This window comes from Dipodomys spectabilis, unplaced genomic scaffold (genome assembly GCF_019054845.1).
Source record: "Dipodomys spectabilis isolate Male_0828 unplaced genomic scaffold, ASM1905484v1 ptg000032l, whole genome shotgun sequence".
Taxonomy (NCBI): domain Eukaryota; kingdom Metazoa; phylum Chordata; class Mammalia; order Rodentia; family Heteromyidae; genus Dipodomys; species Dipodomys spectabilis.
Window position 1 is genome coordinate 22,761,012 of NW_024870709.1, and position 72,089 is coordinate 22,833,100.

The following is a 72,089-nucleotide window of genomic DNA, read 5'->3' on the forward strand; positions in this document are numbered from 1 at the left end:
TCTGTCCTGTCTTCTGGCTCATCTCCAGTCATCATGGTTTCCCAATTCAGCTTTCCATCAGAGCTGAACTGGCTTGTTGATATTGTTTTTATTCTTTCTTTCTTCTCTGGTCTGTTTCCTAACCATATATGGGGGCTATAGGCCTTTTAACAACTGGCTGCCTGCAGCCTGCTAACGGTATAATAAAGACTCCAATATTCCATCTTCCAAAAAATAATACTAACAAATATATTAACAGAAATTTGGTAAATTCAGGGAGAACACAGTTTAGTTCTTTTATTATGTTCTTTTTTTTTTTTTTTAACAATTTACTCCTTTTTTAATTTAAATTAAACTTTTATTGTAACATGATGCACAAAGGGGTTACAGTTACATAAGTCAGGTAATGAGTACATTTCTTTTTGAACCTGATACCCCATCCTTCATTTTCTCCCACTTATTCCTATCCAAATCATCTTTCCTCTAAATTTGTAATTCTTTAGAAAGGCAAAATCAACATTACGTCAAACAAAACCATGAACCAAGCATTTGAAAAGGTTGTGGTCATGAGGAGAGGAATGGGCTAATGAAGAAAAAATGGGCATGGATAATGCAATAAAATATTCAATGTATAACCTACAAAATTAGGAAAAGTGAGGGAAGGGTAGGTTGTGAGGGGTCGGTGAAAATGTTGAAAGAAATGACATTGATCAACATTGATCATAAAACTACTTCATTAAATGATCACTCATTTGTACAACTACTTAAAGACAATAAGAAAAATAAAATTTCCTAATGTCCACTGAGAGTTGTACAACATGATGATAGTGTCAATTCACACAATGGAAAAGTTGATCAACTTGGCTAAACTTACTACACCTCCTAGTTTTCTTTGTAAATGCTAATAGTTTTTTTTTTACAAGCTATACTAATATCATTTCCTTCAAACTAACCAAAGACAAGTTTCTGTCTTACATTATGTATACAACTGATAGTGAATTGAAATATAAAAATTAGAAAGTTAATACAAAAAAATCAGCAAAATAATCACATAATCTTGAGTAAAGTTTATTTGCTTTAACCTCATTGCCTCGGATGTGAGGGTGATCTGGCTGCGACATCTGTCACCCCGTTGATCGCCAGTGTTGATTCGGCTGATCCAGCTGGCTAGGCTGGTGTCCCCTTCCTCCCTTACCTCCATGGGAGTCCCTCCCTGAAGCTGCGTGTTTGGTTGAAGAGGACAAGGCAACCATCCCCCATAGAGGAGCACTGGTTTTTGGTCAAGGGTATACAGTAGCTGCACTCCCCTGCTAGAACCTTCAAATACTCTAAATACTTTAAATACTCCCAAATACTTTAAAGAGGAAGATGCATATATACTTTTAAATTGTGAGAACTTCTTTATAAAGCCAACAATATACTTTCAAAAAGATCTTCTTAGTAAAAATCTAGATGAAGAGCATACTCTAACGTAGTTTTATTTTTAACTTTATATGATATTTTAAATGTCCCTGAATTATTCACAGTTTTCCTTCATGCTAACATTTTTGTGAGGTGGGTTGATATATCATGTAATCCACCTCATTAAAAGATTCTTTTCATGATAAAAGATTAAATGACCATTTTTCAAGTCAATTGATGAAGGAATTTTTTTTTGATAAAACCAACACAAATGTGGGATAAAAATGTTTTGCTAAACTGTAAATAAAAGGGAACATTTCCAACTGGGTAAAATCAAATTGAAAACCTACAGCAAAGGTCTACTTGTGGAATAGCAGAATGAGAATTTTAAGGACCAGTTGCAATTGTGGAAATCTGGTAGTCAAAGCTTCTTTTAATGTCTTTGGAAGTTGAGCTAAAGGCACATTAATAAATAAATATCTAAACATTCCCTCCACTTTGGTGAGAACAGGGAGATTCTATAACATTTGAATTAGAACCTTTTTTCTATCCCTTTGCCTTCCTAGGTCAGCACAACTCTTATTCCTCACTAGGAAGCTGTAGCCATAGATAAACAGCTTCTTCCTCTTCCCACCTGTGCCCTCCCACCTGGAAGTAAATTACTTTCTCAGAAGGGCCAGCTTCACCTCTACCATCTGTGTGTTACAGAAGCTAAATTCCAGATGGGTTTTCCCAGGAATTCCAAGATTCCTTCTTCTACCCAGTCTTCAAATGTGAGTTGGATTATATAACTTTGACATGAATGGAATAAAAATAATGCCAGTGCATTGGTCACTTTCACAGCCAGCTTATTTGCAAGGCAAAGGTTAATACTCACCATAGGTGTTGAGAAGAGTCTACCACTTCTACCCAGTGTCCTCCTAAGTCAGCTGTGTCATTCAGGTAGAATTAAGCCACTATCCCCAACTCCAGATCTGGAGCACCATTCTCACAAATTTTTATCAAGATTTCCAAAGAGAATTAACCATATTTAAAATAGAATGTAGAGAACTCACACCTACTAGTATTCTCTCTTTTTTCTTTGAAGTGAGTATATATTTACTGTCCAAAGTAGTTTCATTGTGATATATCCATATATGCATCAAATATACTTTGCTCAAATTCACTATCTCCATTCATTTTTTCCTATTCCTCTTAGACCTCTCTCCATGAATGAATTTCATTATGCTGTTTACATATGTGCATATAATGTGCTTTGAGTGTTGGCAACAAATTGTAGAATAGATTAACTGGTTTTCCTAAGACAACAAAAGGGAGAAAGTTAGAAGAAACCTCAGACATGTTCTGAGGAACTATCCCTGCAATGGAGCTTGATTTCATAGGTTTGATTGAGGACTAATCATAACATGATTGCCCAACACAAAAAGAAATGAAGTAGACCTGTGCTAACTGGACAGTCATCTGAACCCTTGGGTTAAAATTGCACCCTTTGAAGAGCAATATCAGTCTCTACACGGTGTGAAAGAAAATAGTCCTCAAATATTCCAGCAAGTTGTCAATCATAAACAAGTAACAACAAGCTCCTAGAGTGAGTGAATGGGTAAAGTGACTATTAGATTTTTATTGTCAAATGACTAGTTTACCAATAAAAGAATCATAAGTTAGGCAAAAAACTGACACATATGACACAAGAAGAAACATGTAATAAAAGTGTTTGTGAGACTAAGGAGATATTGAACTTAGCATTAAATACTTCAAAAGAGCCATAATTAACATCTTCAGAAGATAGAAAGAACCAGGAGTAAATAAAGCTCTGAAGGCAATATTACATCAAATATAGACTACCAAGAAAAAGAAGTAAAAATAAATGGAAATTTTGTAGATGAAAAGTCCAATAAGTGAAATAAATATCAATAATACATTTGAACTAACAGAAGGAGGAATCAGTGAACAAGGACAAATATTAGATCTTGTAAACTCTGTAGAACACCAGAATAAAGAATGAAGATAAGTGAGAAATGAAGATGCCAGGCAGGATGTCAACATATGCATATTGAGGGTATCAGGAGTTGATGAAAAATTGTCCACTAAAATTGAGATTTACATTAACAAATAATTTAAATCTACTAATACTTTGGTACCTTTCATTTGTTCTTTCTTGTATGACATTTAAGAACCTAAATTGCTTTGTGCGTAGTGGTGATATTTATGAGTATTTACCAAATTTGTAATATTAAAACAGGTATATTAAAACATGAATATTTAAAAGTAAAACAATTCCATTGCAGACAACTAACATAATCACATTAAAATATGTACATTATTATAGAAATGATCTTTATTACATATTAATAATGTTACAAACTTTCATAAGAGTAAATTGTTTATAGATATGTACTATTATCTCATTCTATGCCTTTTTAAATCAGCCAGTTGCCAAATCAGTTTTCTGAAATCACTCTGTTGCCAAGAGGTCTGTGGTCTGTGGTGTCTCAATATAAATTATCATTCCTTGGGAGTGGAATTGAAGGTTCTCAGTGACCTGATCTATTCAGTTCCCTCAGTCACCAAGACCTTTAAAATAGTTTATCTTTGAGGATTTGTTATTGGAATGGTTAATAATCGCTCTAAAGAATCGAAAAGAGACTTCTCTGGAGAGGAAATAAGAATGGCCAATAGACATATGAAGAAATGTCCCTGAATAGATGCATGGATCAAGAAAATGTGGTATATATTCACAATGGAATTCTATGCTTCTATCAGAAAGAATGACATTGCCCCTTTCATAAGGAAATGAAAAGACATGGAAAAAATTTTATTAAGTGAAGTAAGCTAGACCCAAAGAAACACAGGCTCCATGGTTTCCCTCATTTGTAAAAATTAGTGTATGTCTAGGATAATCCTAGCAAAGGTTCATAATACCTCAATAGCTATGTACAGATGACCATATAAAATGATGCTAATTGAAATGAACTCCAAGACATGGAAACAACAGGTCTTTTTTGGTTGTTGACCTTGTTGTTGTCAATGTTCTGTATCTAGTTCGTTCTTTTTATTTTATTTCATTTTGCTTTCTCCATTGGTTTATCCTTGGCAATCACTGTCTTTGATTCTGGTACCCTGCGTCTTGCATATATTTATCTGATTTGGGGAAGGGAAGGATAATAACAAAATGCTTAAACAAGGACACAGGTTGACCCAGTGAAACAATGATACAAGACACTATGTTGGCAATGAACTTCACAATTTTGGGGTGGGGAGAAGTGGGGAGAGGAAGGGAAAGTGGGAAAACAACAAAGGAGTGAGTAACAATATTTGACAAGAAATGTCCTCATTACCTGACTCATATAACTATTACCCCTCTATACAGCATCTTTACAATAAAATAAGAAATTTTTAAAGAAGCAATTTGTTTAAGCAGCCATTTTTTCTAATTTAATTTTATTGTTAATTTGATGTACAGAGGGATTACAGTTGCATATGTAAAGTAATGATTACATTTCTTTGTTTTGTTTTTTAATGTATTGTGTAAAGTTATTTCTTTTTTTCTTCATCTTTTGTGTTTGTTTTCCTCTGGCTTATCCCGTTGTCACTGTTTTATTTTATTTTTACTGTGAAAATACCATACAGAGGGGTTATAATTACATGAGCAAGGTAATGAGTACCTTTCTTATCAAGCATTGTTGCCTCCTCCTTTGTTTCCCCTTCCCATCTCTTCCCATCTCCCCTTCCCCTGCACCTCCTGCACCAAAGTTGTAAAATTCATTTTTTGACATAACGTCTCATACATTTCATTTTTTTTAAATTTTGGTACCTTGTGTCTTATATATACAATTATCTGATTTCAGGAAAGAAAGAGGAATAAAAAAAATGGTGAGCAAAGGACAAAGCATGAAATAATGCAATAGTGATACTCACAGGACACTCTGTTGGAAATGAAGTTTACATTTATGCGGGGAGGGAGTTTGAGGGAGGGAAAGTAGAAGAAAACAAACAAAATTTGATTTAAAAAATGTACTCCTTACCTTACATATGTAACTGTAATCCCTCTGTACATCATCCTTTCAATAAAATTTAATAAAAGTTTGTCACATCATTGCATCTGTGCTGGTGTCAACCCCTACTTCCCAACCCTAGTGACTGTTTTTTTTTATTTAATTTTATTGTCAAGGTGTACAGAGGAGTTACAGTTACACACATAAGGTAGTGAGTACACTTTTTGTTGAACATTGTTATCCCCTCCCTCGCTTTGTCCCACTTTCTTCCCCCCTAACAACTCCCTGAATTTATAAAGTTTATTTCCAACAAAATATTATCTAGTCACATTCTTTGTTTTGGAGCAACTATCAAATTTTTCTCCTACGATACAGGTTATTTGCCATATTATTTAGTAACCAAACATCAGAAGAAATAATTTCCATTATCTGAATCCTGAAGGCATATACAGAGAAAGAAGTACTGAATCAAATTGTAGATGCTTTGAACTTATGTGGATGTTTGGCCAAGGTCCTCATTATTTCAATGCATAAAGTTTTTATTCAAAAAAGCATGACAAGAAGGCTCAATAAATGTTCATTAGTATACATGAAAATTCTTGGCTTATTCCTTACAGATTGTGGATTTCTGGTAAACAATTTTTCTTTGGTGCTCGTACATTTGCCCAGTTAAGTACTTTTACTTAGATATTTATGATTTGCACCATTTTCTTCCTTACTTGTAATAAAAAAGTCTGTCTTTTATAAGTTCTGTGATTATACAGTTATTTTTTATTGCAATTAGTGCAGATGTTAGTATTTTTAATGACCAACAAAACAGTTATGCTACCAAGAAGGAAGCATTTGATTTGTTGGCAATTATAGTGCTATGGAAGACAGACAAATAAGAAAAGTATATGAAATTAAATAAAGTGGGATGTCATATTGAAGCTCATCATATTAAATAAGAATTTTTTCTTCTTTTTTGGTCAGTTGTGGGGCTTGGTGGGTGCTGTCCCTACGCTCTTCAGCTCAAGGCGAGCACTCTGCCGCTTGAGCTACAGAGCTACTTCCAGTTTTCTGGTGATTTATTGGAGATAAGAGTCTCACCAACTTTCCTGCCTGGGCTGGCTTTGAATCATGATCCTCAGATCTCAGCTTCCTGAGCAGGCATGTATAAATTAGGAATTGTTATTCAAGTTCAGAAAATATTAGATACCAATATCAAACATTAAAAAAATCCCTGATTAGAAATTTTGAAATAACTAAAGTCAATTTAATAATAAAATTTAGCATAAAATTTGTTCCCACAATATCATACTGTTTATGATATGATAAATATTAGAAAACTTGTGGTTTGCCTCCTACTTTAAGATTATGCTTTGAGACTGAGAAGTTTTCTAACAGCATTTATTTATACTTTTATTCCTGTATTTGATGGTTATTTTTAAAAATCCAAAAAGTTAGACTCTGATACCAAGTTTAAAGAACACCCTTGTCATTCAGGCATATATTACTAGAATCTTTAATTTTGGAAATAATTAATTTCAAATACCAGCATGCTTTAATATGTTAACATTTTGAGTACTAAGTGGAATTTCTACTTTCTCAGTAAATATGGATTTAGAAAAAGTACTATCAAATAGAAAGCCATGATACTTATTTCTGCATGCTTAAAAATGTCTACTCTTCATTATTCTTTTGATAACATTTATTACTTCTTTATTCTGAAGACTATAAATGAAAGGATTTAATAAAGGGATTACTAGAGTATAAAAAATAGCAACTGATATATCTTTATCTCCCTCATTAACTGAACTGGGTCGAAGATACATGAAGAGAAGAGAACCATAGAATATTGACACAGACAAGAAGTGAGATGCACAGGTAGATAAGGCTTTGCCTCTTCCCTCTTTGGATTTCATTGTGAATATAGTGAAAAGAATACAGAAAAAGGATATTAGGACTACAGTAATTGTAAAAATTTGAATGGATCCTGACAAGATAAGTATCATTAATGAATTGATATATGGGTCTACACAGGAGAGTCTGTATAAGGGAAGGACATCACAGAAGAAGTGATTGATTTGATTTGATCCACAGAAAGTTAACCTAAACAATAATCCTACTTGAATGATCGAAAGAAGATTTCCAGCAATGTAGGCACCTGTGGTCATCTGAACGCAGAGTTTCTTAGACATCTTGATGTGATACTGCAGTGGGCTGCAAATGGCCACATAGCGGTCATAGGCTATTGATGCCAGAAGAAAGCAATCTGCAGTTTCAGCAAAACAAAGAAAATAAAACTGTGCCATGCATTCATAGAGGGAAATTCTTCTGTCTGCAGATAATAAGTTCTCTAACATCTTTGGAGTAATGGCACAGGAGCAGCAGGAATCCATGAGAGCCAGGTTTCCCAGAAAGATGTACATTGGTGTGTGAAGTCCTAGATGAACTCAGTTGTTAAAGTGTGGTTTTCCTGTCATCCTTAGTTCACCTGTTAATATTGAAATTAGGTTGATATAAATTCTAATTGAGAGCACATAATTTTCCATTCTTTTTTCTTTTGTTTTTCTTCTTCTTTTTTTTTTGTCAGACAAGGGCCTGAACTCAGGCTGGGCGCTGTCCCTCAGCTCTTCAGCTCAAGGAAAGCACTCTACCACTTGAGCCACAGTGCCACTTCCAGCTTTTTCTGCTTATGTGGTGCTGTCCAGGAATCATGCATGCAAGGCAAGCACTCTACCACTGAGCCACCTTCCCAGCCCTCCATTTATTGTAGATATAAATAAATATATATGTATATATACATAATATATGTGAAAGATACTGTACATATGGGTTACAGTTACATGAGTAAGGTAATGAGTCCATTTCCTATGGAGCAATTTTATCCCCTCCTTTGTTTTTCTCCTACCATCCCTTTCCTCCTCACCTCTCCAACTCCTCCCTCCCCCCCCCCCCCCCACTGAAGTTGTAAAGTTCGTTTTTAATATAGTGTCTGGTAAAATTCATTGTTACAATGGGTCATCCTGTATCCTTATTTCAGCATTTTGTTATTTCCCTTTCCCACCCCAAATTAGAAAAATGTATATGCAAGATGCAAGACATGGGAATCAAATACAGTGACAACAGGGGTTATACTTTGGGGGAAGAACACACAAAAGAAACAAAAAAAATCACATAGTACATTGTAAATACATAAAAAGAACAGCAAAAAAGATAAAATCTCTTGTGTCCCTATTTTGGGGTTGATTTCACTTAGCATCAGCTTATATGGTCATATGTACATAGCTTTTGACCTTTTATGCCTGTCCTAAACATATACTAATTATTGCAGATAAGGGAAACCATGGACCTATGTTTCTTTAGGCCTGGCTTACTTCATTTAGGAAGAAATGAATTTCTAGCAAATATTGACATGTCTATTCATTTTTAAAGCAAAAGATAGATTATTTTCTTCGTTAAGTATGTCTAACAGTGGAATACAGCTTTCTGTAATCTTGGGCATTACTTAGTATCAGTACCAATGACCGCTATCATTAACTGTCAACATTCACTAACATATCCAAGGAGGATAATTTACCAACATTTGCCTTAATAATTGCAAGGAAGATGTCCAATCTGTAAAATATGTATCTTTATGTTTCATAGAGGTCCTATATTTGATTCAGTTTTTCTAAATAATTTTAGTCTCAGGATTTGAAGCTCCCTATTAAACTTTACAATCAGCTTTCCTAGATGTGGTTATTTTTAATTGGGAAGGTAATTTTTATACATTCTTCTAGATGATATCATATTTTTAGGAAGCAAGTTAGAAACTATTTAAATAAATACCTCAGAGGTTGCAAAATTACTCTTCATCTTAAATGATAATTATTTTGGAAAGTTAAAGATATATATGATATGGATCAAGGTGCATTATACCTATAAGTTAATATGTTCAATCAAAGCAACCTGTACACTGCTTAAAGATAATAACAAGTAAATTATAAAATAGTAATAAATGAAAATAGATTATCACCTGTGAGTCATTTTTTTCTATCATAACATCATTTTCATGTACTCATCATTATTTTTTAGATTCTACAAAAATCTCAGTTCTTCCTCTTTTATGAGCCATATTTCATGTGCAATGCTACATAATAACGTTTTATCTGAATGTCTCAGGCTATACCAATCTCCCATTCTGAATTATGCAATGTGTCCTTTAAACTGAGAAATTTATAATTTCTTCTCTAAAATCTGTACTGATTTTGTTTTTTAAGTGTATTATTGCCATTCCTTTACTATTAATGAATGTCTTACAGGTTGTATTTAGATAATTCTGGTACAAGAATTGTGACATTATGGTAGTGCAGTGGGTATTGCTTAGTTATAGAATACTAGGATAACATACACACAAGCTGCCCTATTTATGATCCATAATTCCATAATCCATTTCTCTTGTATATCAGTAACAATAAATATTCTATGGAGAGAAAAAAAGAATTCACTCCAAAACTAGTATCTTGCTATTGATCTGGGATTGATATCCTTCCTTTTATTATTCTACAATTGATCCTTGGTGAAGTGTTTGAACGCTTAACCCTGGAGAGGAGTTGGTAAACAATTTCATCTTGAGAAATTATATGTATATACATATATACATATACAAACATGTATATGTTTGCCACAAAAATAGTATTAGAAATCACTTTTAAATATTTGGCTAAATTTTCCACAGAATTTAAAACAATTTAGTTGTAGGATTTGAATTTCGTTTATTATTTAGAAAATAAAATGAGCAACAGTGCTATATCTCATCCTAAAAGCACATACCAGTCATTTTTAAGGAAAAGCTAGGAGTTTAAAATAGGAGCTAAAATTTAGGAATATTGAAAACTATAAATAATTTTGAAAAGTAAATACTTAAAATGGCTAAAATTACTGTAAATTCCTTACCTTTATTTTTTTACAGAGAAAAGATTTTGGTTAGTGCATTATTTGCTTAATGATGAAGGTGTCAGAATTTTAATGTGTAGTTATACCTTGCTATCCAAAGTATTAGGGATGAGAAGAATGAAAATCTTAGAGACAACCTTTAGGTCATTGTTTATAACTTAACCCTTACTTTGTGACGTTAAACTGTTCCATCAAATCCCAAAGGGAATTCATTGCAGTGACAGCAATGTATTCTGGAAGTCCTAAAAATACAAACCACATAAAATTAATTGAAGATGTCCTGTGAGACAAGAAAGTAAAACAAATAACTTTCACTAAACTTGGAAGGTCATCTTGCTGATTTGTGTCTGTCATTTATTATTAGTTATTATTTTTAAATTCTCTTCATCCTTCTGTGCATAAAATATAAAGTCAATAGCAAACAATCCCTATGTGTCGTGACCCCTTACTAGAAAAAGTACAATTACTATAGTTTATGAAAAGAATAATATTTGGAGAGGTAACTCAACGGTTTGTTTTTCATCTTCATACCATGTTTCACTCAACTATGTGCTTAATTTTTTTTATTACCTCAACAATTGATCCTACCTTCCTCATCTCCAGCATTATCACTGCGCCTGGAAGAAACAATTTTTGGATATGTCCATTCTAGTATTTTTCTCCAGCGCTGAGAAATGAGCCCTGGGCCTTGTGCACGCCGGGCGGGCGCCCTTACGCTGGGCTAAACCCATAGCCCCCCATTCTAGAATTCTAATACTCTGCAAACTCTGAAAGTTTCTAACCCCAATATTTATTGAATTAATAAAAAAAAAAAAAAGAGAATGTAGCTTAGTGGTAGAGTGCTTGCCTAGCATACATGAAGCCCTGGGTTCAATTCTTCAGTACCATATAAACAATAAGCTGGAAGTGGTGCTTGACTCAAGTGGAAGATTGCTAGCTCTGAGCAAAAGAAGTTCAGAGACAGTGCTCAGACCCTGAGTTCAAGCCCTAGGACTGGAAAATAAAAGAACAAAGAATTCACAATGGAATGGTGACCAAATTAACATGCAGTTAAAAAAAGTAACCCAGAATCATATTCCTCTTTTTTTATTCTCCTATGTCTGAGCCTGGAACTCAAACTCAGTATCTGCCCATTTCACTCATTGGCTAGTGTTCCAGCAATTGAACCACACGCTCAACCTATGTAAAAACAATATTGAATCCAGACAAGAAAAATGATCACTTTTCCAGAAAATAATCATTTTCTCTCAATGGTGTCAACTAAATTACAGTATCTAAATAAGTCTCATCAGCAGTTGTGTGGGATTCTACATAAAGATTTGAGGTGGATGATGAAGAAATACATTTTAAAAATTAGTACGATTCAAGTAGGGAAAGGAAACCAATGGACTTGATTATGACTGATAATGTCCATTAAAAGAGGAGGTGTACAACAAAGTTCCAACTGTAAAAATGATGTGAAACGGAGATAAAGTATCTAATACGTAACCCTTCATTGGACCCTTCATAATTAAATCACAAAACAGATGCCTCTTGATTCATGATACCATCTTGATACCTTATCTATTTTAAATGTTTGCTCTGATTTTTGTCCCAGAAGAACTATGAAATTAGAAATATGAGAAGTGGCACTGTGGCTAGAAGTGGCACTGTGGCTCAAGTAGTAGAATGCTCACTTCAAGCTGAATTGCTGAGGGACAGCGCCCTGGCCCAAAGTTCAAGCCCCATGACTGACCAAAAAGAAAATAAAAAGAAATAGGTAATTGATATGAAGCCATATGGAGTTTATATAAATTTTATGGAATACTCTCATAATCCAAATTTATGCACCTGTTGTTTGGAAGTAATGCTTTACTCTTTGCACTAGAGAATTGTAATCTATTAACAAAATATTCCTGCTATATTCTGAACCATGTTAGAGACAGATCACCTGGCTTTATCATAACCTGAATATAAAGCATGAATTTCTCCTTTGCATGACCTAGAAACTGTAAGACTAACAAAGTAATAAGATCAGACCATTCAATTAACTGCACTAGAAGTGACAGTACGAACTCTATGATCATGCATGAGCAGGTCTAGAGAACACCAGATACAAATTACCAGACTTTCTGTCTGATTCTGTGGGTCTGAATGACCAATAAGATGATGCTAAAAGAAATGAATCCCACAATTTAAACACAAGAGTTTTTCTTTATTGTTGTTTGTTATGCACTATATTTTCACTTTTATCTTATGTTCTGTCAGTCATGGGGCTTTATCTTAGGCCAAGGTGCTATTCTTGATCTCATTTGCTCAAGGCTAGAGCTCTGTCATTTTGAGCCACATCACCACTTCTGATTTTCTGGTTAATTGGAGTCATGATTTTGCTGCCTAGGGTGTCTTTGAACTGTAATCCTCAGATCTCAGGCTCTTGAGAAGCTAGGATTGCAGGTGTAAGCCACTAACATCAGGATATCATGTTCTTTTTAAAATTTAATTTAATTATATTTTAAGGGTGATGTACAGAGCAGTTATAGTTATATAAGAAAAGTAATGAGTACATTTCTTGCTGAACATTGTTACACCCTCCCTCACTTTCTCCCACCTTTACGATCTCTTTTTCCCTTCCCCCCCAGTTGTGAAGTTCATTTCCAACATAGTGTCTGGAGAGTATCGCTGTTGCATTGGTTCACCCTTTGTCCTTCGTCTCACAATTCTGCTATTTTCTTTTCCTTCCCCAAATAAATGTATATACAAAACACAGTGACAACAGGGGATAAACCAAAGGGTGGGGAATGAAAGAAAAAAGAAATAACTTCACACAGTATATTTACAAAAACAAAATTCTTGTCTCCCTATCTTGGAGTTCATTTGGATTAACATCACTTTATATGATCATATGTACATAGCTATTGAGCTATTGTGACCCTCTGCTAGGGCTATCCTAGATCTATACTAATTATTACAGCTGAGGATAACCATGGAGCCTATGTTTCTTTGGGTCTGGCTTACTTCACTTAATATGAGTTTTTCAAAGTCTATTTCCTTACAAATGGGGCAATGTCATGCTTTCTGATAGAAGCATACAATGGAATTGTGTGTATACGTGTGTATATATATATATATATATATACACACACACACACACACACACACACACATATATATGTCACATTTTCTTGATCCATTCATGTACTGAGGGGCATCTGTGTTGGTTCCATATCTTAGCTATGGTAAATAATGCTGCAATGAACATTGTAAAACAACTATGTAGTTGTGCTGGTAGCTTTAGTGTGGCCTTCTTTGTGATCATTTGGATAAATGTCCAGAAGAGGGATTGCTGGATCATATGGGAACTCTATGTTTAGTCTTTTTTAAAAATTATTTGTACATTTTTTATTGTAAAAATGCTGTACAGAGGGGCTACAGTTACATTAGCAAGGTAATGAATACATTTCCTATTGAGCATTGTTGCCTCCTCCTTTGTTTTCCACTACCATCCCCTCCCTCCCATCTCCACAACTACACCCTTCCCCCCACCCTCTTCCCCAAACCCCCCTGCCAAAGTTGTAAACTTCGTTTTCTTTTTTTTAAAACTTTCCAATATCCTGTTTTCTTTATTATTTTTTATTGTAAAAATACCGTACAAAGGGGTTACAATTACATGGGTAGGTAATGAGTGCATTTCTTTTTTTTTTTTTTAATTTAATTTAATTTTATTTGTGAACATACTGTACAGAGGAGTTACAGTTACATGGGCAGGATAATGTGTACATTTCTTACCAAGCATTGCAGCCTCCTCCTTTGTTTACCCTTCACATCCCTTCCCAGCCTCCCCCCTCCCCCCTAATCCCAATCCTTCTCCTTCCTCCCCCCCCCCCAGTCCCCCCCCCCCCAACGTTGTAAAGTTCGTTTTGGACATGACAACTTGTACTTCTCATTGTTGCAACAGGTCCACCTGTATCCTTAAACAACTGGTTTTTCCCCATCTCCTCCACAAGTTATACTGACATCAAATATAGTGAAAGCAAGGGTTATACTGTGGGGGAGGGACATACAAAGCAACAAAGAGATAATCTTATAAATGTGTTAGAAACACATGCATGAAAGAAAAAAACATTAAAATACACATCTAAGGGTTCATTTTCCTGACATCACATTATCTGACCTTTTCCGCTTGACTCATACATATACTAGATATTACAAATAAGGGAAACCATGGGACCTACGTTTCTTTGGGCCTGGCTTACTTCACTTAATATAATTTTTTCCAAGTTTTTCCATTTCCTAACAAATGGGGCAATGTCATTCTTTCTGATGGAGGCATAGAATTCCATTGTGTATATATACCACATTTTCTTGATCCATTCATCTACTGAGGGGCATCTGGGTTGGTTCCATATCTTAGCTATGGTAAATAATGCTGCAATAAACATAGTTGTGCTGGTAGCTTTAGTGTGGTCTTGTTTGTAAACATTTGGGTAAATGCCCAAAAGTGAGATTGCTGGGTCATAGGGGAGCTCTATGTGGTGTCTTTTGAGGAACCTCCATACTGCTAATGAGTGCATTTCTTAACAAGCATTGTTACCCCCTCCTTTGTTTCCAATCGGACCCTCCATCCTGCTTTCTAGAGTTGTTCAAGCAACGTAGATTCACACCAACATTGTCAGAGAGTTTATTTTGGCCACATCCCCACCAATATCTGTTATTATTTGCTTTCTTGATAATGGCCATTCTAACTGTGGTGAAGTTGGCTCTCAATGACTTGCATTTCTTTTATGGCCAGAGATGTTGAACATTTCTCATGTGTCTATTTCTATTCTAATTTCTTCTCCAGAAAAGTCTCTTTTTAATACTTTAGCACACTTATTAATGGAGTGGTTTTTTTCTTTGAGGATTTTTTTTTTTGCGTGGGGGGGGGGGGTTGTTATTTAACAACTAAATACCAAGGATGACATAGGGAAAAAGGAAATATTGATGGAAACTGCAATCCCATAAACAAACTACTCAATATTTAATGAATAAGGGATTATTCAAGAAAATTATAAGAAATGTCTAATTAGTTTAGCTGCTATACATAAGTTTATATGTCATTTTATACATATATCTGTATCTGTATTGTTTTACACACACACATATATATATGTACACATGTGGCAGCTTCAGCTTAATGGCCAAAGGATAGTACATTTCCAATTATTTATTTTTCCTAATACTTGTACATTTCTTTTTGTTTAGCTATTCTGATTTCACTATTTTCTGACTATTTAGAAACATCTTTATATTTTGTAAATGCATTGAACATGTCAAGAGTTTTTTACTGTAGTCAATCCTATTAACCACCAATAAATGATGATTTCAAAGAGACAAAAAACTTCGATTCAATGAATAATCAGTCAATACAATGTCACATATGTTGACAAAGAATTTAACTATATGAAAAGTTGACACAAAAGCATTTTATTATGAATATAATTTTAGCTACAGATTGGTATATTACAGCATATCACAAAAATAATCTAGTGAGAATACTGGAAAGTAACATTGACTACTACTTTTAAAAGAATTATTCGTGAGTACAATTCTTTAGCTTACTTCTTATTTATCCTACTATTACTTAGATAGTCAAACATATTTTAATAGAATATTATCTTTCTGAAATTATGTGAGATGGATACCATCATATGAGTCAAAATTCTGAGTATAAATTGGCCATTTTAAAAATTTGTTATCTCTGAATTATTACTTGGAAACACTTTGAGAGAAGATGCTTGCTTCACAGTGATATAAAATTATCTCTTCATAATCTTTCTCAAAACATTTGTGATTTCCTTATTTCTACAACTATGAATAAAGAGAAATAAAGAAATAGTACAGAAAATTACTACAGTGTAAAAGAAATAAAGAAATTACTACAGTGTAAAAAACAGCAACAGATATGTCTTTATCCCCTTCATTAACTGAATTTGGTCGAACATACATAAAGAGAAGAGAGCCATAGAATATTAACACAGAAAGGAAGTGGGATGCACAGGTAGATAAGGCTTTTCCTCTTCCCTCTTTGGATTTCATTGTGAATATAGTGAAAAGAATATAGAAATATGATACCAGAACTATTGCAATACTAAAGGCTTGAATTGACCCTGACATGGTAAGCATCATCAAATCATTAACATAAGGGTCAACAGAGGAGATTCTGTATAGTGGAAGGACATCACAAAAGAAGTGATTGATTTGGTGAGACCCACAGAAAATTAACCTAAACAATAATGCCACATGGATAGTAGAATCGATGTGTCCAGCTATGAAGGCCCCAGTGGCCATCAGAGTGCAGAGTTTTTTTGACATCCTGGTGTGGTACTGCAGTGGGCTACAAATGGCCATGTAGCGGTCATAGGCCATTGCTGCCAGAAGAAAGCAGTCAGCAGTTTCAGCAAGACAGAGAAAATAAAACTGGACCATACATTCACAGAGGGAAATTCTTTTATCTGCAGAAAAGAAGTTCTCTAACATTTTGGGGGTAATGGCACAGGAACAACAAGCATCCATGAGAGCCAGGTTTCCCAGAAAGATATACATTGGTGTGTGAAGACGACGTTCCGCGTATATCAATGCCACCAATCCAAGATTCCCCACCATGGTGACCAGATACACAGCAGAAATAAGCCAGGTGCTGGTGGCTCACATCTGTAATCCTAGCTACTCAGAAGTTTGAGGGCTGAGGATCCTGGTTCAAAGCCAGCCTGGACAGGAAAGTCTGTGAGACTCTTATCTCCAATAAACCACCAGAAAAGTAGAAGTAGCCCTGTCACTCAAGTGGTAGAGCATGAGCCTTGAGCTGAAGAGCTGAGGGACAGTGTCCAGGCCCAGAGTTCAAGCCTCAAGACAAACCAAAAAAAAAAAAAAGAAAAAGAAAAAAAAAAGAAAAGAAGAGAAAAAGACAAAAAAAGTAAGAAAGAACTATCACAAACAAAATCATCTTTAGGCTTAATTTATCTGTAAATCTTGAGGGTAAATTTACTTGTGTAGGAGTTGTTTTCATTCGTTATTAACTTTTCTACCCAGATAGGAATTATGATAACAATAATCAGTTAAAGACCTTCATCTTTATTCAATGTTGGAAAAATACAAAGTAAGTTTAAAGTAAGTTTATAGACATAATAAGGTGTGTAAAGACTTAATAGTTTCAAAAGTAGTAAAATGTGTACCACTGAAAAGTTATGTGAAAGTTAAATTAGTGTATGAGGATTGGGGCATAAAGGATCACAAGTATAAGAAGCAGGCAAGAGAGAAGAAAGTAGTAGTTACTAATTACTAGTTGCAAATATAACACTTTTCCAAAGTGAGCATAAATATTAAAAGATCTATTGATTATGTGATGAAGAGGGAGGGTTCACTGTAGCCATTTGGGGTCATTTGTGTGTTTGTGTGTGTGTATGTATGTGTGTATGTGTGTGTAGTGCTTCTCATTTGTACACCTGTTTGCATGATGTTGATTTTCATTTTGATAGCTATATGAAAATGGGCTGTGAGAGATTTCACATCCAAACACCATGTCCTTTAATCATTATTTTTATACACATCTGTTTCAAAATTATAAATATCCTTATTTCCTAAAGTTAAGATGTAAGTTCAGTTGAAGCATACAATTTACCTACCATGGATTGTGTTGTTTGACATCAGATTAATGTCTGAACGTTTTTAATGTGCCTGAGCCTTTAAGATTGTGTTTCAATATCGAGACTTTCATCAGCTACCTTTATATATACAAACTCTTGTTCCTTGAATTTTATGACCATTTCAAAAATTGTGACTCAGAAAAGTTTCTATACTCCTGTGTGTCTTAGTACCCACATTATAAAGTATATTCAAGCAAAATCTCTTCATTTAGACTGAAACTCAAATATTATCATGTTTTACTAAGTCGCTGTTTGCATAGTTTTTCTCTTTTGTCATTTTATGTCAATTTAGGCAAAAGTATTTTTAAACTGAAATCATTTTTTCCAGGGTCTATCATACTTATTTCAGACTATCTAAAATTTTTTATTGTTTATTATTCTTCTTACAACATTTGTTACTTCTTTATTTCTAAGACTATAAATGAAAGGATTTAACAGAGGAATTATTAGAGTATAAAACACGGCACCAGCTCTGTCTTTATCCCCTTCATTAACTGAATTTGGATGAATATACACAAAGAGCAGAGAGCCATAAAACATTGACACAGAGAGGAAATGGGATGCGCAAGTAGATAAGGCTTTTCCTCTTCCCCCCTTGGATTGCATTGTGAATATAGTGAAAAGAATACAGAAATATGATATTAGGACTACAGTAATAGTAAAGATTTGAATTAAACCTGCCAATATAAGTATCATCAAATCATTAATATAAGGATCAATGCAGGAGAGTCTGTATAAGGGAAGGACATCACAAAAGAAGTGGTTGATTTGATTTGACTTGCAGAAAGTTAACCTAAATAATAGTCCTACGTGAATGATTGAATGCAGGTTTCCACCAATGAGAACACCTGTTGTCATCTGAATGCAGAGTTTCTTAGACATCTTGATGTGGTACTGCAATGGGCTACAAATGGCCACATAGCGGTCATAGGCCATTGCTGCCAGAAGAAAGCAGTCTGTAGTTTCAGCAAAACAAAAAAAGTAAAACTGTGCCATGCATTCATAGAGGGAAATCTTTCTGTCTACAGAAAATAAGTTCTCCAACATTTTTGGAATAATGGCACAGGAGCAGCAGGAATCCATGAGAGCCAGGTTTCCCAGAAAGATGTACATTGGTGTGTGAAGTCGGCGTTCCATGTAAATCAATGCCATCAATCCAAGATTCCCCACTATGGTAACCAGATAGATGGCAAAGAACACCACAAACAGGAGGGCCTTCAGCTCCGGATGATCTGTGAATCCTATGAGGATGAACTCGGTTATGGAGGAGTTGTTGTCCTCAGTCATCCTTAATTCACCTGTTAAGATTGAAGTTGGGTAGATTTAAATTGGAATGGAAAGCACACAATTTTTCACTCAATTTTTAAAACTATTTTCTTCTTTAAGCATATGGGCTGTTAATACAATACACCTATCTGTAATCTTGGACATTACTTTTCTTAGTATCAGAACCAATGACCTAAGTCTTTAACTATCAACATTCACTAACATATCTAAAGAGGATAATTCCCTAACAATTACCTTAGTAATTCCAAAGAAGCTGTCCAAACTATACAATGTGTATCTTTATATCTTATAGGGATCCTATATTTGGTTTATTGTTTAATTTTAGTGTCAGTTTTTTGAAGCTCCATGGTAGGAATCTACCATCAGTTTTCCTAGATGTGTTGATTATTTTTAACTGGGAAGACTGTTTGTATACATTTTTCTAGTTGAGGCCATATTTTGTGGGAACATGTTAGAGATATATTTTAATAAATATCTTAGGTGGCATAATTGGTGTTGATGTTCAGTCATAACTATTTTGGAAAGTAAAAGAAATAAGTGATATGGGTCAGGGTGGATCATACTTATAGGTTAAGATGTTCTCTTGAAACTATTATGTATAACTGTTCAAAGGAAACAATAAGTACACTACAAAAAAGTAATAACTGACAATATATTATCAACTGTAACATCCAATTTTGTAAGGACTTAATCCTCATTTTATGTCATTATTTCTCTTTTTCTACCAATATCCCAGTCGTTCTTATTTTATGAGGGATATTTCATGTATAGTGCTACATAATAAAATTATGCCTGAATGTCTCAGGCTATCCTAATCTCCCATTTTGAATTGTGTAGCATGTCTTTCAGATTGAGGAAAATTTGTAATTTCTCCTCTAGAAGCTGCATGGCTTTTGCTTTTAAATTATCATTGCTATTTCTTTATTATTAAATAAATATCTTCAGATAATTCTGAGACAGGAATTGTGACATCTATGAGGATTCTGTAGACATTGCTTGGTCATAGGAAATTATGAGAGCATGCAAGAAAGCTGTCCTGTTTATGATTCATCGTGACACACTGCTCTATTATATCAATAACAATAAATATTCTATGTAGAGGAGAAAATTCACTCCATTACTAGCTCCTTGCTATTCATCTGGGTATGATGACCTTCCTTTCATTATTCTACAACTGATTCTTAGTTCCCTGTTTGGATTCTAAACTCTGAAGGAGTTGATTGGAAATTTTCAATATAATCATCTTAAGATATATATATATATATATATATATATATATATATTTGTGTTTGCCACAAAATTATTTATTAGATAAAATTTATAATAACAATGCTAAATTTTTTCACAGAATTTAAAAAATTTTACTGCCAAAATTTGCAATTTAATTATTTAGAAAATAGCTGAGTCACAGGGCTCTACCTCACCCTAAAACCAAATACCACTCACTGTTTTAAATCTAGGAGTTTAAAATAACAGTTGAAAATTAGGAATACTAAAAAAGATAAATAATTTTGAAAAGTAAATATGGTGGCTAAAATTAATATAAAATGCTTACCTTTGTTTTTTTCAGAAAAAGCTTAGTTCATTGTTTGCTTTATGCTGAAGATATCAAAACCTTAGTGTGTACTTGTGCTTTGCTGTAGAAAGTATGTGGGATGTAAAGAATGAAAATCTTAGAGACAACCTATTGGTCATTGTTCTTAATTAATACTGTGAAGTTAAATTGTTCCAGCAGATCCCAAAGGGAATTCATTGCAGTGACATGAGTGTATTCTGAAAGTCCTAAAAATATAAACCACATGAAATTAATTGAAGATGCCCCATGAGACAAGAAGGTAAAATAAACAATTTTAACTAAAGTTGTTTGAAGGTCATCTTCATCTTGTTGCTTTGTTATATTACTGCTGGTGTTATTATATTATTATTATAAAATTCTCTTTATCATTCTGTGCATAAAATATAAAACCAACAGCAAATAATCACTGTCTTGCACCCTTACTGGTGCAATTAATATAGATTATGGTATTGTAACCTAGAATAGTAACCTAGAATCATAGAATAGAAAGTTTAAGGGCTCTCCTACTGCATTGTTGGTGGGAATGTAAACTTGTTCAACCACATTGGAAAGTAGTGTGGAGATTCCTAAAAAAGACTCCTCATAAATTCATATGGAACAATAAAAGACCACGAATACAGTATTTTCACAATAAAAAATATATAACTTACCAATAAAAAAAAGACCATGAATAGCAAAAAACAATCCTTAACAGAAAGAACAGTGCTGGAGGAATATCAATACCAAATTACAAACTCTACTACAAAGCCATAGCAATCAAAACAGCTTGGTACTGGCACAGAACAGACCTCAGGACCAATGGAATAGAATTGAAAACCCAGAAATGAACCTAAAGACTGATAGCCATCTAATCTTCAATAAAGGAGCTAAAAAATATAGAATGGAAGAAAGACAGCCTCTTCAGTAAACGGTGCTGGCAAAATTGGTTAACTACTTGTAGAAAACTAAAGCAAATCCTTATATATCAGCCTGCACCAGAATCAACTCCAAATGGATTAGAGTCAAAATGAAAACATTACAGGATGGAATAGGAGAAAACCTTGGTCTACTTGGCTCAGGCCAAAATTTTCTTAATAGAGACCCAGAAACAACAAATCAAAGAAAAGTTGGACAAATGGGATTGCATGAAATTGCAGAGCTTCTGCATGGCAAAGGACATAGCTAGCAAGATCAATAGAAAACCCACGGATATGGAGAAGATCTTCACTAGCCATACAATGGATAAGGGTCTCATATCTAAAATATACCTGGAACTCAAAAAATTAAATCCCCGAACAACAAATCCTCAAAGAAACAACTGCCCAATAAATAAGTGGGCTAAAGACTTAAAGAGAAACTTCTCTGAAGAGGAAATAAGAATGCCCAATAGATACATGAAGAAATGCTCAACCCCTTTAGCCATAAAAGAAATGCAAATCAAAACAACATTGAGATACCACCTCACCCCAGTTAGAATGGCTATAATCAAGAACTTTAATAACAACAGATTCTGGAGTGGATGTTGTCACAAGAGAACCTCACTGCATTGTTGGTGAGAGTGTAAACTTGTTCAACCACTTTGGAAAGTTGTATAGAGTTTCCTCAGAAGCTCCACATAGAGCTCCCTTATGACCCAGCAATTCCACCTTTGGGCATTTACCCAAATGATCACAAACAAGACGTACTAAAGCTACTAGCACAACTATGTTTATTGCAGCATTATTTACCATAGCTAAGATATGGAACCAACCCAGATGCCCTTCACTAGATGAATGGATCAAGAAAATGGATCAGAAAAAATGACATTGCCCCATTTGTTAGGAAATGGAAAGACTTGGAAAAAAAATTATTAAGTGAAGTAAGCCAGGCCCAAAGAAACATAGGTCCCATGGTTTCTCTTATTTGCAATAACTAGTATATGTCTGAGACAAGCAGAAAAAGTCAGATAAGTTGATGTTAGGTGAAATGAACCTCAAGATAAGTATTAAAATGTTTTTGCTTTCATGCAATTGTTTCTAACATATTTATACGATGATTTTTTTTGTTGCTTTGTATGTCCTTCCCCACGGTATAACCCCTGCTTTCACTGTATTTGATGTTGGTATAATTTGTGGAGGAGAAGGGAAAAAAACAAATCGTTTAAAAAGGGATACAGGTGGAACCACTGCAAAATGAGATGTACAAATCGTTATGTCAAAATAAGAACTTTACAACTTTGGCGGGGTTGGGGTGGGGAGCTAGGGGGAATGGGGATGGGGGGGAAATGGGAAAACATGGGAATGGGAAACAAAGGAGGAGGCAACAATGCTTGATAAGAAATGTACTCATTATCTTGCATGTAATTGTAACCTCTCTGTATGGTATTTTCACAATAAAAAAAAAATTCCACATAGAGCTCCCCTATGACCCAGCAATCCCACTTTGGGGCATTTACCCAAATGATCACAAACTACCAAAGCTACCAGAACAACTATGTTTATCGCAGCATTATTTACCATAGCTAAGATATGGAACCAACCCAGATGCCCCTCGGTAGATTAATGGATTAAGAAAATGTGGTATAAATACACAACAGAATTCTCTGCCTCCATCAGAAAGAATGGCATTGCCCCATTTGTTAGGAAATGGAAAGACTTGGAAAAGATTATATTAAGTGAAGTAAGCCAGGCCCATGAAACATAGGTCCCATGGTTTCCATGATTTGCAATAACTAGTATATGTCTAGGAAAAGCAAAAAAATCAAAAGCTGTGTACATATGACCATATAAGATAATGCTAAGCGAAATGAACCCCAAGATAGGGACACAAGTGTTTTTTTTCTTTCTTGCTATTGTTTTTAATGTATTTATAATGTACCATGTGATTTTTTTTGTTTCTTTTGTATGTTCTTCCCTGTGGCATAACCCACCTTTTCTCTGCATTTGATTCCAGTGCCCTAGATCTTGTATATACATTTTTATAATTTGGAGAGGGGAAAGGAAATAACAAAATGCTTAAATATACATGTTAACCCATTGTAACAATGAGATGTACAAGACACTATGCTGAAAACAAACTTTACAACTTTGGGTGGGGAAGGAGGTGGGGAGGAAAGGGATGGTAGGGGAAAAACAAAGGAAGGGGTAACAATGCTCCATAGGAAATGTGCTCATTACTTTACTCATGTAATTGTAACTCCTCTGTACAGTATTTTTACAATAAAAACATATATATATATATGATCACCCCAAAAAAAGAAAGATTTAAGGGTTCAGTAAAAAGAATTTTCTCTTTTTTGTTCCCTAGATCTGAGCTTGGGACTGGAACTCGGTACCTGTCACTCTCACTCATTGGCTAGTGCTCTACCAATTGAGACTTGCCTCCAACCCTGTAAATATAATCTTGGATTGAATCCAAACAAGAAAAATGATCACTTTTCCAGAATATAATTACCTTGTCTCACTAGTGTCAACTGGTCTCACCAGTGTCAGTAAGTCTCACCAGCAGTTGTGATTTGAGGTGGATGATGAAGATATACATAAAAAATTATTGGTACAATTGAAATAAGGAAAAGAAATCAATGGCTTTGATTCTGACTGATCATGTCTATTAAAAGAGGAGTTGTACAACAAAGTTCTGACTATAAAAATGACCTGAAACTGAGTTGAAGTATTCAATACATAACCCTTTATTGAGTCCTTCACAATTAAATCACAAAACAAATGACTCTTGGAATCTTCTTGATATCTTATTAGTTTGAAATGTTTCATATGATTTTTGTCTCAGAAGAGCTATGAAATTAGTTAAATGATATGAAGGCATATGGGGTTTATATAAACTTTATGGAATACTCCTAAACGGATCCAAATTTAAACAACTATTGTCTGGAAATAAGTCTTTACTCTCTGCACTACAGAATTATAACCTATTAACAAAATAATTCCAGCTCTACTCTGAACCATGCTGGAGACAGATCTTCTGACTTCGTCATAGAACATGAAAATGAAGAATGAACTTCTTCTTTGCATGATGTGGAAATTGTAAGACTAACAAAGTAATAGGGTAGTTAATTAGGTCAGAGTATCCAGTTAATTATCCTCTAGGAATGACAGTATTTGTTCTCCATGATCAAGCATGAACAGGTTTAGAGGACTAGATATTAATTACCAGATTTTCTCACCTCTTCTGTAGGTTTGAGAAAATATATTCACTTTCACTTCATTTTTATTTTATTTTTTTCAGTAGTGAGCCTTGAACTCAGGGCCTGGGTGCACTTTCCGAGCTCTTTTGCTCAGGGCTAACATGCTACCACTTTGAGCCACAACACTATTTCCAGTTTCCTGGTGGTTAATTGGAGCCTATATTCTTACAGATTTTCCTGCATAAGCTGGCTTTGAACTGTGATCCTCAGATCTCAGTCTCCGAAGCTAGGGTAATGGGTATAAACCACCATCACCCAACTAGTATTTTCATTTTGAATGTACAGTTTACTTTAAATGTTATTTAATAATTAAGTACTAGAGATGGCATAATCTCTATTTCCTGTATACCCAAACTATAGGAAATTGAAATATTGGTGAAAACTGCAATCTTGTTACATGTGTTGGGATGATCATAAACAAGCTGCTCAATATTTTAATAAGGGTTTACCAAACTATAAAATGAATGTCTAATTCATTCTGTATTCAGTTGCTGTATTCATATATATGAATCTGTATAAGTAGTGGGTATGTAGTGTTATATAAATATGTGTGTGTATCTGTAGTTATGGTTTTACACATACACATACACACATATATACACATAAATATATGATAGATCTAGCTTAATGTCCAAAGGATAGTACATTTTCTTTTTCTAATATTTGTATATTCCTTTTCATTTAGCTACATAGGTAGCTAATGATAATTTCACTATTTTCTGACTCCTTATTTGGAACATTTCCCTATTTTGTAAATGCTATGGACACATCAAGAGTTTTCAGTGGAGTCAGTGCAGGCTTTTGTAAATCCTAATGACCAACAAAGCAAATGATGTTTTCAAAGATACAGGACACACTGTGAGTTAATGGATAATCAGTAAATACAATGTTATATATGATGATAAAGAAACAAACTACATGAAAAATTTGACACAACAGCATTTTGCTATAAACATAATTTTAACTACAGATTGACATTTCACAAAAACACTCTAGTGAGCATACTTGAAAGTAAAATTGACTACTACTTTAAGAAAATCATTTGTAAGTACAATACTTTAACTCACTTCTTATATATCCTGCTATTACTTAGATTGTCGAGCATATTTTAATAGATTGCCTTTCTGAATATTGTGAGATGGATGCCATCATATACTGAGTCAAAATTCTGCATACAAATTGGCAATTTTTAAATTTTTCTTGCTACCTCTAAATTATCACTTGAACTTACTCTTCTTTGAGAGAAGATACTTGCTTCACAGTGTTATAAAATTATCTCTTTTCATAATTTTTCTCACAACATTTGTGACTTCCTTATTTCTAAGACTATAAATAAAGGGATTTAATAAAGGAATTACTATAGTGTAAAAAACAGCAACAGATATGTCTTTATCCCCTTCATTAACTGAATTTGGTCGAACATACATAAAGAGAAGAGAGCCATAGAATATTGACACAGAAAGGAAGTGGGATGCACAGGTAGATAAGGCTTTTCCTCTTCCCTCTTTGGATTTCATTGTGAATATAGTGAAAAGAATATAGAAATATGATACTAGAACTATTGCAATACTAAAGGCTTGAATTGACCCTGACATGATAAGTATCATCAAATCATTAACATAAGGGTCAACAGAGGAGATTCTGTATAATGGAAGGACATCACAAAAGAAGTGATTGATTTGGTGAGATCCACAGAAAGTTAACCTAAACAATAATGCCACATGGATAGTAGAATCGATGTGTCCAGCTATGAAGGCCCCAGTGGCCATCAGAGTGCAGAGTTTTTTTGACATCCTGGTGTGGTACTGCAGTGGGCTACAAATGGCCACGTAGCGGTCATAGGCCATTGCTGCCAGAAGAAAGCAGTCAGCAGTTTCAGCAAGACAGAGAAAATAAAACTGGACCATACATTCACAGAGGGAAATTCTTTTATCTGCAGAAAAGAAGTTCTCTAACATTTTGGGGGCAATGGCACAGGAACAACAAGCATCCATGAGAGCCAGGTTTCCCAGAAAGATGTACATTGGTGTGTGAAGACGACGTTCCGCGTATATCAATGCCACCAATCCAAGATTCCCCACCATGGTGACCAGATACACAGCAAGAAATATCACAAATGAGATCATCTTTAGGCTTGGATTTTCTGTAAATCCTGTGAGGGTAAATTCAGTAGTGCAGGAGTTGTTTTCATTCATTATTACTTTGTCTGTGAATTATGAAGGTACAAGATTTTATTTGTATGTTTATAGTTTTCTCCTCATTTTTTTAATTACAGTTAAAGATATTTCTTCTTCTTGCATCCCAGCTTTCTCTGGAATACAGTTAGTTGCACTGCTAAATGGAAACTAGAGGAAGAGAATTAATCTGCAGATGATCCCAATCAAAACAGAGACTTTATCTGAGAAAATAGTTAAAGCAAAATAAAATAAGGAAATAGCTCAAGTGATAGTGCTTTCCTCACAAATAAATACTAGTACCACCACAAAAAAATCATTGAGATTCCACCTCACCCCTGTTAGAATGGATATAATCAAGAAATTTAGTAACAACAGATGCTAGAGGGGCTGTTGAAAAAAGGGAACCCTACTGTATTGTTTGTGGGATTGTAAACTTGTTCCACCACTCTGGAAAGCAGTATGGAGGTTCTTCAGAAGGCTCCACATAGAGTTCCCCTGTGACCCAGCAATCCAACTTTTTGGGATTTACCGAAACGATCACAAACAAGGTCATACCAAAGTTACCAGCACAATTTTGTTTATTGCAGCATTATTCACCATAGCTAAGATATGGAACTAACCTCACACACAGTGGAACTCTATACCTCCATCAGAAAGAATAACATTGCCCATTTGTTAGGAAATGGAAAGACTAGGAAAAATATTAAGTGAAATAAGCCAGGCCCAAATAAACATAGGTCCCATGGTTTCCCTTATTTGCAATAGCTAGTATATGTCTAGAACAAGCAGAAAATGTCAAAAGCTATGTACATATGAACATATAAGATGATGTTAAGCGAAGTGAATCCTAAGACTGGGACACAAGTGTTTTTTTCCTTTCTTTCTTGCTATTGTTTTTAATGAATTTATAATGTAATATGTGATTTTTTAAAATTTCTTTTATATGTTCTTTCCCCACAGTATAACGCCTGTTTTCATTGTATTTGATTCCAGTGTTCTGCATCTTGTATATACATTTTTTTTAATTTGGGGAGGGGAAGGGATATAACAAAATGCTTAAATAAGGATACAGGTTGACCAATTGTAACAATGAAATGTACAAGACTCTATATTTAAAACAAACTTCACAATTTCGGGGGAGAGGAGTTAGGGAGATGGGCCAGGAGAGGAGGTAATAATGCTTGACAGGAAATGTACTCATTACCCTATTCATGTAACTGTAACCCCTCTGTACAGTATTTTTACAATAAAAATATATCTTAAAAAGTATGATAGCAGTATGATAAATTTGTTCATTAGAGATTGCAGCAAGGGCTAAGGTAGAGAATATTCATCTTTAAGGCTGATTACTTTGGAAAGTTAGAGAAATAAACATCCATAGATAATTTTGTCTCATTTCTTTTCCCCAAAGTAACACTCATTTCAATAAACACTCTGTACCTGCCATTAGTATTGTTTATTTTGCCGAGATATCTAAGCCTTGTAAGGCTATAGAGTGCTAGTTGATGTAGTTTAATATCTGAATGTCCCAGTCCACACCTATCATATTTTCTAAGTTGTGGAGCTGTCTTCTATACACAGGACAATGTACAATATGTTGTGTGTAAATCTTTATGTTTGCTTCATGTTTTTCATTTGTAAACAAGTTGTAATGATATTGTAAATATTTTAAGGCTGGTTGTTACATAATTCTGTGAAAGGTATTGTAAAATATTCTAGGTAAATGCATGGGTGTGCTGCTCAGGTAAGATACATGTGACCCTGGCTTCAGTCTCTAGGGAACACTACACACACACACACACACACACACACACACACACACACACACACACACATCCTGTAATGGAAAAGAGAATGCATTCCATTGCTGAATCTGGTCTTATAATTTGGGAGGAATGACCTTGTTAATAGTACTCTTCCAATAACCTCTTTGCAGCTACACATAAGTACTATTAAATTGGTAGTAGGAAAATAATTTAAATCAATTTTTTAAAATTGCATCTTTCAAACTATAAAAAGTTAAAGAAAGAAATTGCAGAAGACACTAGGAAATGGAAAGACCTCCCATGCTCTTGGATAGACCGACTTAATATAGTGAAGATGGTAATACTGCCAAAATTAATATACAAATTCAATGCAATTCCTATTAAAATCCTAATGATGTACATCACTGAAATACAGAAAACAGTCCAAAAATTCAGATTGAACAACAAAAGACCTAGAATAGCCAAAACAATTCTAGGGAATAAAGACAACATGGGAGAGATATCCATGCTGAACTTCAAACTCTACTACAGAGCTATAATAACAAAGACAGCATGGTACTGGCACAAAAACAGACCTGAAGATCAATGGAACAGAATAGAAGATCCAGAAATAAATCCACAAGCCTACAGCTAGCTGATATTTGACAAAGGAGCCAAAGACATATAATAGAAGAAACACAGCCTCTTCAACCACTGGTGCTGGGAAAACTGGGCAGCCACATGCAGAAAACTAAAAGTGGACCCCAGCTCATCACCATGCACCAACATCAACTCAAAATGGATTAAAGACCTTAACATTAGACCTGAATCTCTGAAACTACTGCAGGACAGAGTAGGAGAGACACTTGAACTAATAGGCACAGGAAGAAACTTCCTGAACAAAGTCCCAGGGTCACAACAAATTGGAGAGAGACTCGACAAATGGGACTACCTTAAAATAAAAAGCTTCTGCACAGCTAAATCTATCCCAACCAAGCTAGAAAGACAACCAACTAATTGGGAAAAAATATTTACCAGCAATATATCAGACAAGGGGTTAACATCCTGTATATACAGGGAACTCAAGAAACTAATCCCTCCCAAACCTAACAAACCAATTACTAAATGGGCAAGGGAACTAAAGAGGGACTTCTCAAATGAAGAAATAAAAATGGCAAAGAAACACATGAGGAAATGTTCATCATCCATGGTGGTAAAGGAAATGCAAATAAAGACAACCCTGAGATACCACCTTACCCCAGTCAGAATGTCCCACATCCACAAATCAGCCAATGACAAATGCTGGAGGGGATGTGGAGAAAGAGGAACCCTATTACACTGCTGGTGGGAATGTACACTTATACAACCACTTTGGAAAGCAGTCTGGAGTGTCCTTAGAAAGCTAAAGATTGACCTCCCTTATGACCCAGTCATACCACTTCTAGGCATCTACCCTGAACAACAGGAACCAATATACAAGGTCACGTGCACCTCCATGTTTATTGCAGCACTGTTCACAATAGCTAGGATATGGAAACAACCCAGATGCCCCACCACAGATGAATGGATCCAAAAATTGTGGTATCTATACACAATGGAATATTATAATGCAGCCATTAGAAATGACAAAATAATGGCATTTGCAGGGAAATGGATGGAGCTAGAAGGAATCATGTTGAGCGAGGTAAGCCAAGAGCAAAGAGACAAACAGTACATGGTCTCCCTGATAAGTGGATGCTCAATCCAAAATGTTAGGTGATACGACAAAATTAACAAGACTTAAGAAACAAAGAACTCCCACTCATCTGGTCAAACCACTACTAAATATCCCCATGCTGCTGATCACATGTATGGTGTATATGTGTACACCGTTATATGCTATAGACTGTGATAGACAATTTGCTCCAGGAAAGTTAGAATGAACTTGTGACTTTAAATGAGCATCATTATTCCACAATACTGTGAAATTTGGGAAATTATGTAATCACTTAATCACAATTAAAAAAAAACAACCTTGGGGAAGGTAGGGAGGGAAGGGATGGTAGGGGGAAAACAATGGAGGGGGTAACAATGCTCAATAGGAAGTGTACTCATTACCTTGCTCATGTAACTATAACCTTCTGCATAGTATCTTTACAATAAAAAATTAAAAAAATAAAATTGCATTTTTCTTTAAATTAAAATGTATATTTTCAACTTTGTTTCATCATATCTGTTTCATAAAATTCAATAAGAATATGTGATAAGCATACAGAATTAGAAAGATAAAATGATAGATTTTACACTTTAATTTTAATTTAAAAAAAGAAAAAATTAAAATCTACCACTTCTCAAAAATTTAACTGAAATTATCTCCATAATTATTTGCATAAAATTAAAATTTGAATTCAAATTTTCTTTTGATGTAAAAAGTAATTTTATATTATTTAAATAACCCATTGGGACATACTAACTGATTAACCTAATTGCATAAATTCTATGGGCAAAATGAGCTTGTATTTCCATATTTATCACATTAAAAAGAAGAGAATAGAATCTATATTCTGAAGCATTAAATATTAAAAGTATTTAATATAAAAGTATTAAATATAATCTATGAAATCCTCATTGGCCTTTATTATTTAGTTATTATCTTTAATTTTACCTACATAATTTGAAATTTTGTAATGAGAAATTCAGATGAAGTACAGTATTATATCATCATAAAACCACATACCTCTTAATGTTACTATAGAAAGATAAGAAGATGGTTAAATTTAGGAACAATGAAAAATATTGCATAACATAAAGACATATTTATGAATATTATATTTAAAAGTAAAATTTAGTGAAACTCTTGTCTTACCTACATTTTGCAGAGGTTTTTGCATGTTTATTATTAAAGTGTTAGAATATATATGTAACTTGTTCAAAACATGTGAGTTAAGAGAATGAAGTTTCAGAGACTACCTGCAGGTCAGTGGTGGTAGTTGTGTCTCTTGTCTTGCAACATTAAAGAGTTCGTCAAATCCTAAAGGAATTTCCCTGACATCAGTACATTTCTGTGGGGACACTAATTCCTAAAAATACAAACCACTTGACATTAATTAAAGATATTCTGTGAGAAAACAGGGGTAAAATAAATGACCCTCACTGAAGTATGTTTGATGATCATTTGGTTATTTCTGTGTAATACAGTGGATTGGTTGAAGCTTATACACATAGGATAACTGTGCTATTTACTGTTGAAACATTATCTAACCTTAAAATATCTAACCTAAAAATATGTTCACAAACAAGACCACACTAAAGCTATCAGCACGACTATGTTTATTGCAGCCTTATTTACCATTGCTAAGATATGGAACCAACCCAGATGCCCCTCAGTAGATGAATGGATCAAGAAAATTTGGTATATATACACAATGGAATTCTATGCCTCCATCAGAAAGAATGACATTGCCCTACTTGTTAGGAAATGGAAAGACTTGGAAAAAAATATATTAAGTGAAGTAAGCCAGGCCCAAAGAAACATAGGTCCCATGGTTTCCCTTATTTGCAATATCTAGTATATGTCTGAGTCAAGCAGAAAAGGTCAGATAGAACCCTAAGATATGTATTCAAATGTTTTTTTCTTTCATGTAATTGTTTCTAACACATTTATAAGATTATTTCTTTGTTGCTTTGTATGTCCCTCCCCCATGGTATAACCCCTGCTTTCACCGTATTAGATGCTGGTGTAATTTGTGGAGGGGAAGTGAAAAACAAATCATTTAAATAGGGATTCAGGTGGATCCATTGCAACAATGAGATGTACAAGTCATTATGTCAAAAACAAACTTTACAACTTTGGTAGGGAGGGGTGGGGGGTTGGGGGAGGATTGCGTTGAGGGGATGGGGGGAGAATCGGATGGGAAGGGAAAACAAAGGAGGAGGCTACAATGCTTGATAAGAAATGAACTCATTATCTTGCTCATGTAATTGTAACCCCTCTGTACAGTATTTTCACAGTAAAAAAAAATAATGATGGTTGGAATTTCATTATGTGTGTGTGTGTGTGTGTGTGTATGTGTATACCATATTTTCTTGATTCAATTGTCCAATGAGGGACATCTAGTTTGATTCCATATCTTGGCTATGGTAAGCAATTCTGCAATAAACATGGTTGTGTTGGTGACTTTAGTCTGGCCTGGTTTGTGGCCCATTGATAAATGCCCAGGAGTGAAATTGCTGGGTCATAGGGAAGCTCTATGCATAGACTTTCAGGGAAGAGACTTCTACTCATCCATCAGAAAGAATGATATTGCACCATTCGTAAGGAAATGGAAATGGAAAGACTTGGAAAAAATTGTATTAAGCAAAGTAAGTCAGAGCCAAAGAAATATAGGCTACCTGGTATCTCTCATTTTTGGTAACTAGAATGTGCCTATAAATCTACTAGTAAACATATGGAATGACTAAAATAAATTAAAACTGGGACATGATAGTCATTAACATACAGACGCCAAAGGAGGCTATGCATAAGAGTTGTGGACAAAGGCTCCATAGCTATGGAAAGATGATAATACAAAATAATATTTTATGAAAGGAACTCCAAGAATAGGAAACAAGAGACATTTTTTTATGTTCCATTGTTGCTGTTTTAGATTTCTTTTCTTTTTGTCTGTTTGTTTGTATTTGGAAGGGTAAGAGAGAACATATAAAAAGTGGAACAAAGATGAACAAATACAACAGCGATGATTACTATCACTGTGGAAAATGAACTGGATATCTTATGGGTGAGGACAGGAGGGAAATTATTGGAGAGAGTGATGGAAGGGAAGACCTGATTCTAAAAGAATTGTACTTATTGTACCTGCTTCATATAACTCTAACCCTTCTGTATATCAACTATACAAATGCAATTTCAAAAATATCATGGCTGTTTCTTAGGTAGTTATATGGCAAAGTGATGTGTAGTCAAGTTGTATTGCTGACAAACCACAGCTATACTTAGCATTAAGTTGCTTTAGAATGAATCAGTAAGTGCATATAACAATAGAGAGGGCAAACTTGCTCAAAATACACTTTATTTCTAGAGAATACAATGAAATTCTTTTATCCCTGAAGTATACTAATTAAAATATTATTAAAATAGAAATAAAGTACTAGTCCAAATGTCTGTAAGTACTTTTATATCGAAGATAGAGGTCAATTAATTCAATGCTCTCTTGAAGATGATTTAAAAGTAAAAGGATCTCAGGAATGGGCTTTTGAATGGAATGAAAGGATGGAATGGATAGCAGGCACATAGTACTGCACTCAGCCATTGTTTGGGATCTAGTCTCAGAAAAGTTTTGCCAGTTCTGGCTTTGAATCATATTTCCCTGTTCTATGCATACAGTATGATTAAAATCACAGGCTTACATACCCATGCCTGATTTGGACAAGCCTTTGTGGAACTGTCAACGTCATGAATGAAAAGAGGAGGAGGAAACTATCACAGATTGGAGGAAAATAAGGAGAGATTATAACTTATTGGATCCTCGGTTAAATAATGAAACATTAACATGATATAAGGGAAAATAAAAAAAAGCTAGATAAATGATATTGCCTTAAACTTCAGAGATTCTGTATGGCAAAGGACATAACTAGCAAGATAAATAGAAAATAAATAAATAAATAGATTGAGAGCACTTCACTGGCAGTACAACAGACAAGGGCCCATATGAAAAATATATTTAGAGTTCAAAAATTGACCCCCCCAATAACAAATCTTCAAAGAAACAATCACCCCATTAATAAGTGGGCTGAAGGATTAAGAAGAGACTTCTCTGAAGAGGAAATAAGAATGGCCAAGGGACACATAAGGAAATGTTCAACATCTCTGGCCATAAAAGAAATGCAAATCAAAACTACATTGAGCCTGGTGCAGGCAGCTCACGCCTTTAATCCTAGAGACTCAGGAGCTGAGATCTGAGGTTCTCAGTTCAAATACACTCCAGGAAAGGAAGTCTATTAGACTCTTCTCTCCAATTAACTACCAGAAAATCGGAAGTGGTGCTGTGGCTCAAGTGGTGGAGTGCTTGCCTTGAGCTGAAGGGCTCAGGGACAGGGCCCAGACGCAGAGTTTAAACCCCTCGACCAAAAAATAAATAAATAAATACTACATTAAGATTCTACCTCATTGCGGTTAGAATGTCTATTATCAAGAAAACAAATAATAATAGATTCTGGAGAGCATGTGGCCTAAAGGGAATACTACTGCAATGTTGGTAGGAATGTAAACTTGTTTAACCACTCTGGAAAGCAGTATGGAGGTTCCTCAAAAGACTAAACATAGATCTCCCCTATGACCCAGCAATCCCATATCTGGTCATTTATCCTAATGATCACAATCAAGGCTATCTAAAGCTACCAGCACAACTATGTTCATTGCAGCATTGTTTACTATAGTTAAGATATGGAATCAACCCAGATTCCCCTCAGTAGATGAATGGATTAAGACAATGTGGTATATTTACACAAGGGAATAATATGTTTCCATTAGAATGAATGATATCACCCCATTCATAAGGAAATGGAAAGACTTGGGAAAAAATCATATTAAGTGAAATAAAGAAACATAGTCTCCATGGTTTCCTTCATTTGTATTAGGATACGTCTAGAATAGTCCTAGCAGAGCATCACAATAGCCCAATAGCTTTGTACATTTGACCATACAAAATGATTCTAATTGAAATGAACTCCAAGAGAGGTTTTGTTTTGTTTTTCTTTTTTCTTTAATGTACTATTTCTTTTGTCTTTCATTTCCCCCCCTCTGGTTTATTCCTTGGCATCACCTTTTCTGATTTTTGGTACCCCTTGTCTTGTTTATCTGATTTGGGGAAGGGAAGGGAAATCACAGAAATGTTGAAGCAATGGGTGAACCGATGCAACAGCAGTACTCACTAGACACTATGTTGGAAATGAACCTTACAACTGGGATGGGAGGGAAGTTTGAGAGGGAGGAAAAGTGGAAGAAAATGAGGGCAGGCATAACACTGTTCAAAAGAAATGTACTCATTACCTTACTTATATAATTGTAATCACTCTGTATATTGCCTTTGCAATAAATTAAAAATAACCCTCAATTAAGTGAGGGAAGGGGTGGAGATGAAAGGGATGAGGGAGAATGATACAAGGGGTGACATCCATCAAGATGTATTATATTCATCAACTGCTTTGTCAAATAGCAACTCCCCTGTAAAATACTTAAAGATAATAAGAGATATTAACAATTGAAATATATAATTATTAATATTTCTAATGTGAAGTTAATAAGTTTGTTGTTTATAAACTAACACAATTGCATTGAAACCATTTTGAAGGAAATCTTCACTGAAGATTTAGGGGTTGCTTGAGTAGTGGAAATATAAAATTAATGGTACATGATAGGTATGGAAGGATTTTTATTTACTAAACAATTATAGTTTAATATTTTAATTATCTTATTAACTGTCAGTTAAAGATTACTGTTTGCTCTTTTTGTGCTGATTATATCTTTATGATGAGAATTATTTTTAACTACAGATTGGCAGATTACCAATGTATAGATACCCTATTTTGGAGAAACAAAATAAAAATGACCTAGAGTAAATGTGAAAACATTTCTAATTACAGAATAAATATTCTGAGTGAATACATCTCCAAACATAATCTTTTATATGAACTAAAGTCATACTGAAGATTTAATTACAATTGAAGTTTACCTCACACCAATGGCATTGATTCAAGAAAAATGAGTCATTGAGAATGTACAATCTTAAATTTTTAATTTAAGTAATCTCTCAAAATATTAAGCTTTGAGCCGGGTGCCAGTGGCTCACATCTGTAATCCTATCTACTCAGGAGGCTGAGATCTGAGAGTTGCAGTTCAAAGCCAGCCTAGGCAGGAATGTCTGTGAGACTCTTATCTCTAATAAACCACTCAGAAAACTGGAAGTGGTGCAGTGGCTCAAGTGCTAGAGTGCTAGCCTTGAGCTGAAGAACTGAGGAACAGTGTTCAGGTTCAGAGTTCAAGCTCTATATCTGACAAAAAAATTATGCTTTGAGATTAAGAAATTTGTAAACAATACTAATTGAAGGTTACCTCAATGTGCAATACTTTTATCCCCAGCATTTACTGATTAGTCAAAATTTGAATAAAGGGCTGAAAGTCATATAATTTTGTAGTTAACTGCTGTTGCATCCTAATACATTAGATTTTGCTGTACTTTTTTTTTTTTTTTTTTGGTACCGGTCCTAGGCTTGAACTCAAAACCTGAGTTCTGTCCCTGAGCTCTGTTGCTAAAGGCAAAAACTCTACCAATTGAGCCAAAGCTCTATTTTCATCTTTTAGGTGGTTAGTCAGAGATAAGAGTCACAAAGTCTTTTCTGCCTGAGCTGGCTTTGAACCACAAATCTCAGATCTCAGCCTCCTGAGTAGCTAGGATTATAAGGGTGAACCCCTGGTGCCTGACTGAGATTTTAAAGTATATTTTACAGAATCTGTTCCTTCTAATCTAATTTGATTCTAGTATGGATATACCATTTTATTAGAAAATTATACTTTTTGACTTTGCTTATTCCTAGGTTTGATTTCACTGTGAATATAGTGGGAAGGATAGAAAAGTAAGATATTAGACATAGTAAAGATTTCAATTGATGTTGCTAGAATAAATATAGTCAATTCACTGACAGTCAACACAAGGGAAAGATATCAGAGACAAAGAGATCGTTTTGATGAGATGTACAGAAAATTGATCTAAACATTAAGCCTATTTCAATCATGGAATACAGGTTTTCAGTTATGTAGGCAGGCTCCTGTGGTCAACTGAATACTTACATAGTGATACCACAACATAACCATATAGCAGGCACAGGCTATTACTGCCAGAAGAAAATAGTCTGTAGTTTCCACAGAACAGAAAAATAAAACCGTGTCATACATTCATAGATGGAAAGAGCTCTGTCCTCAGACAAGAATTTAGCTAACATTTTTGGAGAAACATCTCAGGAGCAGAAATTATCTATTAGAGCCCAATTTCTTTAGCTGCTCTCAAACTTTACTCTCACCACCTAATTATATAAATGTAAAAAAAAAAGTTATTGATGTTTGTCTCATCCTGAGTTCTTTCTAAACAATCAGTTTCCAGCTCACTTTTTTGAACTTCACAACCATATTACTTCTTAGAGGACTCCAACATGTGATGTCTTAATGAATTCGAATTCCTGAGAATGGCACAGAGGACTTGAAGTAAACTGCTCCACCCAAATGTCTCCCACTCACTAAGACTTCTCTGGGACAACTTGCCCTTTGTCTATTAGCTTTGCCCCACTGCCTCCCACTCCCAGCATTGACTGTGGTCATGCTCATTGATGATTTGCTGCCACTGTCAAAACTTTTCTTTCAGGTAAAGTTTATTTCTGATGTTACATAATAACAAAATAGCACTGGTGATAAAACTACTTTCTTAAGCTTCAAGCATGTGGAGAGGGGACAGAATAGATTCAAACTTTGCCCTCCTGGGATTACTCACATGATTTTGTTAACTCAAATAGTTCAATATAAGAAGCTGTTATTTTAAGAAAGCATAAAACAGCATGCCTAAGTTGTTGCTAAGAAATATGTATAAAAAGCCTAACCTTAAGCATAGTATGCTGCACATTTTCAACAAATTTATTTTACCTTTCTACATTGAGATAGTGAATAAATGTCTATGTTTAAATATTTAGGATTTTCATTCTACTCTGTCTCCTTTTTTTGCATGAACATCTCCATCTTTTGTTAATGCTATGAATCACTGGAGTCAGTGTAGATCTTTGAGTCTACTAATAACCAGTGAAATAAATAATGATAGCAATGAGAAAAATTATTTATGGAGATTATTCTATGATTAAAGTAGCATATATGAAATTTTAATATTGATGATATTAACAACGTCATTTAAAACTACAGATTAAAAACAAGAAATACAAAAATGCTATTTCAATAGAATTTGAGAGCAAAATGACTAACATTAAATTTAAAACTAATATTGAAGGATATTTATTCTGGATAAATATATACTTAAAAGTAATTCCATGACACAAAGTCACACTGAAAATCAAACTCAACCATGCAATTAACTTCCGGCCAATGGCATTGCTTCAAAAGATTAATAGAACTTAGAACCTGTGTGAGATTAAAATTATGTTGTGGAACTAAGAAATTTGCCAAAGATATTGAAAAATTATGCTTTAAAATAGAATGACTTTACTAGTATTAGTTTGGGTTATTAAAAATTGTGATTAGTTGTTCTCTAATTTATAAATAGCTTTTCCATTCCATTCTGATGTGTCCCAGTACCACAGATTTCAAAGCATATTTTACCCTAGTCTCTTTTCTAAATTAATTTGACTCAAATATTATTATGTTTTAAACAACCTACTATTTTGATTGTGGTTTTGTGTATTACCTATACATTTAGAAAGTTCCAATCACTTTAGCAAATTAAAATCACTTCACCAAGAGAGATAATATTATTTATTTCAGCATATTACAAAATTATTTTCTTCATTGATCTTTTCAAAACACTGATCACTTCCTTATTTCTTAGACTATAAATGAAGGGATTTAATAATGGGATCACCACAGTATAAAAAATAGCAACAGGTATATTTTTATCTCCTGAATTAATTGAACTTGGTTGAGCATACATGAAGAGCAGAGAGCCATAGAACATAGACACAGAGAGGAAGTGGGATGCACAGGTAGATAAGGCTTTGCCTCTTCCCCCTTTAGATTTCATTGTGAATATTGTAAAAAGGATATAAAAGTATGATACTAGGACTATAGTAATTGAAAAGACTTGAATTGATCCTGCCAAGATAAATAGTATCAACTCATTGATATAAGGGTCAACACAAGAGATTCTATATAGCGGTAGGACATCACAGAAAAAGTGATCAATTTGATGAGATCTACAGAAAGTTAACTTAAACAATAACCCTACTTCAATCATGGGGTGCAAATTTCCAGCTATGTAGGCTCCAGTAATCATCTGAATGCAGAGTTTCTTGGACATCATGGTATGGTACTGCAGTGGGTTGCAAATGGCCACATAGCGGTCATAGGCCATTGCTGCCAGAAGAAAGCAGTCTGTAGTTTCAGCAAGACAGAGAAAATAAAACTGGACCATGCATTCATAGAAGGAAATTTTTTTATCCACAGAAAAGAAGTTCTCTAACATTTTGGGCATAATGGCAGAGGAGCAGCAGGAATCCATGAGAGCCAGATTTCCCAGAAAGATGTACATTGGTGTGTGAAGATGGCGTTCCATGTAAATCAGTACCACCAATCCAAGATTCCCCACCATGGTGATTAGATAGATGGCAAAGAACAGGACAAACAGGATGGTCTTCAGCTCTGGATGATTTGCAAATCCAGTAAGTATAAACTCATTTGTTGAGGAGTAGTTGTCAGTCATCATGACTTTGTCTGTTTAAATAGGAATTAGGTAGACATTATATATAAGATTTTAACAAGAGCATATATATTTATATAAATATGGCTACGTACATATATATTGCTTTTATTATATGTAGATGAGTTTCTTATTCAGTTATTCCTTACTGTCTGGAACATAACAATAAGGACATTTGTTCGCTTAAAGTATAAGGACTTATGACTTCAAGCTGACTTTGGAGAATTCATGTGGATGTTTTGCTATTTTCTTGGAAAATATTTAAAGCGGAACAAGTATACCTTTATTTATACAAGGATCCAATAGTAATTTGTAGGATTCATACTTGGTTCTTTGTTCCCAAACAAATTCTATATCATTTTCCACATTTTTTATTACTGCAAGAACAGTTTTATGTTCTTAAAAGACTGTTTCAAGTAAGCATAATAGAGATACACTAAATTAATATATTAGAAATTGCACAACAATCACCAAGGGCTGAGGAAAGGATTCATGTTTTATGAAACTTGCCTATAAAAGATATAGCAATGGCCACAAATTATTACCTCTGTCACCCCTTTTCCCTTGTTGGTGCCATAATTAGTATTGATTTTGTAACAGATATTTAAATATCTATGTTTTTGACTGAGGCATAACTATATACAATTCTAACTAATAAAGTTTTAACTTAGGGTCTGAGTTATGTTTTTTCACTGAAGATAATTTATAATTTTTAAATGAAAATTTCCTTTATATTTGTTTACTTTTACTTTGGATGGTACTGAAGTTTGAACTCAAAGCCTTGCTTCAGCTAGGCTGGATCTTTGCTACTCAAGCCATGCTTCCAGTTTTATTGTTTATTACATGTTCCTAAACAACTTCCTAATTAACCTTGTGGACATTTGATGTTAATTGTTGCATATTTACATGAAAAGAACTGTGAAATACTTTGGGAGGTCTTTGGATATAGCTCAGTGTTAAGAAAATTTGTATAGCATGGACAAGGCTTCATTTTCCAATCTCCAGCAACTTCCCCTCTAGTACACACAATTATCACCATCATTACCACCATCATCATTCATCATCAGCAGCAGCAGCAATAACAGCTTTGGAGTAAAGACAGAATTAATTCTAATAATAGGTTAACCTTATTGACCTGGGATAGGGACCTTATGTTCAGGACTCTACTAATTATCATTAATGATCTCATTACCTTTGCACATTGATACTATTAACTTTGGAGAAGTGTCTATGAAGAAATAATTTTTCAAATAATATCAAAGTACTTTGTTTTTAAAATCTTAATTGATTTGGTTACTCTTTTGTCATTATATGACATTTTCTGATGGATGTCACATTAGTAAGCTAATTAAAGGAGGCTATATTTTATATTTCAGTTTCTAAGATTTACAAAAATACGATTTTTTTCTTTTTTATTGTGAAAATACTGTACAGAGGGGTTACAATTACATGGGCAAGATAATGAGTACATTTCTTATCAAGCATTGTAGCCTCCTCCTTTGTTTACCCTTCCCATCCCTTCCCAGCCTCCCCCCTACCTCCCCACCTAATCCTCCCCCCCCACCACCAAAGTTGTAAAGTTCGTTTCGACATGACAACTTGTACTTCTCATTGTTGCAACGGGTCCACCTGTATCCTTATTTAAACGACTTGTTTTCCCCTTCCCCTCCACAAATTATACCGACATCAAACGGGGAGGGACATACAAAGCAACAAAGAAATAATCTTATAAATGCTTTAGAAACAAATGCATGAAAGAAAAAAAATTTGAATACATATCTTAGGGTTCATTTTCCTAACATCACCTTATCTGACCTTTTCTGGTTGACTCATATATATATACTAGATATTGCAAATAAAAGTGACATTGCCCCATTTGTTAGGAAATGGAAAGACTTGGAAAAAAATCTTATTAAGTGAAGTAAGCCAGGCCCCCAAAATACAAAATTTTTAAATCCTAAAAAGAATTATAAGTTTACATTTTGATTTGGTTTAAAGATATCATTTCATCTTACAGTATCTTTACAATAAAAAGATCATTTCATCATATGTCTATGTTGTAAAGGAGACATTTGGACTAATCAGTCTAATTATATAACCTCCTTGGTCAGAATGTTTTTGTACTTCCATAATCAAAATACCAAAAAGAATACAGAATGAATAATCAATGTGCAGGTGTAATAAAAGAAGTGAGAAATGAGTCTAGAAAGACAGAACAGATTAAACAGAGGAAGAATAACTCCAAAAAGGAAGCATTGAACACTTAGATTGGTGCATTAAATAGTAAATTCCTTGTATCCCCTTTTGAAGTTCAGAAAAGTAAACAAATTTACAAAAGAAAACAGTAGAAAATTCCCCCTGAAATAGTACAAATATACAGTAAGAGTCTTTGAGATAATTAGATTCAATATATTCCTTTCAGTGCAGATGTGTACGGTATTTAAACGAATATTTGTTACTCTACCTGTATATTTTGAAATGTCATCTTATAATCATATAGACGCATTAATTACATCTTGGTACATCAGTTTAGGTCCTCATGCAATTCAATTTTGTGAAAGCACTGAAAAGATAAGAAAGGAGTTAAAGTTAGTTAAAAGGAATTAAAGTGATAAATAATTCAGGGAATGTATGTCAGATAAAGTAAAAAGTAAAATTAAGACTATGCCCTTCACTTAGATTTTCACAAAGGGTATCTTTTTGAAAGTATATTGTTTGCTTTATAAAGAAGTTCTCAGAATTTAAAAATATCTATGGATCTTCTTCTTTCAAGTACTTGTTGTGAAGAGAATGAAAATCTCAGAGATGACTTACAGGTCAATTTTAGTCATGCTGGCCTTGTACTGAAAGTTAAAGGATTCCATTCAACTCTAAAGGGAATTTGCTGCATTGACATCAGTGTATTTCTGTGGAGATATTAACTATTTGATACATGCCATTTGCACTTAAAGATTCCTATGAGACAATGAGGTTAAAACAAATAAAGATTACTAAAGATTATTTGAAGATTATTTTGCTGATTTTTTGTATTAACTTCCTAGTTTTTAATAACCTTTATTTACCATGTGCATTACAGAAAACATATTCACAAAGTGCAAAGTATTACTTCCACAAGCTAGTTTGACCCCTCTCTAGAGGAAATGGCATTTGTATAGCTTTTTTTAAATCATATTTGGAAAGAAAACTAGAAGGTGTAGTAAGTTCAGTCAAATTGATCAACTTTTCCATTGAGTGAACTGACACTATCCTCATGTTGTATAACTTAGTGAACATTATGTATTTATTTTTCTTATCTCTAAATAGTTGTGCAAATGAGTGGTCATTCAACAAAGTAGTTATATAAATGCAGTGCATGTTGATTCTTTTCAACATTTCACCCCCCCAACCTACCCCTTTCCTCACTTTCCTTAATTTTGTAGTATATACATTGAATTTTTTATTGCATTATCCCTCTCCTTTTACTCTGTAGCACATCCTTCTCCCCATGACCCCACCCTATCCTTTTCAAATACTTTCTTCTTGGTTGTTTTTTTTTTTTTTTTTGAATTTTGACTTTGCCTTTCTAAGGAATTAAACTGTGTTCTCCCTTAAATCTACCATATTTCATTTAATATCTTATAATTATTTTTATAGTAGTTATATTTTGTACACTGTATCAGTTACTATAATGCTCTGTTTTCTCATTCTACAGATGTTTACCTTTTAATTTGTTGTTTTCCTTCATGCCATCACTCTTTACTACAGTATATATTTATCTGTTCGTTCATCTATTATCCATAAACTCTTCTCTCTCCCTACATAGCATATGGCACACAAAGGGAAATTTTTTTATGTTCAACTCCATGTTTCTAATTTCTGAATATTGTTTGGAAATTATCTAATAAGTGAGACTAATGATAAAAATAACAATATATTCTGTATTTATAACAGTACCTCTTTAGTCCTCAAATCAGATTCATTTCCAATTTTTGGAATTTTAGGTGCTCCATGGTCTGTCTGAATCTTACCATCTTGCTTTCTTCTGTGTCCCTTAAGGACTAGAACAGGTACAGAACTCAAGATTTCTTGTGCATTGGTCAATTAACTTGATAGTAACTTGATAGTTATCCTCAACTAATAACTTCTTGCACTTTCTCAAGTCTGCTCATCTTTGAAATGACATATGAAGTTATCCATAAGAACGTTCCCTTGTATTTGAAACTGAAATGAGTTTTCCTCCTCTTGACCATGATGATACTTACCTACCTTTACTTACTTATTTTGGTGCTGATCCTGGGGCTTGAATTCAGGACCTGGGCACTGTCCTTGAGCTTCATTGGCTCAAGGCTGGCACTTTACCACTTGAGCCACAGCTCCATTTCTGGCCTTCTCTGAGAAGTTAATTGGAGATAAGAGTCTCACAAACTTTACTGCTCAGTCTGGCTTCAAATCTTGATAATCAGATCTGAGCCTACTGAGTAGCTAGCATTACAGGTGTGAGCCATCAGTGCCTGGCTGCTTACTTGCCTTTCTATCACAATTTCCACTTTACCAGGTGTTACTTGTAGATAATCTGTATTAAATAGTTTAAGTCAGGCAGGGATCAGCTCTTTGGAATTTTATTCGTCTATCCCTCTCCTCTTGGTCCCATTTCTTGGTGTTGTTTTGTTGGCTTTGACCTCCTCTTGCTGAAAGATTGTACTATTTGAGCTCACCATAGAGTCTGCTTCAGTTAATTCATTTATAACCACTTGTATACTTCCCAAATATTTAATTATAAATTTATATGTATATTCCCTATACCACAAATGAAGGAAACCATGCAACCTTTGTTATTCTGGGTCTGGTATACTTCACAACATATATTGTATTCCAGACTTTCCCTTTTCTTAATGGTACTATATTATTCATTATAATAGAGTAAAATTCCATTAAATATATGTACCACATTTTCCTGATGCATTTGTCCATTGAGGGACATCTGAGATGATTCCATATCTTGTTTGTGTTATATTGGATAAATGCTCAGGACTGGGATTGCTGAGTCATAGGTAGTTCAATGTTTAGTTATTTGAGGAACCTTCATACTGGTTTCCAGATTGGTTTAACAAACTTACTTTCTCACCAAAAGTGTATCAGAGTTCCCTTTTAGCCACATCCATGCCAGCATTTGCTGTTGCTTCTTTTCTTGAGAATGGTTATTCTAACTGGGGTAAAATAGGATCTCAATGTTGTCTTGATTTACATTTCCTTTATGACAGAGATATTGAACGTCTCCTCATGTGTCTATTGGCCATTTGTGCTTCGTCTTCTAAGAAGTCACTGTTGGATTGACTAGCCCATTTATGAATTGGGTTATTTCTTTGAAGATTTAATTTTTGAGGGCTTATGGTTTTTCTTAGCTTTAAGTGTATTCAGGATATTAGGCACATGTCTGATGCATAGCTGGTAAAATGTTGTCCCACTCAGTGGGCTTCAAATTCTATCACAAAGCCATAGTAATCAAAACAGCTTGGTACCAGTATAAAATAGGCATGAAGACCACTAGAACAGAGTAAAAAATCCAGAAACATATGCACAGACTATGCTACTAACAGCAATATATATATACGTATATATATGTACTAATATAACCTTAAAAATTAGAATGTCATTTTCTGACAAAATAGAAAAACAAGCTCTAAAATTTAGAATTTATATGGAAACATATAATAACTTGAACAATTAAAACAATTCTGTGCCAAAAGATCAATGCTGGAGGTATTTCAATACTAGGCTCCAAATTATGCTACAGAGCCATAATAACATAAAGAGCATTACATCGTTCCAAAAACATGTCGAAAGGCTAATGTGGTTTCTCACAAAGGAGTCCAAAGCCTATGCTGGAGAAAAGACAGCTTCTTCAATGAATGTTGCTGAGAAACTGGTTATCTACATGCAGAAGGCTGAAAGTAGGCACTTATCTGTCACCTTGGATAAAAATCACACAAAGTGGTTCAGAGATCTACAGTAAGAACTATTCTTTGAAATTTCTGCATGAAAAATAATGTAAATAGGCATAATTAGTTATTGTTGGACTTGGCTTCAAATTGTCCAAGAAAGGAAGCAAGAATTAAAAAATGAAACGATGTCAAATTAGAAAGGTATTTCACATAAGAGAAAACAAATTTAAGAATCTAGGAACAATCCATATAATGGCAAAAAAATTCCAGTTAATCATTGGATAAAGCATTAGTATCCAGAATGTACAGAGCTCAAATACTAAACAATTAAAATACAAATAACTGTATTGTTTCTAAATATTATTAAATTTAAAAATTCTTTCTTGTACTTGTTTTAGTCTTCTTTGGACTCTCAATTCATTTTTATTTCATGTAGTTCCAAGATTACCCTTACATTTACTTTTATGGTCTGAATTTTCTGAATTCATTATTTGTATAATTGAACCCTTTCCCTTGATTTTATTTACTATCTTATTAAGGTTCATTAAAAATCATTATCTTGAGTTCTTTTTTTAGACAAATTATCCACTACCTTTGATATCCGTTTCTAGAAAAAGGTATTCTTTAGGATGTTTCATGCTACTTAGCTTTTGAAACTTTATTTCCTGTGATAAGATTTGAAAATATGGCAAATAAATTTCTTTTGTCAATCTTTTGAATTGAGAGCTTTCCTTTTATCTTTAAGTAGTTGTGCAATGGGGTTACAATTCACCATGTCAGTTTCTGAGCACAATGCATTTCTATCACTACCTATATTGTCCAGGTTTGTCCAATCTTAAATGATGCTCCTGCGTCAACTTCCTAAGTAGTTGGAATGAAGACTACATGCTACTATGCCTACCTATTTCTATTTATTTTGTAATGTGGCCTTTCAGGTGAATTCTCTCTGTAGATGTGCTCAAGAATGCCAGTTGCTTAGACTGCATTGCTTGTGTTTTGAGATGCATGCAGGAACAGAGTGCCTCTGTAGCAACTTCATTTACAATCATTTTCAGGCATAAGTGCGGTGTTTTCATAATCATGCCTTCAGAGTTTATGCTGCCATGTAGGATGAAACTGTCTTAGATGTAGATTGACCAGTGCTTTAGGCAAGGAACTCATGACTGCACGTATAGGCAACTGCTACTTTCTGAAATCCATGTAGGGTCACACTTAGATACCAAGACAGAGACGGCACAAATAAAATGGTAATTTCTGTGTGATATAGACAAGATAGACAAATATGGTATCTACATGATGAAATTAAAATCCATAAGTATTTTATTATGTAGAGTTTCACTTTACAGATTGATTAACATCCAATACACAGAGAATGTGTCTCAGAGAACATGAGTCACATGATTAAATTTAAGATAAAATATTCTCATTTATGTAGTAGAGAAATACACATATTGATCTTGTAGGAAAATAGTTGTCTTAATACCTTGAATAGGGGGTAAGTCAAACTCAAAATAAATTCAAGCTTGCAGTTTTTCTCCCAATGATGGTGTTAAGAAAAGATTAATACAGAACTTGGACTGTGCTTTGATTTTAAGATTGAGCATTGAGTTTGAGAAACTAGAAATTTTCAAATGATGTTATAGGCTAGATATGTTTTGACTAAAACATAGTGTTCTCCACTTTTCCACCTCCTTTAGTATTTGAAAAAAATTATTATCAATTGAAATCCTTTTTCAAGGAGATACTTGTTTCAGACCATTGCACCATTTTCTCTTTTTAATTAGTCTCTTGATAACATTTATTACTTCCTTATTTCTTAGACTATAAATAAAAGGATTTAACAAAGGGATTATTAAAGTATAAAAAATGGCAATGGGAATATCTTTATCTACTTCACTAATCGAATTTGGTCGCGTATACACAAAGAAAAGAGAGCCATAGAATATTGACACAGAGAAGAAGTGGGATGCACAGGTAGATAAGGCTTTGCCTCTTCCCCCTTTGGATTTCATTTTGAATATAGTGAAAAGAATATAGAAATATGATATTAGGACTACGGCAATAGTAAGAATTAGATTTGCACCTGCCAATATAAATAACATCAATTCATTTATATAGGGATCAGCACAAGACAGAGCATGTAAGGGAAGGAGGTCACAGAAAAAGTGATTGATTATATTAGGCCCACAGAAAGTTAATCTAAACAATAAGCCTACTTCAAGCAAAGGATGTAGATTTCCAAATATATAGGCTCCTATGGTCATCTGAATGCAGAGCTGCTTGGACATGATGGTGTGGTACTGCAGTGGACTACAAATGGCCACATAGCGGTCATAGGCCATTGCTGACAGAAGATAACAATCTGTAGTCTCAGCAAGACAGAGGAAATAAAATTGTGCCATACATTCATAGAGGGAAATCCTTCTGTCCTCAGAAAACAGATTTTCTAATGTCTTGGGAGTAACAGCACAGGAACAGAAAGCATCCATCAGAGCCAGGTTTCCCAGAAAGATGTACATTGGGGTATGAAGATGACGTTCCATGTAAATCAATGCTACCAGTCCAAGATTCCCCACCATGGTGATCAGATAGATGGCAAAGAATATGAGGAACAGGGGCACCTTCAGGCCTGGATGATCTGAAAACCCTATGAGGATGAACTCAGTTGTCGTGGAATAGTTGTCCTCGGCCATCATTTCCTGTCTGTTGAGATAGGAATGAGGAAGACCTAAAATTTCATTAAGAATGCAGTTCATGTAATGTTCTTTTCTTATTATTTCCTCATTAAGCTTCCCTGGTTTCTATGAAATACAGTACCGTGTACTTCTTGAGGACATTTGTTTTCCTAAGATGTCAGAATGTATGAGTCAAGATATAACTTTCTATTTTGCCCCAATTTCTTGACAAATATGGTGTGGATTTTGGATGGGGAATATGTTTATATTTATGAATTTATTAAGAACTATGCCTATGTTTTGAGTTCCAGTTTGGGTATTATACTCAAATATTTCCAATTTTATCTTATATAAAACCCTAAAATCAATTTTTAATTGACTTCTCCAATGTGTATTCTTTTGCAGGGAGACTATTTTTATCTATAATCCAGAAGCATGGAATTTTTATACTAATATTAGAAATATGAGAGATGTTAGAAATAGGCAAATTGAACAGAATCACTAATGATTGAATGTATTACTTCATATCTTTAAAATAAATTACCTTGGGCTAGGCATCAGTAATTCATACTTAAAACCCTAGCTACTCAGGAGACTGGGATGAGAGAATTGCATGGAAATGGTCACTTTGATCAATGTGTATTGTATTCAAACTGACTTGTTGAACTGAAATACTTTTGGACAACTATTTCTAGATAATAAAAATTAAATAAAAAAGAAAAATAATCAGGTCCATAAAGCAGAACCAGTTCAAATTGAAGAGTTTCTGAGAGTCTCTTTGTACTCTTTAACCAGTTAAATGCCAGACTGGTGGCAGGACTCAGTTGTACATGGAGGGCCAGACAGCCATAAGCCAATAAAGCTGAGTGAGAGCATGAAGTTGTGAATTCAAGTCCCATTACCAGCTTAAAAATCACTAGGTCATGTTAACAAAATTGAATCATAGCTTAACACCTCTGTCTTTCTCTTTTCCAGTGATATTTTTATACACACACACACACACACACACACACACACACACACACACACAAACACTAATTCCATGCCAGTATCCCAAAATTGTGAATAGTTCTACTGTCTTGTAAGTCATAGAATTTATGTACTATACCACTTAAGAATCACAGATATCTCATTCCCTGACTTGTGGGACATGGTTTCTATTGCCTACAAAACCCATATTTTTGTATAAATTGATTATTTAAAATTTTTAAATGTATTTGAACAATCCCTTGGTGCAGTATAAACTATTTTTATTTTAGCTATTACATATCTGGGTAAAGAGTGGTAAAATACTATGGTGGAAGGTAACACTTATTCTATTACTAGGTAGATCTTTATCATCTTGTTTTCAATATTCTATTATGATCATTAGTGAACTCTTCTGCATATTGAGACCATTAACTTCATAGTATAGAATGAAGATAAAATTTTAATTTAACTAATGTATCTAGTTAGATATTTTATGGTGTTGGGATTTGAACTCAGGAACTCATGTTTGTTAGGCAGTCACTCCACTGCTGACTCAACTTCGTCTTAATTGTTAAAATCTCCATAAGAAGTTAGACTCTTCTTTCTATTCATTTTTGAAGGGATGTTAAGGGGAAAACAAAGGAGGAGGCAACAATGCTCAATAGGAAATGTACTGATTACCTTGTTCACGTAACTGTAACCCCTCTGTGCAGCATTTTTACAATGAAAAAAAGTACAAAAAAACTTATTTTCTTTAGGTAGATCTACAAAGGAATTGCCATTTAAGGAAGCAACTTATATATACACTATATCTTGATCAATGTCACTCCTTAAAAATTCTCACCCATTCTTCTCCTACCCAACTTTTCTCTCATTCTTCTTAATTTCATAGGGTAAATATTGAATTCTTGAGTAAATTTTCTCCTCCCCTCTTCATTTGTCTTCCCTTTGTCATTGACTTTTTCTTCTCTTCCTGGGGTTTCTTTTGTTGAACTCTGTTTTTGCCTTTCTAAACAATCACACTAATTGAGTTCTCCCTACAATCTATCGTATTTTAGTTAATACATTTGTACACTTTCATATCATTCAGTGTATTTACTTAGAAGTTAATAGGCAAACCTAGCTTCCACATATAAGGATTTGTCTCTCTGGGCCTGACTTCACTTAAAATATTTTTTCAGGCTTTCTTTTTCTTTTCAAATAATACAATATTACTGTTTTTAACGCATGAGTAAAATCCTATTGTTTTTGTACTACAATAGTACTTTCATGGGGTTTTGATTTGACATTTATTTATTTATTTTTATTTATTTTTTTTAATTTTAATTTTAATTTTTTGTGAACATACTGTACAGAGGGGTTACAATTACATGGGCAAGATAATGAGTACATTTCTTATCAAGCATTGCAGCCTCCTCCTTTGTTTACCCTTCACATCCCTTTTGATTTGACATTTCTGTACATGCATACACTATTGCCTGGGGACGGATGCTACCTTCTACACTCTTCCTACACTCTTCCCCTTTCCTTAAAAAATTCTACTTTCATAATTCAGATTATATTTAATTTCATTTACCTTCTTGATTGGCCCTCTTCCCCCCAACTACATCTCTCCCACCACCACCAAAGCCTGTTTTACTTTCTGTCACTTATTAGTGTGTATGTTAAATCTACAAAGGCTGTGGCCATGGTATTTCACATGAGTATATACTATATTTTTTCCAGTTACTCCAATTATTTCTTTTTCTTTTCAAAATTCCAGTAGCATTGTGAATCCAAATTTTGTTTTGTTTTCAAAACAAAACAATATGGAAGGGATCCTTTTCAAGAGTTTGACTAAAAATACTTTTCATGTAAACTACATGATCAAACTTATTTATATTTCCATAAGCAGAACTTCAGAAATGATGGCAGTAAAACTTTAGTGTGCTTAGGAATATTAATTGCAAACACACAATTGATCAGGTAAGTTAGAAATGAATATTAATATACATTGTACTCAACAGAGATTTGTTGAACTTGTTTGAATAATTTCAATTTTCTTCTCTAGCAGAGGAATCGATAAATTACAGTATTGTGCTTCATACATATTCCTTATATCATTCAGATTTGATAAGAATTACACAAATAGGAAACGAGTTAAAATTTGGAAAGAATATAAATTTGTAAATAATTTTCAGAAGTAAACCTTATGGTTGATGAAATTAAAAGTGAATTAGAATATTTTTCTTACCTAGATTTCACTGTGAATACTTTAAGAAATATGTTCCTTGCTTTACAGTTAAGTTGTCATAATTTCCGAATATATACATACCTGTTCTCTAAAGCGTTCAAGGATAAAGAAATGAAAATTTCAGAGACTACCTACAGGTCAGTGTTACTAATTATGCATCCTTACACTGCAAAGTTAAAGTGTTCCTTCCAATACTATTGGGAATTCTCTGCACTGACATCAGTTAATTCTGTGATATATTGCGTCCAAGAAAACATCTCATTGTCCTATGAGACAATAAGATGAAAACAATGGCCCAACCACACTCTGTAGCTCACATCTATAATCCTAGCAACTCAACAGGCCGAGATCTGAGGACTGAGGTTCGATGCCAGCTGGCCAAAAAAAACAAGACAAAACAAAAAAAAAAACTCCATGAAATTCTCATCTCCAATATACTACCTTAAAACCAGAAATGGAGCTGTGGCTCAAGGAATAAAGCACTTAAGCTCAGGGTCAGGCCCTAGGACTAGCACAAAAAACAAACAAACAAACAAACAAAACAACCGCCCCATCCAAAAAACCCAAAAGCAAATGACTCTCACTATAATATACTTGAAGATTATCTTGCAGTTTGGAAGGAAAAAACTACAGTTTTCAAAGTTAATAAAAAATAAAAATTAAAGATGGTATTTCTGGTTTATATTTTTTATATTTTTTCCAAATCTCTTCATAATATTTTGCATAAAATATAAAACAGGTAGCAAACCTTAACTAACTTGTGGGTTCTTTCTTTCCCACTACTACCCAAATCTGTTTTTAATAAGTTTTTTATTGTGAAAATACCGTACAGAGGGGTTACAATTACATGAGCGAGGTACTAAGTACGTTTCTTATCAAGCCTTTTGCCTCCTCCTATTGCCAATGTGACTACCTCTGTGAAAACATTCTTGGGGTTTTGTGATGGAATTAATGTTGCCTCTTATTGATGAGACTGGTAGTTACCTTGTTTCCCTTTATAGTTATGAATCATGTTTCTCAATTGTGTCATTTTGTATGAAATGGCTTTACATAAGGAATCATCTGGTAATTCTTTAGAACTCAGTGCAGAAAACTTACCTGCACTCTCAAAACATATGCAATTCCTTGACTGCTAAAGTATATGCAGGTCACACAAAAAGGCAATAGGAAGAGATTGCAAAGATGTGAGAAGTTCTTGATTTAGTAATGGCTTTTGCTAAGAGCTCATATTCTAATCAGAAACAAAGAAATAATGAATGCTAGGATCCACTTCAGTCTGTAATATATAAAAGGATAGAAATATTATATAGACATGGAGAAGAAAAACAGAATAGTGACTAGAAAGAATAAGGACTTCACAGCATAGATCTCTTCCACTTGAATGCTTTCTGGATTTGGTGACTTTTCTTTTAGACTTATAGTAAGGGGAAAATGTTAACTTTATAATAGTGAGCATTGCAGACCTGACTTTGACTAAATGACCTAAGGTAACTCTAGCAAAAACAATTCATTTTAATATAAAATAATCATTGATATGATGCAGTGAAACCACTTGAATTCTGTGATACTTTCCCTAAAGTTCCTTAAGGCAAATCTAACCATAATCAAATAATAGGCAGTCAGAACTGAAGGATAAAAATATAAGGAATATATTTGCATATATATTACATATATATTTCATATATATGACAGATCTATTCTGAAGTGGAAATATAAGGCCAAGAAACTCTCATAGATTGGAGGAAAATGAGAGAACACAAATAAATTAAATTGGGATCCTGAGTTGGGTCATGGACATTTATAAAATATTGAAAAACTTCTGTAATCAATATTAGGTTTATAGTCTATGATTTTCTCACTGTTTTGGTCACCATGCTGTGATTATGGAAGATATTCACATTAGGGAAACAACTGAAGTAAACATTTAATTCTCTGTACTATATTTCTTACCTGTAAATCTAATCCCATTAGTAATAATAAAGATAATAAAAATTAAAAAAAACAAAAAATGAATAGGAGATAGAGTGATTAACCCTCTTGATTATCATATACAGCTAGTGGTTGCCAATATTATTTAAAGAATACAATTTAAAACTATCACCATAAATGCAAGCATTAGTGTAGAAATGCAGGTTAGAGAAATGGAGCACATAATATTGCCAGAAACATAAAGGGAACAACTAGTTAAAAGTAAAAATCATCAAAACTTCAAGATGAAAAATTTCAAAATGCAGATTAAAGATATATTAACAGTAAATATGATAAATTTGCTAAATGTAAAATGAAATAGTATCACTCAGAGGTAAAAGTGAATATTGACTCATGTATTACAGAGTTTTCAGGCTTAGGTAATAAGGAAAATGGAGATCTACTAGGATCTATAAGATAGATCCTAAGACAGTAATTCAAAATACAAAAAGAAGTTGAATGAACACGTATTAGATAAACCTCTGGCAAGAATATCAACATCTACACTTAAACTAGTTAGGTAAAGGTACAACATAATATAATTTTATTATGCATGATCTGACCTTTCGTAATTCACATCTGTGATCCTGGCTATTCAGGGGGCTGAGAGCCAGAGTATTACAGTTCAATGCTAGCTCATTTTATTTTGGAGACTCCATCTCCAAAATAACCAGTAAAATGCCAGGCTAGGGTAGTGGCTAACTAGGGGAATGCCAACAAAAAAAATTTCAAGGAACTGAGTTCAAGCTGTGCTACATGCACACATGCACAAATGCACATACACAGAGAGAGAGAGAGAGAGAGAGAAAGAGAGAGAGAGAGAGAGAGAGAGAGAGATAGAGAGAGAGAGAGAGAGAAATATCATTAAATACTGGTACAGAAAAACTTCAAGGTTATATTGTAAAGTAGTTATATTGTAAAGTTTAAAAAGTCAAAATATAAGGCCTATATAAATATACATAGGTACTTGAGTAAGAAATCAGGGGATTCTACAATATCTGTATGTATTTTAGGTGTTTGTTTCTTTTCCCATTTTTGTTAAAAAAAATAAACAAAGAAGTATGCTCCAGTAACCACTGGGACCACTTGGGAAAATTCTCATTCAGAGGCAGGAAATCTACATATTCATTTAGGGGGTCCCGACATACTAAAGAATAGTCTCCAATCAGGTCAGATAGCCCTGGCATTACATAACAGAAAGATTAAAAAACAGCCTGAAGTTTCTAAGCTCAACTTCTAGAAGTCAACAAATTTGATTATGTTTACTTAAAAACAAAAATTATGATTATGTTTACTTAAGCTAGAAAAATACATCAAAATCAGTGACTTTATAATGATCATTTTCAAAATAATGCTTTCATAGAGTATTTAGCCAACAATTTATTCTGAAAACTAGAAATTAGGTCTAGTTGCCTTTATTGTATAGGCTGAATTAATTTTATCTCCTCAGATTATTCATCTTAAAAATGTAATGTTCTTAAATATTTAAGAGGAAAGGAAGAAAGGAGTAGCTTTCTGAAAGAAAATCATTTGGCATTTTTACATAGAACTAGATAATATTTCTATTTTCTAGAAATTGACCAAATTAATTAAAACATTTAATTTGATCTCATGTTTATTTATTGAGTCATGGAAGAAAATTTCCAATTCCATGGCAGTTGTTAAAATGGATAATGAGAATTGCTACTGAGATTTCACTGATTTATTACTGATGCGTGATCAGAATGATATTATGACAATAACTTTGAGATTATACACAGAAACATTTTTTAAAATACAACCTATAGACAGATATTAATGTAAACTACATTTCTCGTTATGTGTTTTATGATGTGAAATCAATTTTCTATAGGGGAAGAATTTATTTTGAGAATATTATATGTTTTCCAAATTTTCTTAAGAATATCTATCACCTCTTTATTTCTCAGACTATAAATAAAAGGGTTTAATAATGGAATTACTATAGTATAAAATATCGCCACTGGTATATCTTTATCTCCTTCTTCAAAAGGTCGTATATACATGAGAAGACAAACGTAGAATATTGAGACGGAAAAGAAGTGGGATGCGCATGTGGAGAATGCTTTCCCTCTTCCATCCTTCGATGTCATTTTGAAGATAGTATACAGAATACAGAAGTAAGAGATCAAGACAGTGGCAATGGTAAAGATTTGAATTGGCATTGAAAAAATATATATCATCAGTTCGTTAATATATGGGTCAGTACAGGAGAGTCTAAAGAGTGGAAGAATATCACAAAAAAAGTGATCGATTTGATTTGATTTACAAAAAGTTAACCTTAATAGAAACCCTACGTGAATCAAAGAATGAAGGTTACTGGTTATGAAGGACGCTATACTCATCTGAATGCAGAGTTTCTTGGACATCATGGTGTGGTACTGCAGTGGGCTACAAATGGCCACGTAGCGGTCATAGGCCATTGCTGCCAAAAGAAAACAGTCGGCAGTTTCAGCAAGACAGAGGAAATAAAACTGAACCATACATTCATAGAGGGATATCGTTCTGTCGTCGGAAAAAAAGTCCTCTAACACTTTGGGGGTAATGGCACAGGAGCAGCAGGAATCCATGAGAGCCAGGTTTCCCAGAAAGATGTACATTGGTGTGTGAAGACGGCGTTCCATGTAAATCAATGCCACCAATCCAAGATTCCCCACCATGGTGATCAGATAGATGGCAAAGAAAACCACAAACAGGAGGACCTTCAGCTCCGGATGGTCTGTGAATCCTATGAGGATGAACTCAGTTGTCAAGGACTGATTTGTCTTAGCCATTCCCGTTCCTCTATTGAAACATAAATAATAAATAAATTCACTTCAGATTATAAATCGGATGTAGCTAATTACCCTATTTAGAGAATGCAAGAGCCTTTAAATCATTCTATGCATTCTTCTGAAAACTCTCAGTAATCAGTGAGAAGAAACAAATGGTGTATGGGTAAAGACTACCTTCCATGTAAATTACACAAAATGCTGTAATTTATCTGTAACCATTTTTAGAATGAAAACTTTTATTCTAGATATTACTCCATGCCCACGTATACGCTCAGGGCAAGAATACACAATTGTCCCTTACCAATTTGAACACCCATACCATAAATTCATACAATTGGGATTCGAAGTTATGCATTTACTAGGCAAGTGGGCTACTGCTTGATCCACTTGTTTCAGTCCTTTGTCTATTCTTTTTGTTGGTTTGTTTTTTGTTTTAGATAGGGTCTTGTATTTTTCCCCCAGGCTGGTTTTAGATGATGATCTTCCCATCTCCATCTTCCAAGTAGCTAGATTTGAAGGTTTTACACATGATGCCTTGCTTGTGTGTGACAAAACATCTTTGGCCTTGAACAATGGTCCTTCTATCTATGCCTCTTGGTAGTAGGAATTATAGGAATGCACCATCACACTTGGCGTTAAAAGTTTTTCTCCCTCTCCCACCCACCCCTCCTCTTTTTCTCTTTCTTCCTTTCTGTCCCAGTATACTAAGGCTTTAAGTATGGTCTCTGTCAGAGGCATCGACCCACATAACCCCATCTGAGCTTCTGTGTGCCCTGAGGGTGCATGCTGGCATGCATTCCTCTGGGGGGGGGTGGTAAAGGGGGATGCAACCGTCCTGTGCCCAGCGCCAGACTTAGGTAATGGTTTGCGGGAGTGTCATTTGTGCTTCTCCTAGTTAACTTTGTAGAACAGTGGCTCGAGGCCGCCTCTCCCCCACCCTGCGCCCCTTTGAGTACTCACCTGTGCATTATCTACTGATTACTGCAACTACTCCATATTTGTTGACAAGGATTAGCTTTTCCTGGTTACTGACTTAAAGTTAAATTGTCTGAGCTCCCGTAAAACTGTTTAAGATTAACTCTCTGCCCCCTGACTGAAGATTTACTTCTCCTGCTGTGTACTTGTATATAAGCAAGTGATGTTTCAATACACTTTGTCTATACCCGCATGGTGTAGTCCCTTCCTGCCTAAGCCAGACATCGCATTCCCAGATCCCGCTGTGGAAACAGCAACAGTCTCACGTTCGCCATTATCTTTTTTTGCCACTTGGGCCATGCCTCTAGTTCCAGTAGTTTATTGGCTAATTGGAGAAAAAAGCCCCACAGATTTGTCTTTTTTTTTTTTCATGATGGCTTTGAACCCTAACCAACCTACTTCAGCTTCCTGAGTAACTAGCATTGCACATCTAAGCCACCAATACCCAGCTTGAAGATATTTTCTTATGTTAGCTTTTTAGTAAAAATAGAGAATTCTAAGTAACATCATATGGGTCAATATGCTGCTTACAGTTGATGCTTATAGATTGACTTCCTACTATTCTTATTCCCATAAACTAAATTATACAAAGTAAGAGAGTTTCATGATGATTTTTTTATTGACACAAGTAGTATATTTTGGTTATACTCAGCCCACCATCGCTCTTTCTAGTCCCTTTTCCTTTCTCTGGCCTTTCTGTTTCATATCACATTTCTAGTCATACTTCTTACCATCATGAATTTGTTTATTTTGTTTTGTTTCTCTTTAGTATCCCTAATAAGACAAAATAGGTGATAGTTTCCTTGTTGGGACTAACGTATTTCAGTTCACATGACAATCTTCAATTCTATTTTCCCTAGCAAATGACATGATTTCACTTGTTTTCATGGGTGAGTACAACTCCCTTGTTGCAAACAAGTATAAGTTTGAAAAGCATGTTACTAACCTCTTAGTAGCCTTTCTTATATAAGATTAACTGAATATCTTACAAAACAATATATTTGTTTATATTTATGAAATATTTGTTTATAATTATTTTAACATATCCTATTTTCTCTGACAAATACCTTAAGGCTTTAACTCTTAGTTATCCATTTACCATAATAGAACTGCATCTAGTTTTCAGTGTTGTATTCATATCTGACCCTGTGAAACTTGGTATTAAAGTCTCTATTCACAGTATGCTTGTTCCTTCTGCTGAATACCTGCCTGTATATTATCTAAGATCTTTTGTAAAAATCAGTGTCTTTAGTTTTGCTGAGTTCCATGGAGGTTTCTTGTTTACTTGGTCATTTAAATTTTTTGACTCATTTAGTTCTAATCTGCTATATTTATTAAAGTTCAATATCATTCAAATTAATTATAGATGTAATATAGTTCTGCAACTAAAACAGTACAATATTTCAACTTTAGAAACAATACATGTTTTTAAAGTGTGATAAATATGATCACTTTTCTTCCAAAAATGGCTACCATCTTTGATTTCAGCATACTTCAAATATGCAATTTTGGAGGAGTCAAGAGTAGTTATTCAAAGGATATTGGTTTAAAAATTATTTTATTGGTATGTCTCTGCTTCTAATTCTTGTCTAGACTGACCTTAATATAGTGTTTTGCTCTATTCATTTGTGTAGTACAATGAGATTCTCTTTTGTTTTATCAGCAGATAATTAAATGAATAATATAATTTTCCCTTTCTTTTTTGACAATTGGCATTTATTAAAAATATGTGGGAGGATTCCCTGTTATATCATCAGACACTGTATTCTTTTTACACCAGCTAATAAACTTCCATAATTTGCCTTTGTATTTTAGATATCTGTCTTTGTATTTTAGATCTATAACACCTTTTTTGTTGTTGGTCGTGGGGCTTGAACTCTGGGTCTGGGTGCTGTCTCTCAGCTCTTCAGCTCAAGGCTAGTGCTCTACCACTTGAGCCACAGTGCCACTTCCAGCTTTTTCTTTTTGTATGGTGCTTAGGAATCGAACCCAGGGCCTCATGCATGCAAGACAAGCACTCTACCACTGAGCCACCCTCCCAGACCCTCTATAACACTTTTTTTGTAGGTCTTAAGTCCTGAACTTAGGGTCTGGGAACTGTCTTTGAGGTTTCTTTTTTGTTGTTCTCAAGACTAGCTCTCTAGCACTTGAGCCACAGCTCTAGTTTTGGTGTTTTGGTGGTAAATTGGAGACAAGAATCACAAGTTCCTGCCTGCTTTGAACTGCAATCCACAGATCTCAGCCTTCTGGCTTTTCCTGTTTATGTGATGCTGAGGAATCCAACCCAGGGCATGCGAGGGAAGCACTCTACCACTGAGTCACTTTCCCAGACCTGATCTCAACCTTCTTAGTAGATAAAAGTAGAGGCTTGAGCCACCAGTTCTTGGCTCTATAACACTTTTTAAATGTTCCCTAGGATTTTAATATTTTGGAAACATATTTGTAGAAATATAAAACATACTACTTTTGATCATTGTAACACCATAGAATGGTAAATCCACAGAAATAGTTTCTAACAATTGCTACTTGGCATGGAAGATATTGAATGAGAACACAATAAATGAATACAAAATAGAATCACTCATGTGAATTAGAAGTCAACTTGCCTTTAAATCCAGAGTTATTTTTCAGATCCGTTACTTTGTGAACTTACCTCTACATTTGCTGATACTCAGAATGATCCATTTACTGAGACATTATTTCTTTCAATAATGTCTTCGACTTAGAGACAAAATGAAAAGTAGCTAAATAAGTAAATTGTGAAAACAAAAAATGTATTAAAGTATTTTAGAGTTATTTATTACTAAGTGCTTCCCAATAAATTAGAAATCAATCAATCCTCATGATCTGAATTCATTGAGCAAACATTTTATAAGATGGATGTAGCCACCTGATATTGTTTGCTTTAGAGATCATAAGAAGAAAGAATTCCAGGAAAATGTCTCCACTTCTAAGTCAGTGACAATAATTATGCTAACTCTAGGCCAAAATTAAAGTTTTCCATTGAATCTAAAGGGAATTCTTTGGCATTGACATCAGAATATTTCTGTAGAGATTTCTAATCTGAGAGGCATGATTCCCAACACAGTAGTAAACTAGATTAATTATAAATACATTTTGCGATTCTGTGGTAAGGTCAAATTGCTATCACTGAAATCTATTTAAAGATTATCAGTATAGTTTTTTTTCCAATCATGTGGTGCTACCTCCAAATGCTAAAAACCATAAAATAATCTGGATTTTTTTTTTGCTTTTCTAAGCAAAAATCTACACTAATCACTTTAAGTAGATTAAGTACACTAATCACTTTAAGAAGCCTACTTGAAAAAAATTCAGATTCGTGGACAAGTGGTTGCATCTATACATATAATGAGTGTGAAAATATCTTATAGATTTATTCTTTGAAAAGATTCTAGCACTGTGTTCTTTAGATCCACTTAAATATCAGAAAATAACTGAAAAAACTGTTTGAAGTATGATTGGCATTCCAGAGGCTTTGCATACTAAATATATAAAACTATGAACTTGGAATTATGCACACATGTATAAAACCATTACTATTACCAATGACATAATCATAATATAAATATCAATTGGTTTCCCGTATCCATCTTTTCCCTTGTATCACTAAGATTTTATACAATAGAACAGATTTTAGTTCCTCATTACTTTTCAAATCATTTTACATTGGGATTCCAAAGGTTTGTAGATTGGGTCTATACTTTCTCGGACTTTATTTCTGCCTATTCACTAATAAAAAATCCATCCCTGGAGACATACCCATCACCTCTGTACTTCTTGAATATTTATATAGAAATGACTGTTCATCTGAAATGCTTTTTTTCTAGTCTGTCTAAATGCCTCTCAATCTTTGTATGAATTCTGAGTCCCATTTTTAAGATGCACACATTTTAATGTGTGTACACATTCTAATTGGGCCTCATTTGAATATGCATCCATGGGATGCATGGGAAATTTTCACTTATCCTCCAGTAGATGAATTTTATTTTTGACTTAACAGATGGCAAACATCTCAATTTCAAATAATATAGGCCTCTGTGGATGTTAATTAGATTGGTTCCAGATAACGCAATTTAAATAAATCCAACATTTATAGAATGTGAAACAGACCATCCATTGAATTAGTAGTAGAAGTGTAGATCAAAAACCTGCATAGATAAGTGGGAAATAGTGTCTTCTACCATGCAGCTCCCAATGATGTAGAAGACATGCGTTCCTTGTATACAACTACACATGGAGTACTTACATGTAAATATGTATATTATATAATTGTATAAGAGATATCAACTGAATTAAGTATTAACAACAGAACTCTACATTATGTTAAGGAAGTTAACAATAGAAGACTAGTTTCACCTGATCTAACTTTTGTAGAATTCAATGAGGTTGAGCTCATAGATGTAGAGAGCAACATGGTGATTACAAGAGATTGGGAACATAGGAATGAAGGACAGATGTGGAAGCATAGACTGATGAGCAAAAGGTTTCTGATAAGACCTAGTTCTAGTGTGCTATTACACAGTACAACGACTATATACAACAATAATGTACTTTATCATTTTAAAAGCTAGAAGATCTAATGAATTTAATGAATTTATATGCTAGTTAAAAATGACTTTAAAATAAAGCTAAAATACAGATGCACTTTCCATTACAGAGGCAACTGATATTACCAAAATGACATCTTTTATGATTCTTGAAAGTTGAATTAAATTTTAAAAACAGAAACGAATGCAATTCATTATAAGCTGAAGAGTCAGCAAGATTAAAGTGAAAGATGGGTGCTTAAAAGTACAGAACAAACTTTAGAAAACATTAGGAGAAAGAGATGTTGGTGGGTTGCGGGGTATTTTTTGAAATTTATTATGAAGCAGTTGTACAAAGACATTACAATCCATACGTCAGATTGTTAATGCAATGTATTTTCATCAATGCCATCCCTTTTATCATTCTCCTCCATTTCTCCCCTCCTATACCTACCCTCAAGTTCAATTTCTGTGTAATGTACATGAATATAATGACTGCCTTTGGTTGGTTGGGTTTTAACTGGTTTCACTTCTTTGCTCAAACATGTGCTGATAGTACTCTCTTACTGTGATCATTATTTAACTCCTAATCGAAAAATATCTAGTGCACCAATGTCCATTGTCATTTAATTAAATAACTGTATTATTTCTCAGTATTGACCACACTGAAATCCTTCCATCCTCAGACTTCTGTAAGAACACTTTTGTTCCTGTATCTCTGGTTATTCCTTCCTCATATTTTCCATTACATTTCTTTCCTCTTTTCTATACAAACACACAATACTGAACCTTTTTTTTAAAAAAAAAAAGCACAACTTCAGGTACATTTAAAAAATATGTACTCTGTTTTATATACTATGATGACTTTTTGGAAGGCCTTCTTGTCATTCATCTAGGATATAATGATATTCCACAATGTCAGTTTGTTTTTATGCAAACTAACCATGTTAGAATTTAAACTAATGGGTTCAAACTTCCATGAAGTTCACTGGAATATTTTGCATAAATGGAAAAATTTTTCTTTCAAGTTTTAAAATATGCAAACACAAAAATATTAATACTAGTCATGCTATTTTTCCTGAAAGTCATAGATGTCTCATGTGTAAAAATATTGCAAATACTATAACATATCCTACAAAGTAGATCATGTCTCAATTTTATAGATGACGAAGCTCATATACGGCAAAGTAATCACCAAGGCCCATACTTAGAAAGTGACAAGTACAGGATTTTAGTTCAGTGAGTTTGATTCCAGAAGCCATTGTCTCTTAAGTACTATAATATGCTACTTTATGTTAAATTGAAATCTGACACCCAACTTATGCCCCTTCCTAGAAAACCAACTCTTGTTTTTTTGTGGTTTTTTTTCACATTAAAATGCCTAGGAGACCACAATATTATGTCAAACTAGTAAGAAGCTGTGGGCTGTATTCAGTAATAATACAGTAACTGTAACAATAGTTTTTGTAATAACTAGGTCAAATGTGTAGGGTTTGATCAATCCATTCTAGCTTTCTGATTTTTGTTTTTCACTCAAGGACCAAATAGAGATGCTAGCTGGCATTTCTAATCAATCACATAGGATGTCCTACTTAACTTAGTCTGCCCAGTTAGCCTTTCCATTTTCCTGCTATAAAGCTTTGATCAAGTCTGTCAAACTACAAATGTTTGTGGTTGAGTTTCTTGCTGTTTACACTTGAAATAAATACTATTCTTTTAAAAAATTATTTTATTGTTAAGAGGCTATACCGGGGACTTACAGTAATACATTTCTTGTCAAACATTGTTACCCCTATCCCTGTTTGACTCCTACTATCCCTTCCCTCCCTGACTTCACATTCCTCTATCCCCCAGAAGTTGTAAAGTTCGTTTCCAACATAGTATCTTGTGAATATCATTGCGCAATGGGTCATCCTGTGTCCTGTTTCAGCATTTTGTTATTCCCTTTACCCTCCCCAAATTAGATAAATGTATATATAAGATGCAGGGTACCAAAATCAAATATAATGACAACAGGGATAAACTATAGGGAGAAGAACATACAAAAGAAACAAAAAAAATCACATAGTGCATTAAAAACAACGACAAAAAACTCTTTTGTCCATATCTTGGGGTTCATTTCATTTAAATACTATTCTTATTTATAGCTGTTCTTATTGTTCTAGAGAACAATCACTAGTATGAGAAATTTAGAATCCACTTTCTTTATAACCTAGGCATAAATTAGTGAATGTGTTTTCTGGATAAGTATGGTCAACTATAAAAAATCAATTGGTCCTTAGTAGATTAACTGATAGTTACATTGCTCTTAAAATGTTCACCTAGGCATCACTTATTCTATTAAATCTGCCTTGGACTTCTCTGAAAAGGAAATAAAAATGGCCAATAGACACATGACGAAATACTCAACTTCTCTAGCCATAAAAGAAATGCAAATCAAACCAACATTGAGATTCCACCTCACCTCACTTAGAATGGCTATAATCAAGAAATCTAATAACAACAGATGCTAGTGGGAATGTGGCCAAAAGGGAACCTTACTGCACTGTTGGTGAGAGTGTAAATTTGTTCAACCACTCTGGAAAGCAGTATGGAGGTTCCTCAAGACACTTCACATAGAGCTTCCCTATGACCCAGCAATCTCACTTCTGGGTATTTACCCAACAAGGCTATACTAAGGCTACCAGCACAACTATGTTTATCACAACATTATTCACCATAGCTAAGATATATGAAGCCAAACCATATGCTTCTCAGTAGATGAATGGATCAAGAAAATGTGATATATATATATATATGAATTCTATGCTTCCATCAGAAAGAATGACATCACCCCATTTGTTAGGAAATAGACTTGGAAAAAATCATATTAAGGGAAGTAAGCCAGACCCAAAGAAATATAGGTCCCATGGTTTCCCTTATTTTTAATAATTAGTACACATCTAGGATAATCTTATCAGATGAGCAGAAAAGCTCAAAAGCTATGTACATATGACTATATTACATGATGCTAAACAAAATGAACCCCAAGATATGGACACAGGAGTTTTTTCTTCTTCATTGTTGTTTTTAATGTACTATGTGATTTTTTTGTTTGTTTTATATGTTCTTTCTCCTATGGTATATCCCCTGTTGTCATTGTATTTGATTTTAGTACCCTGCATCTTGTATATACTTTTATCTAATTTGGGGAGGGGAAGGAGAATAACAAAACGCTGAAACAAGGACATAGGATGATACTCACAAGATACTATATTGGAAACGAACTTTACAACTTCTAGGGTGGGGAGGAGTGGAAGAGATGGGAGAGGAAAGAGATAGTAGGAGAAAAACAAAGGAGGGGTAACAATGTTCAACAAGAAATGTCCTCATTACCTTACTCATGTAACTGTAACCCCTCTGTACAGCATGTTTGCAATAAAATTAAATTTAAAAAATAAAAACCTGTCTTGGCAGGTTGAAAAATACCTGTTTATATATATAATATATAATATATATATATATATATTTAAAACTATTTGAATTAACAAAGTCATCCTAATCTATATGTGTTATGGAAATCCCTTGGTCAATTGCCAGCTTATACTTTTATTCTACACTATTAACACAACCAGATCTGTTTTACGCATATAGAAAACAATATAATACCCAAACACATTTTTCGGTAAGAAATATTGAAGATGAAACAAAGGAGGAAGCTACAATGCTTGATAAGAAATGTACTCATTTTCTTGCCCATGTAATTGTAACCCCTCTGTACGGTATTTTCACAATAAAAAAAGAAATATTGAGGATGAGCATTCGTTATAGTGTCAAAAGCACATGTTCAGATGATGTAAAGTTACTCTCTGATAAGAATTGCTATGTGAACTTCATCAATCTATGTTTTTCTAACACTCTTTCTATAAAATTTTGATTCTACTAAGGTATACAAGTGTGTTACAATTCTTGAAATTTCAGAGTAATCAGCTATTCTAAACGTTAAAATGACTGGAAACCATAGAAAACTTTTCAGGATGAAATCAGCATATCTGAAAATACTATGAAAGTAGTCAATAGAATAATACTAGAGATAATTGTTGGCTTTATCAATATATAGTTTGTACGTGATAAAAATACATCCATTTTAAGAGTTTAAAATTGTTTCAGAAACTATGTGGTTATACCCTTAGTAGAGTAAAATTTTACCAATCTACTCACCACAAAAATTTATCAGCTATGTCTATGCAGTCGGTCTACCTAGTCCCATACAAACACTAGTCTAATTTCTTTCACTGTAGGCATTTCTTTTCTAGAATTTTTACAAAGTTGGAAATGCATGGTTCATAGGCTCGTCTCTAGTTTTTTCTTTTCTTTCTTTTTTCTTCCTTTCTTTCTCTCTTTCTTGTCTTTTTTCTTCCTTCTTTCTTTCTCTCATTCCTTCTTTCCTGTCCTTCCTCCCTCCCTCCCTCCCTCCCTCCCTCCTTCCTTCCTTCCTTCCTTCCTTTCTCCCATCTTTCCATTCTTTCCTTTGTCCCTTTTCCTTCCCTTCTTGTCTCTTTTCTTCCTTCCTTCCTTTCTTGCTTCCTTCCTTGCTTCCTTGCTTCCCTCCTTTCTTCCTTGCTTCCCTCCTTCCTTCCTTCCTTGCTTCCTTTTCTTTCTTGTTAATCAGAGCCTGGGTACTGTACCTGAGCTCATTTGATCAACACTGGCACTCTAATACTTTGAGCCGTAGATTCACTTCTGGTTTTCTGGTAGTTAATTGGAGATAAGCATCTCAAGAACTATACTACCCAGGGTGGCTTTGAACCGTGATCCTCAGATCTCTACCTGCTGAGTAGCTGGTATTACAGGTATGAGCCACCACCACCTAGCTTGAATCTAGCTTTTACCCAGTTTAATCATCTTAAAGTCATTCATGTTGCTGAATATTCAGAGTTTATTTTTAATTTCTGGTCATAACTATATTAACCTGTTTTGTAATTTGTAATGCTGAGGCTGATCCCTTGGCCAGGAATTTTTTCCCCCTCAGAAGGCATAGGGCTAATATGTTAAGATTTGTCTTTGTGTGTAGTAGGAGCCGGAGGGCACTTCAGTAGAATGGAGTTTCTGCTAGTGTTGGTGATTCCTCTAGCCTCAATAACACAACTACCAGATATGAATTCAGAATTTATAGGCATACTCACTCTCTATTAATTTTGTTGCTACCATGTTCTTATGTCCATATTGACTGAAAGCAGAGAAGGTTTTTTTCTTCCTGACCTCAACAAGCTGGCTTTGGATGAGCCATGGCCTAAGAAAACCCAGCAAATTATTCTAATGTTCAGTGGGCTGCAGGTGGGCTTTCATCAAAAAAAAGTCTAGATCACAAACTTTGATCTTCTTTGGATATTTTCAACTGTGGTTTGTTTCTCTTTTAATTTATTCCTACCTCTGAATCTTAGCTAAGCCTGATTTAGATTTATGCCATGAGTGGTCCAGAAAGGCAGACTCCACAAAGTGGGATTGAAAAATAGATTCAGCCTTTATGATGGAGCACAATCCTGTGATTGGTGACAAAAGATAATAGTCCATCTATGTCAAGTAGCATTACAGCATCTAATACCTGTGTTTCCAACTCAAGAACATGCCTTCAAACCCTATGCCTTAGCTCACTTCACTGATGCCAGGGTTGTGGATTAGGTTGAACTTGAGTTTATCCTCATGCCTGCATGAAGAGGATGACACGAGCAGGTCCTTTAAATCACATTCTGAGAAGATGTCAGCAAGATGACAAAATAACAGACATAAAGACTGTCTCTTCTGCCACAGACATATTGATTCAACAATGATACACAAATCAATTTTCTTAGTGAGAAATATAAAAACTCATTGAGAAGTGTATGCATCCCAGGCAAACACAGAATCAGCTACATTGAAGTCAATGGGGGAAACTGAGATATTGTTTGCTACGGCTCTTCTTTTTAAAACACTATCATACCATCAGGAGAGCACCTCTGTTCCCAAATTTTCCATAGGTAATAAAGCAAAGAGCTAGATAATATGTCCAGTTCATTATCTTTTTTGAAGTTGCCTGAGACATTACAAATTGAAAGGATAAAAATTTACATTTTAAGCTAGCCTATTGAAATAAAAAAAAGGAAACAAATAAAGTCAGAAATGAGAGAAGAGACTTTACATCCAAGGCCATAGAAATAAAAAAGGAACACAAGAGACTACTACGAATGCATAGCTGGGCCGGGAAGGTGGCTCAGTGGTAGAGCGCTTGCCTTGCATGCCTGAGGCCCTAGGTTCGATTCCTTAGCACCACATAAGCAAAAAGAAAAAAGCCGGAAGTGGCGCTGTGGCTCAAGTGGTAGAGCACTAGCCTTGAGCTGAAGAGCTGAGGGACAGTGCCCAGGCCCACAGTTCAGACTCCACGACCGGACCCAAAAAAAAAAAAAAAACCCAAACAAACAAACAAACAAAAAAACGAATGCATAGCTAAATCACTTATCAATAATGCTTTCCAATTGTTGTAACATCTATGATTTCCCCTTTATTAAAGAAAAAGAATCTGACTTATTTGGAATGCAAATTCTCTGAGAGCTTTAATAACATTTAGAAGCCTATAACCATGGATAGAAAACTGGGAGAAAATAGAAAATTTAAAGTGAGGCTAGATTTCTCAGTTATTTCCTAATGTTGTCACAAGCTGAATACAAGAAAGAAGACTTGCAGAAAATTTTCATTTGTGAGTGTATACATATAATTTTAAAATGTAACAAGTTAATTGGTATTATATAATAAGTATAATATGAACAAAGTAGTTTCAAGAATTTTAAAGTTCATTTAATATTAATTTTAATATATCTTCTTCCCCAATCAATTAAAAGAAAATATGACCATTTTACAGATGTGAAAAACATTGTTAAAATTTTATAATATTTTATGATAGAAATCTTAACATTTGAAGTAAAAATTCCTTAAAGAAATAAAGATAAGGTATTAAAAATTAAGAAGTATTGCCTGTATTGTAAAACTCAATCTTCCCTTTTGAGATCAAGAATGATCCAAATGTAGCTGATGTTATTAGTTCTCTTCAAAAAAAGTAGATGTTCTTCTCAATTTATTAAGATGAAGAGAAAAAAGTAATTAATAAAAAGTTTATGAAGTATTGATAATAAAAAAAACTAAACAGCAAAAAGGTAACAGAAATGAAGGAGAAAGGCATTATTAAGAGATGATTAGGTAAGAAAGAAAATGGTGATTGAAAAATACAAAAATTTCTCCCATACTCACAATTTCCTAATCCTTAATTTTTAAGACACAATTTTGATTCATTATTCAATAATTTTTATTTTTGTTAATATTAATTATTATCAATTATTGTATTTAAATAAGGATAAAATTCTATTTATTGAGATTGACCTGGAGATAGCACTGCTACAGTACTCCATGCTGGCTTAGACTTAGGGCTCAGTTAAGAAAAAATATATCTTATTTACATTCCCACTAACAAAAAAGACCATGCTAAAGCTACCAACACTACTATGTTCATTGAAGTGTTATTTACCATAAGTAAGATACAGAACCAAACCAGATTCCCCTCATTAGATGAATGGATCAAGAGAATGTGGTATATATTCCCAATGGAATTCTATGCTTCCATCAGAAAGAATGAAATTGCTCCATTTGTAAGGAAACGGAAAGACTTGGAAAAAATCATATTAAGTGAAGATAAGCCAGAATAAAAAAACATAGGCTCCATAGTTTCCCTCATTTGTAATTAGTATATTTCTAAGATAGTCCTAGCAGAGGACCACAATAGCTCAATAGCTATCTATGTACATATCACTATATAAAATGATGCTAATGGAATGAACTCCAAGATGTGGAAACTAGAGGTTTTTCAGGGTTTTTGTTTTGTTTTTGTTTTTAATGTACTGTGTAAAGTCATTCCTTTTTCTTTTCTTTTTTTATCTTTTTTCCCCATTTGGTTTGTCTCCTGTTGTCACTTTTTGGTAACCTGTGACTTGTACATAGGATTATCTGATCTGGGGAAGGATAGGGGAGTGACAAAATGGTAAGACAAAAGACAAATGGTGAACCAACATAACAGTGATACTCACAAGAAACTGTTGTAAATGAATGTTACAACTTGTGGGGGAGGGGAGTGAGTCTGGGAGAAGGAAGGTGGAAGAAAAATGAGGGGTTAACAATGTTTGACAAGAAATGGATCCATTGCCTTCCTTATGTAAAACTGATCCCTCCGCACATCACCCTTACAATACAATAACAAAAAGAAAAGATATAAAATTTGTTTTGAACGTATTTACAACTTCGGCCTGGGGAGGGAAGAGTTGTGGAGGTGGGAAAAAAACAAAGGAAGAGGTAACAATGTTCGATAGGAAATGTACTCACTATCTTACTCATATAACTGTAACCCCTCTGTACAGTATCTTTACAATAAAAACATATACACAAAAAGAAAAGATATATCTAGTAAGTAAACAAACTATAGCCAAGTAAAATTTTCTGAAAGTTAGGAGAACATTGAATATTGTATTTCAAAATCGGAAGGAAAATGACTGCCATGATGATTACCTAGAAAATCTATTCTTCATAATTAAATACATATTATAAAAAACCTTCCACAATAAGTAAAACGAGAGAATGCAGGATCACAAAGTCAGAGCATCAGAAGATACACACATGGAAACCTCCTCATTCAGAAGTAATCCTACACATAAAAGAGAAAGACTTCCACTACAATAAATCCCACTAGAAAAGATGAACACAGATGGACTAAAAAAGAATCAGAAACAAAAAAGTGACAATAATTAGTGCATACAATAACAATTCCGATTGGTAACAGGCTCAATTCTGCAATTAAAAGAAAATGTCTGTCTGACAGTTGGGTTGAAAACAAAATCCAAATGTTCATTGCCTGAAAGAAATAAATCTCACTGAGATAAGCAAGTATAACGTAAGAGCATAATTTTGAAGTAAAAGGCATACATAAACAAGTAAATTAGTTGTATCTGAGAAAGTGTTCTTGAGTACCAAATTTGTTAGATGACATAAATATTCAGGGGGAAAAAACACATCAAGAAGCAGTAACAATTGTGGACATACATTCTCTAAATGTCAATGCATCCACCATAATAAGACAAACACTACTGGGCAGAAAAGCTTATAGATTCCAACTAAATAATAGTTGGCTACTTAGATGATACAATCATGAAACTTCATCACAGTAGAACAAACATTCTAGAAGACAACACAGAAATTGTTCTTTCACAGTAAAATGACTAAAATGTTCAATATCTATATATAATGAAATATTCCTTATGTTCAAGTACATTTACTGCGATCATGTTACTATCATCACTTCTGACCTATTACACATATGCATTTAATTTCAAGAAGACTTCAGTTTTCACCTTAAATATTAGCAATGGCACTGCTAAATTCTTTTTATGTGTGTGCCAAGACAGAGGCTTGAACTCAGAGCATGGGCACTGTCTCTGACCTATTTTTGCTCAAGGCTAGCACTCTACCAGTTGAGCCACAGCTCCACTTTTAGCTTTTGGCTGGTTAATTGGAGAGAAGAACATTAGGGCCCCAGGCCAACTTCAAATTAGAGTCCTCAGATCTCAGCCTCCTGAGTAGCTTGATAACAGGTGTGAGCCACCAACCCCCAG

The 72,089-nt window shown here is 34.1% G+C and overlaps 7 protein-coding genes across 7 annotated transcripts; all 7 read right to left on the reverse strand.

The window, feature by feature from the left end:
- Nucleotides 1–7,027: 7,027 nt before the first annotated feature.
- LOC122105502 (olfactory receptor 5K3-like) lies at nt 7,028–11,036 on the reverse strand. The gene is made up of 3 exons (XM_042676744.1): nt 11,011–11,036; nt 10,884–10,912; nt 7,028–7,800 (listed from the first exon to the last, which is right to left on the reverse strand). Exons 1-3 carry the CDS (start codon nt 11,034–11,036, stop codon nt 7,028–7,030), a joined length of 828 nt encoding a protein of 275 aa, XP_042532678.1.
- A 5,033-nt stretch (nt 11,037–16,069) lies between these two features.
- Nucleotides 16,070–17,957, reverse strand: LOC122105503 (olfactory receptor 5K1-like). Its single transcript, XM_042676745.1, is given in 5 exon segments — nt 16,070–16,141; nt 16,179–16,950; nt 17,249–17,284; nt 17,286–17,334; nt 17,936–17,957. Coding segments are annotated over 5 exon segments (951 nt in total).
- A 353-nt stretch (nt 17,958–18,310) lies between these two features.
- Nucleotides 18,311–19,243, reverse strand: LOC122105504 (olfactory receptor 5K1-like). The gene has a single exon (XM_042676746.1). It carries the CDS (start codon nt 19,241–19,243, stop codon nt 18,311–18,313), a length of 933 nt encoding a protein of 310 aa, XP_042532680.1.
- Nucleotides 19,244–26,234: 6,991 nt separating this feature from the next.
- On the reverse strand, nt 26,235–27,173 carry LOC122105505 (olfactory receptor 5K3-like). The gene has a single exon (XM_042676747.1). It carries the CDS (start codon nt 27,171–27,173, stop codon nt 26,235–26,237), a length of 939 nt encoding a protein of 312 aa, XP_042532681.1.
- A 12,244-nt stretch (nt 27,174–39,417) lies between these two features.
- Nucleotides 39,418–40,350, reverse strand: LOC122105644 (olfactory receptor 5K3-like). The gene has a single exon (XM_042676968.1). It carries the CDS (start codon nt 40,348–40,350, stop codon nt 39,418–39,420), a length of 933 nt encoding a protein of 310 aa, XP_042532902.1.
- A 7,648-nt stretch (nt 40,351–47,998) lies between these two features.
- LOC122105506 (olfactory receptor 5K3-like) lies at nt 47,999–48,958 on the reverse strand. The gene has a single exon (XM_042676748.1). It carries the CDS (start codon nt 48,956–48,958, stop codon nt 47,999–48,001), a length of 960 nt encoding a protein of 319 aa, XP_042532682.1.
- Nucleotides 48,959–55,948: 6,990 nt separating this feature from the next.
- Nucleotides 55,949–56,902, reverse strand: LOC122105652 (olfactory receptor Olfr180-like). Its single transcript, XM_042676977.1, has one exon. It carries the CDS (start codon nt 56,900–56,902, stop codon nt 55,949–55,951), a length of 954 nt encoding a protein of 317 aa, XP_042532911.1.
- Nucleotides 56,903–72,089: the final 15,187 nt, after the last annotated feature.

Coding starts and splice junctions, on each gene's coding strand:
- LOC122105502 (XM_042676744.1), bottom strand. CDS start 11,036: ATGGGGGGCTATGGGTTTAGCCCAGC. Junction 10,913..11,010: donor GGCTATGGGTTTAGCCCAGC/GTAAGGGCGCCC, acceptor TGTTTCTTCCAG/GCGCAGTGATAATGCTGGAG. Junction 7,801..10,883: donor TAATGCTGGAGATGAGGAAG/GTAGGATCAATT, acceptor GAGTTCATCTAG/GACTTCACACACCAATGTAC.
- LOC122105504 (XM_042676746.1), bottom strand. CDS start 19,243: ATGACTGAGGACAACAACTCCTCCATAACCGAGTTCATCCTCATAGGA.
- LOC122105505 (XM_042676747.1), bottom strand. CDS start 27,173: ATGAATGAAAACAACTCCTGCACTACTGAATTTACCCTCACAGGATTT.
- LOC122105644 (XM_042676968.1), bottom strand. CDS start 40,350: ATGATGACTGACAACTACTCCTCAACAAATGAGTTTATACTTACTGGA.
- LOC122105506 (XM_042676748.1), bottom strand. CDS start 48,958: ATGGCCGAGGACAACTATTCCACGACAACTGAGTTCATCCTCATAGGG.
- LOC122105652 (XM_042676977.1), bottom strand. CDS start 56,902: ATGGCTAAGACAAATCAGTCCTTGACAACTGAGTTCATCCTCATAGGA.